The 72089-nt window shown below is 42.1% G+C and overlaps 1 protein-coding gene and 1 pseudogene across 1 annotated transcript; both read left to right on the top strand.

The window, feature by feature from the left end:
* The first annotated feature begins 16546 nt into the window (after positions 1-16546).
* On the top strand, positions 16547-34686 carry LOC118838925 (zinc finger protein 665-like). Its single transcript, XM_036746307.1, has 4 exons — positions 16547-16644; positions 22319-22388; positions 25308-25434; positions 30462-34686. The coding sequence occupies exons 2-4, from the start codon at positions 22356-22358 to the stop codon at positions 32711-32713; spliced, it is 2412 nt and encodes an 803-aa protein (XP_036602202.1). The 5' UTR covers positions 16547-16644; positions 22319-22355; the 3' UTR covers positions 32714-34686.
* Positions 34687-35577: 891 nt separating this feature from the next.
* On the top strand, positions 35578-38678 carry LOC118836166 (annotated as a pseudogene).
* Positions 38679-72089: the final 33411 nt, after the last annotated feature.

Below are 72089 nucleotides of genomic sequence, written 5' to 3'. Positions count from 1 at the left end.
AATTTTTTTTCTATCACCTAGCCTGTTGTTTCCTTCAACCAAACTTTCAGGTTTAACAGTTATGGTGCCGTGAACTGCAGATGGAAATTGTAAGAAATGGGAGGAGGAGTTTTGTTTCCACAGAACTAAAGGTGTGCTTCCCCGCCCTCCCCCACCCCAGCTTTAGCAGAGACCAGGCCTCAAGGTCGGTCAGGTGAGAGGTCAGAGGCTTGTAAGCATGTGCATGCTTTTTGAGAAGGCAGTCTGGGGAATTAGAGAGGCCAAACCCACTTGAACCTGTTCAAGCTTATCTAGGGTCTGGTCTTGGTTAAGAATCCAGGCCTACTGATTTGCATAATTTGCATATGTTAAAGAGGGAAAGTAGGGGAAGTAAAAGAATATAGTTTAATCCTAAACTAAGACAAGGAAAATCTAATTAACTTCACTTTTGCTTCTGTATCCTTATTATCCTATTTATATAAACTGTATAACCTAGGAAAACTATGTAAAAAACAAAGATTGTAAACTAACCATGACTCTAGCAGGAGTGGAGGGAATGGTTACCCCTGCTCCTGCAGCTGTATCAGTGTGAGTGTTCCTGTTAGCACTATACCTGCTCTCTCAAGGAGGGTAATAAAATGCCTTCTTCTGCCTACTCTGGTCTTGAGTTCTTTGGGTGAGAATGGGCAAATCACATGGATTTTCTTAAAGTCAAGTCAAGTGAAGGGAAGCAACAGGCAGCGGAAGCTCGCCGGACCTACTCCTGGATCTTGTCTTGGGGTGTCCTGTGATCCCCACAGATTAAGGGATGGCTACCACTTGGCCTTCCTCTGGGAGTCCTGTGGTCTGTGCAGCCTTCCCTAAGGATTATCATAGGTTTCTTCCTTAGTACTTTGGCCTTGCCTAGGAAGTGCAGTGATCCCTAAAACCACGTTTCTCACAGATATGATGGAATCTGGACAAAGAACTGTAATCCCTATCTCACCAACGCCATTCTTAGGTGCCTCAGGATTTATTTTTTTCCTGGAATTTTGGCTTTGACGAGGTGGGGGTAAGTTCTCCTTATTCCCAGCTTCCAAAGAGGACTCCCACAAATTTGGTTGAAGTCTGAAATTCCCTTTAAACTAGCTCTGGGGTCAGGGACCAATTTGCATTAAATCACTTTAGATTAATTCTGTTCGCTCTGTAGATTGACCTTTGAAAACCAGTTGGGAATGTTTTTCACCTTGGGCTTGCTGAGATAGCTGAGCGAGAACAAAAGGCAAAAGCCTTTTCCCTTAAGGCTCACAAAGCTGCTAATTCCTTCACCTTCACTCTCCCACTTTTCCAACAGCTCCAGTTCTAGCTGTTCCACTCTCTCCACCCTATTACCTGCTCTAATCTGGAGGGAGGTAACTTTGTTCTGCTACATTTGCCTTCTCTCTCTCCCTACTCCTCCCCTTTCCCCCTTCCCTTAAGGGCTCTGTTTTTTACTTCTGCCTATTCCTGCCTCCTGTTCCCTTAAAGGCTCTGATTTGGGGGAGGATAAAAGTACCTTGTCCTCACTCCTTGCCTTTCCCTTACCTGCCTAAGGAGGATAACTTTGTACCGCTGTGTATTGGCAACCAAAAATGGGCCCCTTAGCACTTAGTCAACAAGTGCCCTTGACTAGTTTGGCTTTTTCCCCTGAACTGAATGCTGTTTGTATGTTGGACTGGAGTAAGCTTGTCGGCCCCTTCACCTTGCTTCCCTTGCTTAAGCTGATGGAAAGAACCTGTGCTTTCCCGGTCAACCCCTTCACCTTGCTTAAGCAGATTGAAAGAACCTGTGCTTTCCCCGGCGTACCTTACACCCCCCCCCCCCCCCCCCCAGAAGCTGGATGGTTAAAAGCAGCTCCCGTTGGAGCCAGAGGCTGCTACAGCCACAGTCACAGCTACAGCTACAGCCACAGTCACAGCTACAGCTACAGCCACAGCCACAGCCACAGCCACAGCTGAAGCAGGAGCTGCCAGTAGCAGAGCTGACCTACGGGAGGAAGCTGAACAAAGACTTCAGGCCAGTGGGTAATCTTATTACCATAGAGGGGGAAGCATGATTTTGCTTTACACCATCATGCTTCTCTGTAGCCTCCTGGTTACTCTTTCAAGGCGTACTTATTGGGCCTGGAGGCTTTTGATCAATATATCAAAATGGGGTTGCTGGTTCATGGGTTGGTTACTGTGGAGCCTAAATATATGTTTTGACTCTTCTGCCTTCTACCTTGAGAGTTTCTTATATCCGGCGGTTCCGAACCTTTCAGACATGTTTATGATCCTCTTTGAGATTATAAACTCTGCCCTCCTAATACATTTGGCGATGAGGATGGGATCACTAGGTATAAGATCTCTATTTAGAAGCAGAACAATTCCAGAGGAAGAGATGAATATCCCAGGATGGGAGGATCCATTTTATTCCTCCCTAGCAAAAGAATTGGCTAAAAAAGCTGGACCCTGTGAAAACTGGGAACCAAGGCTATGGAGAGGAGATCCTAGGGATTTAGAAAAGTGTTTACAAGAAGTTGGGATTCAGTCAGGGGCATCACTATCTAGGCAAAGCTGGATAGTGTTATCAGCCTACCGGCTAGTATACGAAAGATTGAGATTAAGTGAAAGACATGGGGGCACTCCTACCCCACAGCAAGAAGGGGAATCTCAGATAGCAGGAGACCAAACTGACTCAAATGAGAACTTTTCTATTAATGTGGCTAAGAGCAACAGGAGACCAAAAAAGCCCAGAGTGCATTTCAACCCAGCCCAGAAAGAGCCTGACTGCCTGCTTCGTCCTAGCCATGGTGGCAGAGGAAGTGAGTGGGGGGAAAATGAGACAACATTAGGGGCTGAGGCACAAAACACTACTGGGGTTCAGGATGTCCCTCACACAGAGAATAGGAGATGGTTAAATGATCAGACAAGGGCTCGACCCATACAAAGGATGGGAAATCAACCCCGCAAAGGTTCAAGGGCCAGCTCAAACTGTAAAATTCTGGGGGATACAGTGGAATAGAGGACTGCGAGAAATTCTCCCACAAGCTCGACAAAAAATCCAGGATTTTCCCACCCCTACCAATAAGAAAGAGGCCCAAAAGTTCATAGGGCTATTTGGTTATTGGAGACACCACATCCCACATTTGGGACAGATTTTAAAACCCTTGTATAAAGTCACCAGAAAGAAATATGAATTTGACTGGGGACTTGAACAAAGTAGAGCTTTTGAGGAAGCAAAGGCTGCTATCCAATTAGCTCTAGACTTATGGCCTATGCAAAATGGGCCAGTGGAGTTACAAGTGACTGTACAAGATGACTATGCAAATTGGAGTCTGTGGCAAAAACAACAGAGCCGAAGTGTACCTTTAGGCTTTTGGTCAAGGAAACTGCCCTCATCTGGAGTGCAATATACACCTTTTGAGAAGCAGCTGTTAGCTGCTTATTGGGCTTTAGTAGAAACTGAGCAACTAACTCTGGGTCATGAAGTGGTATTAAGGCCTGGAATTCCAATTATGACTTGGGTAATGAGTACCCCAGCTTCTCACAGAATTGGACATGCACAAGAGGCAAGCATAATCAAATGGAAGTGGTATATTCAGAATAGGTCCAGAGCAGGCAAAAATGGAGTTTCTGCTCTACATGAATCTGTGGCGAACATTGATACTGAGAGCAACAGATGGTACCATCCTTAGTGAAATGGAATAATGGATATGACGGACTAAATGAAGAACAGAAGAAACATGCTTGGTTTACTGATGGGACAGCAAAATATTTAGGACAGAAGAGACATTGGAAAGCAGTAGCCTATAACCCCTGTACAAGGAGAACTCTGGAAAGTTCTGGGATAGGTGGAAGTAGCCAATATGCTGAACTGATGGCAGTGCATCAGGCCATCAGAGCAGAGAAAGGAGGACAGTGTCATATATTTACTGACTCGTGGACGGTAGCTAATGGATTAGCTACGTGGATGCCTATATGGAGGAATCAGAATTGGGAGATTCATGGCAAACAAGTTTGGGGTAAAGAGTTATGGGAAAATATATGGCACATGTCTTTGGTTACAGATCTGTCAGTTTTTCATGTTGATGCTCATGCAACCCTGACCACACCAGAACGTGAGTACAATGCACATGCGGATCGACTAGCAAAGATTGCTACTGAATGTATTGTCCCTACTCCGACTCCAACTGATGACCCAGCCTTAGCAAGATGGGTCCACCAGACTGCTGGCCATTTAGGGGTCCAGGCCACCCATCGATGGGCACAGGATCGAGGTATCAGTATTTCTCATGCGTTGTTAAAACAAATAACAGAGGAGTGTTGTATATGCCAATTAGAAAAAGAACGAACTCTTCCTAGGATAGTTACTGGAGAAATAGCAAGGGAAAAAGTTCCAGCCCAAATTTGGCAGATAGATTATATTGGCCCACTACCCCAGGATAAAGGATGTAAATATGTATGTACGTGTGTTGACACCTATTCAGGTGTACTAGTGGCTTGTCCTTATAAAGACGCAACTCAGAAAAACACCTGTAAAACTCTAGATATTGTAAGTTTATATTATGGAACCCCAATGCAGATTCAAAGTGACAATGGGTCACATTTCAAGGGCAAAGAAGTGAAAAGATATTGTGTGTTGAATAATATAGAATGGATATATCATATTCCATATTACCCACAAGCATCTGGGCTAATTGAAAGAATGAATGGATTGTTGAAAAAACAGCTGAGAAAATTAAGCTCTAATAATTCATATCGACATTGGAAGGATAATTTGTCTATTGCCTTATGTAATTTGAATAATAGGCCCTTAGGGGGGAGTACACCTCTAGCCAGAATGATGACCCCAAATCTGCAGATCAGAGAACAGCAAACATGTGAGATCCAAAACATTGAATTTTGGACTGTGAGGGAAGATGTCCCACTACCAAGTCCAGGAACACCTGGTTCAGCAGGATATGATTTACATTGTATAGAGAATTTTAGGTTGAATAGGAAAGAGATAAGAAAAACCCCTACTGGAGTATGTATGAGAATCCCCAAGAATCATTTTGGACGGATATTACCTAAACCAGGATTAGCGGCTCAAGGAATACATGTATTGGCTGGAGTGATAGATTCTAATTATCAAAAAGAAATTGTTGTGACACTCCAGAATATGGGTAAAAAACCTGTACAATTTTGTAGAAATGATAGGATGGTTCAAGTGATTATTATCCCCTGTGAAAAAATACCCTTTGTGAAAACTGACCCTCCTCCCAAAATAACTACTAGAGGGGCAAAAGGGTCTTGCTCCATTGATAGAATAAAGTCAGGAGCTAAGGTATGGGTAAAACGGAAGCCAGATGATATTCCAAAGGCTGCAGAAGTTATAGCCCATGGGAAGGACAACACTGTAACAGTTGTCTGTTCAGGGGAAAATAATTACCAAATCGTACCCCTGAACCATATATTTTACCGTGAATAGGTTATAATAATAGATTCACAGACTCCACAGGTATGGCTGATGCTGGTAAATGCCATAAGCCACTCAGAGGAAAGGTGACCTTGTGTGATTAACGGATGAAAACTTGTACATTTGGGGAAAGGCTGGGAGGACAATCCTAGTCTCTATCTAGGATGGGATCCTCTTAGTTTAATTTTCCCATTGTGTTTCCTTGTACATCTGGGGAAAGGCTGAGAGGACAATCTTAGTCTCTATCTAGGGTGGGATCCTCTTGGCTTCCTCATTATGTTCCTTTTGAAAAGAAACATTTCCCACCTGAGTTTGGCTCTGATGTTGGATCTTTGCATAACTGAAATCTCAACCAAACTTGAGATGATTTTATTTGAAGAATAATAGTCCATACTTGTCTACTCTTTTTGTCCTTTGTTTTGGCTAACGTTGTTGCTAGTTTTGTTTCCTTTAGGCTTAAGCACCCTGCACTTTCTGGTGACTGCCTAAGCACATAGCATTCTTGGAATTCCTGCCAGCTCGTTAAAGAACTGACCTCTGGAATGGGACTTTTTGGGGCAGGGCCATCTCTACATCCAATTTCAGCATGAAGAAGCTATGGAAAATGAGACCTTCACCCCTTACCCCAAGATTTTGAGCCCCAATCATTCAAGGGGGGTGGGAATGATGATAGTGTTCTATGTTTACTTATTTTGTGTTATCCTTGCTATGTTTTATTATTATGATATTATTGATCCTATGTAATGGATACAAGGATCTAGGGGTGGACATTTGAATTATTAATAATTATTTTGGGGATGATTGATTGAAGAGATTATCTTGCTGGGACCTAGGGGTGGATCACATTTGAATCGTAAACCAATATTTAGGAATGTCACCAAATGATATGTTTTGCTTTATAATGAATGATATGTTTTAGTTTCCTTTGTAATTGGATCACAATGTATGTTCTAGGATACATGGCTGATTAGATTATGTATCCTATAACAAGGGGTGGAGTGTATTGGCAACCAAAAATGGGCCCCTTAGCACTTAGTCAACAAGTGCCCTTGACTAGTTTGGCTTTTTCCCCTGAACTGAATGCTGTTTGTATGTTGGACTGGAGTAAGCTTGTCGGCCCCTTCACCTTGCTTCCCTTGCTTAAGCAGATTGAAAGAACCTGTGCTTTCCCCGGCGTACCTTACACCCCCCGCAGAAGCTGGATGGTTAAAAGCAGCTCCCATTGGAGCCAGAGGCTGCTACAGCCACAGCTACAGCCACAGCCACAGCCACAGCCGCAGCCACAGCCACAGCCGCAGCCACAGCCACAGCTGAAGCAGGAGCTGCCAGTAGCAGAGCTGACCTACGGGAGGAAGCTGAACAAAGACTTCAGGCCAGTGGGTAATCTTATTACCATAGAGGGGGAAGCATGATTTTGCTTTACACCATCATGCTTCTCTGTAGCCTCCTGGTTACTCTTTCAAGGCGTACTTATTGGGCCTGGAGGCTTTTGATCAATATATCAAAATGGGGTTGCTGGTTCATGGGTTGGTTACTGTGGAGCCTAAATATATGTTTTGACTCTTCTGCCTTCTACCTTGAGAGTTTCTTATATCCGGCGGTTCCGAACCTTTCAGACATGTTTATGATCCTCTTTGAGATTATAAACTCTGCCCTCCTAATACACGCTGCTGCTGCCATTGCCTCCTTTCTCTCCCCCCCTTCCCCCCCAACCCCCTTCCCAAGGGCTTTTGTTTTTGAGAAGGACAGCTACACTCTGGATGTAGATTATGGAGAGTCAGAAACATGAGGGATGCCAAGGCTTCCCCAAAGACCATAGGGGTGCTAATAGCCAATTCATGAAAGCTTGTAATGTAATACAAGGAAAATTAGGAACCCCTGAGTAACCCCTAGCTACTGACAAGCCCCCCCAGAAAGAATGGACTCAGATATCTTTGGCATTTAGCAAACCCCCTGGGACTCCTTGACTCCACCAAGGAATCTAAATAGATAGGACCATCCCACTGAGAGATAACTTGACAGATCCTTCCTGGGAGATATCCCTGGGACTCTGTGACTCCACCAAGGAATGTAAATGAGATTATCCCACTAGTATGATAACCTGACTGAATCTTTTGATTAGCCAGGACCTTTGTTCCTCTTCCCCCCCACTCTGTACCCCCATATCCTATATAAGCCAAGCCATCACCCCAACACATTTGCGATTGATTTGTGGTGCCGTACCCCAATGGCCGCCGGCTAATAAATTCTCCACTTCAAACTTATACTCTGTGGTGTGTCTCGTTCGCTTCTGGTACAACAGTAATTCCCTCTCTCTGTTGTTTAAACTCTGAGCTCAGTCTGTATTTGTTCTATAATTTGTCTGTTAGTATATGTGTGAGAGCATGTGCTGTGAAATGTCTATACTTTGTAAAATCTGAAACACAGGCAGCCAGAGATCTCTGAGGCTGCAAGTAGTTAAACAAAGACTCTTTTTTGTAATGTCTGGTCTGGCCAACCGGATGTACCAAAAAAAATAGAGCTGAAACATTTTAGCAGATTCTGGGAGTAATTTAAGTTTGGAAATTGATTAGTTGCATTTTTGAGAGAGAACTCCTAAGACCATAAAATCACTCCAGGAGCTCAGTCTTGCTGAAACACCTCCTCCCAATGCTGATCATTTATCATTCCCCACTTCCTGCCTGGAGTTGAGGGAATCTTTTCCCTTAGATTTGAGTGCAAAAAGGTTTTCAAGGAGTGAGCAAAAGGTGAAGTTTACTTGAGTTACAATCATTGAGGTCTTTCATCCTGTTCTGTCTCTGACCAAGCCAGGGCTGCAGTAAAAGTTAGAGCAGTTAAAATAAATTCCTCTCATCCCAGATCAGATTAGGAGAAGAGAATGCAGGAGAACTGTAGGGAAAACTTAAATCACCCTTCCCCACCTGGCAAAAGGAGAAGGGCAGAAATTCACAGACTGGCAGTAACCTGACAGTCCTGTGTCCCTGAGTACCTTTGTAGCCCATCTTTTTGGCAAAGTTTGGAAATGTCATCCAGGTCCTACACATTCTGCCCACTCTGTCCCCAGCAGCTGTGAAACTGCCCTAGGCTCAGTAACTTCTGCAGTTGTGGGGGAAGGGTGAGGTAGATGGATTTGGACTGTGGTTAGCATTCCCTAAACTCTCCCTCCCAGAATTGTCACTACTGGGATACCAGCTTCTGCTGTAGGTAACTTCATACTTCTCTGTTCCAATTGCAAAACTATTTTATGTCTGTTTGACCTGTTTCCTGATTTGTAAAGGGAAAAAAATAATGGTGGTTGTTATGGGATCAAAATGATAATGATTGTAAAATGCTTAACATAACGTCTGGTATATTTTAGACACAACATTATTATTATCTCTCTCTAATTTAGTGTAATTGTTAACTTTTGAAGCGGTTTTTGAATACTGAAAGTAATAACTTGAAAAATTTTCAATATGTGGTAATCTGGAAATGCAATTAATGTCATCTGAAATTTATTTTTCTGTATTTCTAAAATTGCACTGTATTTCTAAAATTCTCTTAGATTATGAAATTTGAGAAGACCATTGGCTGGTAAGAAATGATATTATAGCAATTTTAATCTGATTTTGATATATGTGAATTGGGTTTTTAAAGGGATGTGATAAAAATTGATGATTTGGAACTTATAACAAGTAAATAATTAATAATACTGATATTAACTGTGAGAACAGACTTTCCATGTTGTATGGGACAGAATTTTTAAATAATAGGAGAGACATCTTTAAGAGAAACAAAGTAAATTTATTCTATAAACCTTGCAAGATACGGGCACACCTCCATAATGGAGGAGGTGAGTTAAAAGGGGACCTGCCTTAATTTATAGTATTAATGAAAAAGATTCCCACCCACCTCTATCCCTTCTCACCATTGGCTGGGGGGTAGGCTTACAGTCTAGGCACGAAAACTACACAGAGGACCAAGATTGATCCGGTTCCTTCAGGTTTTTCCCTGTCAGAACTGAACTGCCAGGGTGGCGTCTGAAAGTCTAGGAGAAGAGATGGGGTGGGGGGAAGGAGAGACCCTTCCTGGAGCAGAGAACAAATAGCTCACAGGAAGTCCATTATCTTCTAACATCTGAGAGAGAGAGGGAAGGGCATGCCTTCCCAAAATTACAAGGCCAAATCCCAAAACCTCTCCAGTAGACACACCCAGTGAAGTCTTCACAATTATCCATCCCATACAGTCTCCCCTCTTCTTATACTAATCTGAAGACTTCACACATCATTGCTGATATAAGTTGCGTCCCCATTACCCTTTTCTAAGGTTTCCACTCCTCAAAATCTCCGATGCACTGACAAATCAAAGGGGGCAGTCCCCTTTGTAAATACAAATACAGAGACCCAAAGGAAAACAATGATGCAATTGTCCCTTTAAGTTTCAAAAAGTCTTTTCCTGTATAGCTGTCCAGCAGGGAGCATCAAGTCTTCTGGTCCTTGGCATTTGCTCTCAGCACAGCATCCCAGCACCTTCCTCTTGTCTCCTTATAGGAACCAGCTTTCTGTCCATTCTCCTACAAAAGTCACCTTAGCACAATTTTAAGTTACCATTTCTAATCCTTATAACCCTGATCATTTTACAAATTCAAAATTGGAACCTTGACCAATTGTTCTGTTTAAGAAATTCACATCAGAACCCAGTTTCTTACATTTTACATTCACTCATTATTAATTTCCTCGCCCGGAGGATGATATTTCACTTAAGGAATTAACAGACTCCAGCACATACATAAACACATTAAATAACCAATTTTTATCACAGTACATACAATATCATAAACTTTTGTCATGCCATGTTTCCTTGATGGCATTTACAGGATAGTACACAAGCCATTCTTCTTTTAACATTACTAATTGTAACAAAGCTTTAGACAAGCCTGATATTAACCAAATAGCAAAATAATATTCTCACAAGCCCTTGACCTAATAATTGTCTCCATACCATTACTGAGAGAAAATCTAACTCATATATGGACCTATGCAAAAATGCTACTCCCAGTCCTATAGTAATATAAGATGTTCCATAATCAATAAAATTTTTTTTTACTGTACTTACAAAACCTTCAGATTATAGAAATTTGCCACCAAGAGAGTAGGGACTCAGAGTAAGGGGACCATATTTTCCCCAGCTGCCTATCAACTCCAGGCAGAGGTTATGTAAAACTACAAGCTGCATTGAGCCAGGCCTAATCGGCCAGGCTTCAGTTAAGAGAATCAAGTCAAAAGGGTCCCACCTCAGCGCATGCTGAACAGTTGCCCTCTCAACTTTGCCAAGAAATCGTACCTGCAGCTCATGCCTGCCCTCCCACAGGGCTGCTGGCATCTTGGGTCAGCCTTCCTGGATATTCACAACTGGAGTTAGGCTCAGAAAAAACCGTCAGTTAACAGTCCCATTAAGTCTTTGAATGGCAAGATTGAATGAATATAATCTCACATTGCTTCAGGAACATCCTTAAAACTAGCTCTAAATAGCTTACATGCATTTACTTCCTTATTCATAAAGGCCTCCTATTAAGGTTATAAGTTATTGCTCTAACACATTTGCATCAGTTTCTCTTCTATTTTTCTATTCTTCTCTAATTATGCCTGATCTGAAAGAATTGAACCATATAACTTTATCTTCATGTTTTAGACAATGGAATGAATTCCAATCCACCTTTAACTTTGCCCATCAATACAGAAATATTCTACAACTTCTCTCCTAAAGATACTTACATTGAAATTCTTTTCCCTAAACTGAAGATGTCTCTAATTTAGTTCCAGTGATTAATTACACTATTTGTATTAATACCTAATTGCTTTTATATCACTTTAAAACATCTAAGAACTCTATCTCCCATAGATACAATATAACTTTAAAATCCCAGCCTTAGTCTATGGGATAATGATTCAACCTTTCATTTGTGAACAATATTATCTCATAAAACTTCTTTTCCCTTTTCCCCAAATTATTCCCATTAATACTTTAGAAACCATATTATCTTTCATTTGGCTATACAAGAGTACCAATATAACCAGTCATTTGATTGAAAACAACAAGATTTCACATATTTGCATTTATCCAATTTTCCATACTTCCCCATAAAACCAACTTCTTTCACAATGGTAACAGATTCTGGCAGATAACTTCCCTTTTGTCACTACCTACTTGTTTCTGATTAAAGAGATCTGCCACACCATCTCCCCCTGAGGGTGGGTTCTTTCCCATCAGATGGCAAGCTGCACTAATAGAAACTGTATCCTTAAGACCCACATCCTCCTCGAAACCCGATCTTATCCTAAAAACGCACCACTTTTGCTGACTTTAAAAAGCCAGGTTTTTTTAGGCTTCTGACCCCTACTGTTCTTTCTTTCAGTAAAAACTCAAATCCCAGTAATTGTTGCCCCTTCCCCTTACTTCCCTTCTGACAGGTGGGCAAAGGTAGAACTCTTTCTTCTTATTTAAACTAAGGGGGGGGGGATGAGTAAGGAATGCAGGCTGCCTCCTTACTCAAAAATGTAAAATAAGACATTGAATGGGCCTTTCTTGGGGTACATAAAACACATGCTTTAAACACCCTTCCCCAAGACTTCTACAGATAAGGTTCTCACCCAGAACTTGGAAAACTCACAGTAGTTTGAACTGCAACCAATTAGCTTACAGGTGGAAATTCAGCAGGCCTTCTGAAAATCATACAAAAAGATTTTACAGAGCATTTTTCAAAAGTATTTTCCTTTCTTTAAAACAGTTTAAAATTGATCCTGATATAAACAGGGACAAATTCCCAAAGTGCCATCACAAATTAGTCCATAAACCTCCAGATTAACATACATAAATACATCTTTAGATGATACAGGCTTGAAAATCATGCCCCTATATTTTTCAAAGTATTATAACAACTCGATTCTTTGTTATTACAGAATTAAAGAGCTTTGTGCATAGGAATCCCTCTACACTGAAAACTTTACACAAGATTGAATATCCAAACGTCCTTGATTCGCTTATCAATCTCAATTTCTTAATTAAGTACAATTCTTAATCTAACAACATCTAGATTATAAGAGCAATTATTTTAATCACTAGTGGTAACATTTTAATTTTTAAGGCCCAATACTCTTAGCATTGTAAAAGAAAAGATAACTGTTTATATCCTGAATTGACAGAGATTACAAGAGAACCCAAACAAGGCCTTTGTATAAATAGTTGACTTATAGCAAAAACAATTTCAATTGAACTTCCAGACAAAACTTGAAAGTTATAATTTCTTAGGTTACAGCAATAGTCCAACTTCTTAAACTAATACAACTCTAACAAAAATTATACTATAGAAATGTAATGCCCTAAACATTATTATGTATGTAAAATTTGAACTACTCATTTCAGTCTAGGTAAATACATTTCTAAACCAAATATGACAGTTTAAAATCATCAAATTTTCATCACATCCTTTAAAAGCACCCAATTCACATATATCAAACTCTGACTAAAATCACATAATGGTAAATACAGAAACAATAAATTTCAGATGACATCAATTGCAATTTTAGGTTATCACATATAGGAATTGTTGATCCTATTACTTCTGGTATTTCTATATTAATACATTAATATATATATATATATAAATACATGCATCACATATTAATACATTAATATCCCACTACCTCTGGCCCAAGTATCAGGAATATTTGCCTGGCCATGAATGAACTTAAAGAAGGAAAGAAAAACTTTATTTCATATCATTATCTGCTTTCATGGACCAGCCAGATTTGGATTTGGTACCCTGCTTTCTCCAAGCTTCATTTTATGCATACTGGCAATTAACAAAATGCCTAAAAGGATTTTGTGGTGGAAGGGGTGCAGGCGCTTCAAAAAAAAAAAACCTTTTGGACTCTTAACAAAGATAAGAGGGAGTGGTCCTTAAGAGCACATGGGTTTTGTGACTCCCCCACTCATTCTTTCTACCAAGCTAAAATATTTTCTGTTTCCCCTCTCTTTGTCTGCCTCAGATAACATAGAGGGGAAAAATCCCTTTTAAATGCTGTGGAGGATTGACAAAGGTGAGTTGAAGATCTCAGCCATAGGTAAATTACTTTGGGCCAGGCAGTCCCTTTGAGAACAAAGGAGCCAGCCTTTTAGACATGCTAATTTTCCTATTCCTAACCATTAGCATATGGCTTCAAATCATGATTTTATATAATCTCTGTGAAAACAAAATTCAGTGACACCTTACATGGGCAAAGCTTAATGATTATACAAATCAGAATCTTTCTTATAGTAAATACCCAGAGAGTCAATAAAACCTTTCATCACTCCCTATTTCCCAATCAAGTTACAAGTTTCTTTTAGCTTCAGCTCACCACAGTCTTTCAATGTGGAGGGTGGGGGAAGAGTGTGGCCAGGAGCACATGGCAGCTAAGAGCAACAACCCCCCCACCTAAATTCTTTAATACAAGTTTCTCTCTCTTTCCCAAATTTTACTTTAACTTTTTAGCCTCTGCATTCCACTTTCATTCTTTCCTAATCTTGACTCCAAACTACCTCAAACATTTCAAGTAAATAATAAATTACATATTCACCCATCTTTTCCTTTTCTGAGCTGATTTCTTTTCACCTTAAAACTTAAAGGTTAAAATGACCAACAGTTTTAATCACATCCTAAGCAGACCACTGAACCTCTAAAGTGGTCATCCAATTTTTCATACAGACCCCTTTACTTCTCCTCTACAGTTTAAACACTTGCCTGATGTTAGATAGGCTAACTCAATACAAAATACACAGATTTTTCCTTTAGAAAAGCCCTCCCGGCTGGCAGCTTCAGCTCTGATTCCTTAGCTAACAATTTTCATACCAAAGGAGCCCATTTCAGTCTCCTAGAGTTAAACATTTTACATGAACATAGAACAGAAAAACACAGACAAAACATTAGTCAGACAGACATTTCACATGAACAATTTTGAATTTGAATTCAGACCCACTTCCAACACGACCAGGGGAAACCCATTTTCCCCACTTGAGTTAAATTAAGAGCTCTTTCTATGGCCATTCCTTTCTACTTTGGTACAGCACATTAGGGCTGTCCAAGCGCTGAGATTTGCAACCAATTTACACGAGACAGGTCACCCTTGTCTCCGGGTTAGAAACCCCACAAATTCCAATCCCCTGGCACTGCAAGGCCAGGTGGCTTGGTTTTTCCTAAGACCTCTCCATCTTAGCTCAGTCCCCGAGTGTCTTCTCAGAGTCCTTAAATCTGTCAGTCGACACTCTTGGATCACAAAGACAGAGGACACTGAGGACCTACCCTCGGTCACATGGCATATGTCTGTTAGTGATTGAAAATTTCACGGCGGGCCGATTTCCACTCAGCTCATAGTGCACTCAAATTTCCCCCTTTTTACTTTGCTTCTCCGAGTTCCTCTCCTCCTGAGTTTGTGACTGTCCAGTGAGACCAGGCCTGCCCTCAGGCGCTCAGCTAGTCAGAGAAATCTCCAGCTCCCACGCTGGCTAAGCCCCGAGCCAGGTGCCTGCCCACATGGAGAGTGCAAATCTTGGTGGGACCTCCAAATGTGCACGGGACAGAATTTTTAAATAATAGGAGAGACATCTTTAAGAGAAACAAAGTAAATTTATTCTACAAACCTTGCAAGATTCAGGCACACCTCCATAATGGAGGAGGCGAGGTAAAAGGGAACCTGCCTTAATTTATAGTATTAATGAAAAAGATTCCCACTCACCTCTATCCCTTCTCACCATTGGCTGGGGGATGGGCTTACAGTCTAGGCATGAAAACTACACAGAGGACCAAGATTGATCCGGTTCCTTCAGGTTTTTCCCTGTCAGAACTGAACTGCCAGGGTGGCGTCTGAAAGTCTAGGAGAAGAGATGGGGTGGGGGGAAGGAGAGACCCTTCTTGGAGCAGAGAACAAATAGCTCACAGGAAGTTCGTTATCTTCTAACATCTGGGGGGGGGGAAGGGCATGCCTTCCAAAATTACAAGGCCAAATCCCAAAACCTCTCCAGTAGACACACCCTGTGAAGTCTTCACAATTACCCATCCCATGCAATGTGAAATCTTGTCTGTCATGAGAATATATGTGGTGGTTTAAAGTTATAGTTTCAAATGATGAGGTGAAAGATTCTCTGTGCATGGAGATTTAGCAATGTGTTCACCTAAATTGATAAATGGGTTGTTTCAAGTTTTAAAATGCATAATTATGTTTAGGGCGCTGTTACATTTCTAAATTGTGTAATTTGGCAAACAGATGTATCAGCAATATTGAAAGAAAAAATGTGATTTTATCGATATTAATCTTTTCTTTCACAGTGCTAAGAGTATTGGGCCTTAGAAATTAAAATGTTACTAGTAGTGATTATGAATTCAGATTTGATTTGCTCATCCAACTTAGTTATAGTCACCTGATTGTTAATTAGTAGGTTCTGTTTCAGGTTTTAAATACATGATAATTGCTTGTGGCGTAATATAATATTTCTAAATTTGTTATGTTATGCAACTTGGTTAACGTTGCATTACTATATTGATAGGGAGAAAAGAATTGCTCTTATAATCTAATGTTAGATTAGGAATTGTACTTAATTAAGACCTTGAGGTTGTTAACTGAAACGCAGACTTTTGGAACCATCTAGCCATGAACTCTTATCAGTCTTGTGTAAAGTTATCTGTGCAGAGGAATTCCTGTGAAGTAAGTTTTTTAAGGTCCTGGTAAACTTTGTTATTGTGATAAGGCTAATTTAACTGGGTGAGCAACATCTTTTTGACTAAGGAGCTGATTGGCGGAAACGGGCCAATCAGAAGCTTGGAGTGGAGGGAGATAGGAAGTTCCGCCCTTACTAAGGGAAGGACTAGGGCGTAGGGGATTCTGGGAAATCGAGTCCGGCTGCGGAGGTCCAGGAGACCAATTAGCAGGCGGATCAGGTTGGCTCGGGGCCTGCTGGGAAGTGGAGTCCGGGAGTACCGCTGAGGCAAACGTTCTGGAAGTGGAGGTCCAATGGACGGGAGGTGCGGGTGGGTAAGGGGGCGGGACATCCTGTAGAAGCCCGCTAACTTCCTGGTAAGGTCCCTGCCTCATCTTACAGAGAGAAAGGTCTGACGGAGGAGCGGGAGAGGCGGGGCACCGTGGGATCCTGCTCCAGGAGCCGAGCCTCGGGGGCCTGACAGAAGGCGATCGTCAGGTAAGACAGTTACGTCTTGCTCCCCTTTCTTGCAGTAAATTTAACTAGGGGCTCCCTACATTGTTCCCGCAGCTCTGGGTCCTGGGGGAGGGACGTAAAAGCGGGACGGAGGGAACTTGTGTCCCTCTCCCTTCCGGCGGCAAAGCCGATCGCGCAGTAAAAGGCCCCGGAATTCCGAGCTCCGCCGCAGGCCGTTTGTCCGGGTCTTCCGGAAGGTCCGGGCCGGGCAGTGTCGCCAGAGGACACGAGGCGCTTCTGTGGAAGGGCCGGAAGACCGAGGTTTTCCGGTTGTGGGTGAGACGTGGCGGGGGCTTTGCCGGGTGTGTCGGGAGCCCGGGCCGGCCTGTCGGCCTGTAAGCCCAGGGAGCTCCTGGAGGAGGCGGAGGGAGGGGCCGAGTGTCCCCAGACAAGGCTCCCCGTCAGGAAGGGGGATTACGCCCGAGCCTATGGCGGGCTCAGCCCAAGGTCCCTGCAGGCCTTGGGGGGGGGGGGGGGGGGAGGCTTCCCTTGTCTCCCAGTAGGCTGCAGACCTCTCGCTGTGTCCGTGTTGGTGCCAGAAATGTGGAGGGAGGTGCCGGGGATATGGGAACCCCGACATCAAGGTCCCAGGGCCGGGCCTGGGATGGATTCTTGGACCCGAGCAGGCTTTAAGTGAAGTTGGCAAAAGTTACACTTTTCAGCAGGCAAGAGTTCTTAAGGAACCTGCCCTTTAAGAGGGGATGATAAGGTTTGGGGTTGAGGGATGCCCGAGACCCCAAAATACCGACATGCTGGGTCCTGCCGAATGAGTTTGTTAGAAACATACTTACATTGTCTAGGAATAAACAAGACTCTTTGGGAAGCCAGGAACGTTTTAAATGTAATCCCCCCGAATAAATGGGTACATACCCTGAACAGAGTATAGGAGAAAATACAAAGGACTCAGATGGACGCCCACCCTTTTATAGATCCTCACCTTGAATCTGCCGCCAGCCTCTTCATTGTCCATATACAACCCCCTGAGTTGCCTCCGCCATGCCCTCCTCAAATGGCTCCTTTTAAGGATGGGTACAAGCCTCTGACTGAAACCCGACCAACCTGAGGCCTGGTTTCTGCCTCAGGGGTGGGGGAGTAGAGGGACACCTTGGACTGACTCTGTGGAAACAAAACCCCTCCCCCCATTTCTTACAAACTCGACTCAAGCCTTCTCAGCCAAGGGAAAAGACAAAGTTTATTAAGGATTTATGGTATTGGGTTGTCATTAGAAGTCTCACTGTGACTCTTGTTTTCACAAGCAGGCCAGATTCAATCTACTGACCACCTTCATAGAGGCAAGATGAGACTTAGATAGATACAGAAAGATTGTGGGAGGGAGTGAGAGTGGTCTTGAGTAGACTGGGGTGAGGTCAGACTCCAGGGTGGGAAATATCTATGCTACCTGGAGATGTCTGACAATAAGAGAGCTAAGGTATAGATATTTGGATCTGGATCAAGGGTGGGAAGCAGCCAGAGGGCAGTCCAGAGGTAACCAAACAATGGAAGGCTTGGCTAGGCTATTTGGGCATCAAAAGCTAGATCAAGTGGAAAGATTCAGGTTGGGCTTCAAGGGGGTTCCTACAGTCTAAACCTTGTCATTCCCCCCTCAAATGAATGGGACCCAAATTCTTGTGGGGTTCAAGGGGGTTCCCACAGACTAAACCTCATCAGGGACACAGGTATAGGTTATAGAAGAGATTCCTAGGTGAAACATTTGCCAAATATGCTAATGATGCATTTTGGGGTGGGGTTAGGGAGTGGTTAAGGAGTGGTCTGTTCTGAAAGGAACTTGTACATTTAGTATCTACTACACAGGCCTTTTACCCAGAGTTCACTGGGAAATAGCCCAAAGGTCAGACTGACCAGGAAATGCCAAGGCTGCCCCATCAGTGTCCAGTTAGAAAAGGTCAGCATAAGGGAGCATACATATGTCCAGGTCTAGGATACACATGATGGTCAGTGAGTGGTAAATACCGTTATGACCCAGGACACAGCCAGGTCAGCAGGTGCCCAGGATGTCCGAATAAATCCTCCAAGCTGCCGCCCTCAGGCTAGACCTGCTGGACACCTGGCTTCCAGGCCAGCGGCAGAGGTGGTTTTAGAGCCAGATGTGGGTTAGGGATTGGGGTCCAAGAACCGCATCACTATGATCAGCAACCCCAATGAGAAGTGTAAATTCACCCCTCCCTATGTCTCTGCTATCCTCGTGGTCCAGAACCAGAGTGAACCGACAAGAGTCTGGATCCCAGAAGCTTCTGTGTTAGTTATACTGGGTTTTGGAAGGGGGGGGCGGGGCATCTGAGGCCTAGACTTACTTTCTCTGGCCAAAGTCTCTGGCTCTTTTGATATCTTCTCCCTCTGGCTAGAGACTTAAATGAGGACAGGGACTGACTGCCCCCTGGAATCTGTCCTACAGCCTGCCATGATTTCCTTTATTTATATCTCCTCTCCCTCTGCCCCTTTTACTTCCCAGCCAGGCAAGGTTAAACTTGGCTCCTGCCTGCTCAGCCTCCTCCCACCCCAGGTGTGTGGGTCAGCTAGGGGGAGGGCCTAATGTCCAAAGCTGCCTTTACCCAGCCTGTGTTAGTTAGGTGGCCTGAGGTCAATACTGGCACCTCTACCCCAATAATATAGAGATGTCTCTAAGTAAAGATACCTCCTTCCTTTGAGCTAGGGAAGCTGATCCCAGATCTGCCCCTACCCCAGCCTTAATCAGATTTAGCACTTCCCAGAGATCTTAGTTGTTCTTCTCTTCCTGAAAGCAGAAAAAGACCATCAGCCTGCTAGCCTCCCCACTTACCCAGGCCCCCTTCTTCCCTACAAAATACTAATGAATTATAATCATTCTCATTTATACTCCACATTGAGGTTTCTCAATCACCTTTCAACAAAACGCCATCATCTCACAACCTCCACTCTCACAATAGCTGCTGAGGGAGGGGGTCTACCTGCCTCAAGTCTCTCCCCATTCCAGCCCAGCCCCAAAGTCATTTTCCTAAAGTGCGAGTCTAAACTTGTCACCCCTCTCTTCCACTCCATAAACTCCAGTGGCATAACTTAGCTGTCTCTTGCCTTTCCCGTTTTCCTTTGTGGCATTAAGAAATGTAGCAGACCAGAGAATGAAAGCAAACTTGCAAGGAAGCAAAGAACAGATGGACAGCTCTGAACACGATGCATAGGATTTATTACATAGGCTTTCTTGAAAAGGAGATTTATTGTTGTATATGTTGAATCTGAAGGGATGATGGGACCTGGCCCCCTAGCAGGAAAAGACTATGTCTCTGAAAGAACCCAGTGCCTGAAATTTCCCATACATCACTGGTGCCTCCTCCCAAGGCAACTGCCCAACTAGATCACCTCATTAGCCTACTTGATGCTGTTGACCTAAAGAGGCAAACAGACTAGGTGATATGTGTATGTGAGTGTGTGTGTGTCTGTGTATACGTGCATACATATATACATATATATATACACACACATATATATATACATTTATATTACTCTCTTAAAGCTAGCAGAATGCATACACCTGTGTTGCCAGATGAAATCTAACTGCCTGATAAAAGAATGAGAAGGCTTAGATACATTTTAGGACCATCCCAGTTCTGGGTGGCTGTGTCACTCAAATTTGTGATCTCCATGTATGTTTAAACATAGTGTGAGAAAGGAATTTTTTTTTTTGGAGGGGGGAAGGCAGGGCAATTGGGTTAAGCGACTTGCCTAGGGTCACACAGCTAGTAAGTGTGTTAAGTGTCTGAGACTGTATTTCAACACAGGTCCTCCTGACTCCAGGGCCAGTGTGCTACTCACTGTGCCACCTAGCTGCCCCAAGAAAGGAATTTTCTTAATTGAATAGGTGGTAAATGCAATGAGTTGACGAAGTTGACAAAGTGTCAATTGAAATTACCATCCAGGACATCTGTATTTTCCTTACTGTTAACATACCATAACATAGTATATGTCGATCAAATACTAAGATAAGCAAAGTCCCACCATAGGCGCCTGTCCTTGCTAGTCAGCAGGATCATTAAGGATTTTATGCTCCAGTATTGAGCTCTCCCCACACCCACAGCCTTTGGCCTCCTTTCTAATTTCCTGCCATCATTGTACCCCAGGACTAACATGTCCTGCTTCCTGTATCTCTCCCCTTTCCATTAGAACCTGGGTTTTGAGGTGTGAAAAGGGAAACAGTGGGACCTCAGGGGATGGATTTCATTTGCTAAAGCAGGTGACAGCCAAGCCCCTAGATGTACAGAGAGAGATATGCAGGTTTATATGAGTGGGTAGGGAGAGATTATAATGCAAGTTGTAACATATGCCCTGGAATGAGATGTCCTCTTATTCTGGCCTCACCTCCTCATTAGGATCTAGCTATTTTCCAGTGAGGGAACAAGGAAATAAAATCTACACAGAGGGAAAGCTCCCCCAGTGTAAGGATTGGCGTATGGAAGGTCAAGAATGGAGATGGGCCAAGGTGGAAAATGTCTTAAGTTTGGAGGAGAGTTCAGTGGGGGTGGTCAGGTTTGGGCCCAGGTTGCAGAGAAGAAAGGAGGGTTCTGAGGCGGGGAGGGAATCAGGGTAGGTGAATGGCTGGGAGAACCAGGAGGGAGGTAGCCTAGGCATATCCTTGTGAGGAAGAAGATGAGTATATGTGGGTGTGGGTGTGGGTGTGGCTGGGAGCTGGAAGACCAGGAGATTTGGTTGAGTGGAGTTGGAGTCTCCATGCAGGCTAAGGGAGAGAGGGGGTAGAGCAGTGGGGCAGGAGAGCTGGAAGAGGATCAGGCTGGTGGGGGGATGGCCCTGGTGGAATTTTCTTGCTGAGGGGATGTTTAGAAGCCTGGGAGGAGAGGGGGAAAGAGGACTCATTCCACCAGACTGAAGGGAGGGCAGGTTGGAACTCCTGGGATTAGGAGGACCCACCCAGAGCAGCCTTGAGGGAAGCAAAAGTCCTAGGATGTGAGATCTTTCTCTGCCTTATTCCCTTGGAGCTGAGATTTCTCTGCCTTCTGGGAGCCAGCTCTGCAGATGCAGGTGCCAGGTAGGTCTGAACAGGGGCCCCTCCCTGTACCCCACTTTTTCTGGCTTCCCTGTGGATTGGGCCTCATCTCCCTGCTCTGACCTCTTGGTGACTGTCCTCCAGGCTTGCCAAGAGCAGGCCACCCTCCAAGTCCTTTCTCTGGAGATTGCCCCTCCTACTTGTCCAGGCTGCCTCTTACATCCCAGTGGTCCTAGGGTGCCATCGCCAGTTTTACCATTGGGGCACAGTTGCCTGACCTACATTGCTCACCCATAGTATCAGGTGGAGGCAGAGCTCTGGGTCTGCAGTCATTGAGAGTCTTACTTGTCTCATGCCATCTGGGATCCCAAGCCCCTTCTGCCTTCTGGGTCTCTCCAGGAGGGTGGGGCAGGGGCATGAGGTCTAAGGGAAGGAGGAAGAGAGGGTGGCTAGTCCTCTTCCTGCTCAGACCAAGCTCACTTCCAAGCCTGAACCTCTCTGTTGCCCTCCTGCTGAGGTGGAGTCTCTACCCTGAGGGCAGAGCAGGGCCTTTGTAATCCTTCTGAGATCATTACCAGTGGTTCCCAGCAGGTCAGCATCCACCCTAGGAAGAGAAGGCAAAGACAATGTCTCTCCCATTCTGAGATTCTTCTCCCTCCCCAGGTCAGCTTGCAAAGCCCAAAGCCTAGAACCAGAGGGAATGGCCCCTGGCACCCAGAGATGCTCATCCCAGGTGAGTGCAGTCTTTCCACAGACCTGACCAGCATCAGCAAACCTGGAATCTTAAGAGAGCCAAGGAAGCTTTATCCTGTTAGATATAGGTTGTCCTCTGCAGTGCTGTCAGCAGAGCAGAAGTTGTCCTTCTGGTTTTGCTTATTTCCTCCTCCCTCAAGCCACACAAGCCTTCCCAGGTCTCTCTAAGTCCCTCCCATTTACCATTTCTTAGGTCAAGTCAATAAGCATGTAGAAAGTGGCTTCTCTGTGCCAAGCACTGTGCTAACTTACTGGGGATGCAAAGGAAGGTTGAAAAAACTATAACAACCCCTGCCCTCCATGAGCTTACACTCCAATGAGGAGAGACCATGTTAGCAGCTGTGTCTAAATAACCTCTATACAGTATGGATGGGAGGCACCCTGAGAGAGAAAGTGTTAGCAGTGTCAGGGGCCAGGAAAAGCTTGTTTTCAGAAGGTGGGATTTTACCTGAGATAAGAAGGAAGCTGGGAGGCACATAGATATTTCATTTAATCCCGTTGTAAGAATTATCAGGGTCAGCTAGGGATAGCCAGAATAAGGGAGTGCAGACATGATCCACTGGATTAGTCAGGTAGTTAACAGATATTTGCTAAGCCCTTTGTGCCTTCTAAGACAAAAGAACTGCACAGGAAGTAAGTCTATAAGTTTTCTCAAAGAGGTGGGGCAGATGAGAAATACTGAAGGAGACATTCAATGCATTGATAAAAGAACAGCCATTATAAGTTGTGAACTGATCCAGCCATTCTGGAGAGCAATTTGGAACTCTGCCCAAAGGGCTATAAAAATGTGCACACCCTTTGACCCAGCAATACCACTTCTAGGGCTGTATTCCAAGGAGATCACACAAGTGGGAAAGGAACCCATATGTACAAAAACATTTAAAGCAGATCTTTTTGTGGTGGCAAAGAATTGGATGTCAAGGGGATGCCCAACAATTGGGGAATGGCTAAACAAATTGTGGCATATGAAAGTAATGGAGTACTGTCGTCCTATAAGAAAGGAAGAGCAGACAGATTTCATTATAACCTGGAATGACCTATATGAGGGAGGGGAGCAGAACCAGATCATTATACATGATTATAGACACATGGTATCTGTAGGGACTAACTTTGATAGACTTGGCTCTTCTCATCAATGCAAGGTTCAAAGACAGCTCCAGAACACTCATGATGGAAAAAATTATGCACATCCAGAGAAAGAATTATGGAATCTGAATGCAGATGGAGGCAAACTCTTTGCTGTCTTTCTTTTTTCTCATGATTCATTCCATTGCTTATAATTCTTTATAACTGGACTATTATGTAAATAATTTCAATGTGAAGGTATATGCAGAACCTACACTGGATTACATGCTGTCTTGGGGGGGAAGGAGGAGGGGAGAGAAAATTTGGAACCCAGAAACTCATGGAACTGAGTGTTGCAAACCAAAAATAAAAAATAAATTTACTTAAAAAAAAGAATAAGTAGTACATTGAAATGTAATAATAATAATAATAGCCATTCATAATATAGCCATTATAACATCATTACGATAAATAAATTCAGTGCAGTGAAGGGTCATGACTCAGAACACCAAGTGAAAAGGAAAATTTTGTAAGTTCTTGGGAACCTAAAAAAGTCAGGAAAAGGCTAATAAATTGTTTATTTGCTCATAAGTTCAATAATAGAAATAAATTAAGCTAAAAGAAAAATATAGATTATAAATAGAAGATAAGATGTTTTAAGTAGAATCAAAATAATAAAAAAGTAAAAAGATTTTTACCTACATGAAAGAGAATTGCTCTAAAAATCAAAGAAAAATTGAAAAAGTGACTCATCCTTCTGCTAGAAATGGAAGAAAAGAGCATCGAATGCCATATGCATTGGCTGAACATGTGTTCTACATGTAGCAGGTTGGATAAACAGATCCCTCCTTGTATCAAAGGCTTTACAGATGTCCCCACTCTCTTGTATGATATCCATCAGTCTGCGTCTTCATTGCTGATCAACAATGGTCTTGAGTTCTAGCTGCATATTGAAATAATTTGTTGTTCATAAATAGTGTCAGTGTCTCTCATGCATCAGCTCAATCTGCAACCCCAGCTCATAAAACATTACATTTGTACTGAATCAAGGAACCCTCTTTTCCTCACATAGTTACATTCATTTCTCTATGATTAAATAATACAATGAATGACTATATTCCTTGAACAACTGCAAGCAATCATAAAGCAAGGGCCCCAGATGCTTTTTACCATGACACATCATAGCCAGTGTCATCTGAATCCCTCAGTATAAGAACAGAGAACTCTTCACTTGGCTGCAAAAAGACTCATTCCCCTCAGTTAAGGCCAGCTTCCGGGTAGTCTCTCTTTAGAATGCTTTTCATACTTTCATCTAATTAAGCCTTTATTTCCAACTCTAAGGAAATTTGCAAGATCATTCCTTTTTCTTTGTTCTTTCCTCAGTATCACTGTTAAATTCTCCCCTCCCCCTGCCCAAGAATACACAGTACTTATGAGCTTTTTACAATGTCTTCTTTAATATGTCACTGATGACTCTTCTGGTGGGGAGGAATTTCAGATGACCTTGGCTTTTTCTCCACAGATTCTCTGACCTCACTGACAGAACACATACATTCTCCCTAATTTTATTGGGAGAAACATTTAATAGGACATTTTTCCAGCTTTTATTACTTCAACATGATTCTCACTTCAAATCTAAAATGCTTTTCTCCATATTCCATTGGATTCTTAATGACTGGTTTCAAATGTTGGCTCTGACACTCATAAAGGTTATATGAGTTGTCAGCAAATTCCTGTTTGTTGCCTCAGTTTCCTCTTCTAAGTTGATGAGGGGTGGACTAGATGAATTCTGGAGTCTCTTTCAGCTCTAAATCATGTGATTTTGATGGTTTAGGAGTTGGTGACATTCAAGGATGTGGTTGTGGACTTCACTGAGGAGGAGTGGTGCCTCTTGGACCATTCTCAGAAAAAGCTGTGCATAGAGGTCATGCTGGAGAATATCCAGAACCTGCTGTCCCTGGGTAAGGACCATTTCCTCTCTTTTCTTAGTGTTAATTGTCAGGCCAACATTTGCAGAAGCAGCAGAGAATTGATTCATACTCTGTCCCATCTCAGCCTCAGCAGCTGACGTGACAGCACAGTCTTCTCTGTGCGCCAACTCTCCATCCACTTTGGTCTTGGCTTTCAGCATTTTCAAGTTAAATAACTTATATCATTTAGGTAGCTGCAGATAAAGATCTGGGGTCCTTTTCAGGGGAAAAAACTGGAGTTAAAAAATACACTCTTACTTCAAAGAGAAATTTCAAATGGACACAGGCCCAAAAAGTTCTTGGAAGAACTTAAAAAAGACTTCAAACATGAAATGAGGGACTGAGGAAAAATTAAAGGGAAAAAAAAACAAGAGCAGTCTAGAAATCAAAAAAATTATCAAAAGAAAGAAAACAGATCTAAAAATTTAAGAAAGAAAATAACTACTTAAAAACTAGAATTGGGCAAGAGAAAACTAATGACATTATAAAACACCCAGAAACACTAAAAACCAAAAGAATGAAAAAGAAGGGAATGTGAAACATTTCATTAGAAAAGCAAATGATATGGAGAATAGATTTGTTGGACTACCTAAAAGGTGTGATATATTACAAAGGTCTCGATACGATATTTCAAGGCATTATTAAGGAAAATCGCCCTGAAGGTCTAGAACAATTGGTAAAGTAGAAATAGAAAACAATTCACCATTCACCCCTTGAAAGTGATAATACAAGCCTTGTTTCAAGCTCCCAAGTTAACTAGGAAATAGTAGAAGCAACAAGAAAAACAGGATGTAAATACTGTGGAGCTAGAATCAGATAACACAAGACCTAGCAGCTTCTACGTTAAAAGACTAGGGCTTGGGACATTGTGTTTCGTATAACAAGGGAGCTGCGGTTGTGACCAAAAATAACTCACTCAGCAAAGCTGACTCTAATCCTGAATGGAAAAAAGGACAAGGGAAAGACATTCAGACATTTATGAGAAAAAGAGCAGAACGTGATGGCAACTTGGACATGGATGATCCAGGAGAAATATAAGGTAAACATTAAAGACCAGTTATACGGGGCTCAATGAGGTCAAACTGTTTACTTTTTATACGTGAAGATGTTATCAGTGCTCTTAAGAATGTTGTCATTACTTGGGTAGTTTGAAAGAAAAGCTTAAGCTGAGTTGAGTATGTTGGGTTGATTCTAAAAAATAAAAATGGGTCGGGAGAGGTAAAGTGGAGAAGTTAGTACACATTAACAAGTCCTGAAAGGAAGAAGTGAGACAGAGGAAGCAGATGGGAGTGGAGGACTGACAGTGCAGGAACCTTATTGTCATGGAAGTAACAGACCAAAAAAAAAACAATATCTAAATCATCTTGTTTTAGAAAACAAAATTGAACTGGCCACAAATGAGCTTCCTAAGAATAAAGCAGCAGGACCAGATGGATTTGCAAGGGAATTCTACCAAACATGTAAAGGTCAACTAATTCCAGTATTAAATAAATGATTTGAGAAAAAAAAGAGAAGGAAGGGGAACTACCCAATTCTTTCTATGAAACACATGATGCTGATATTCAAGTCAGGAAGAATATAAAAGAGAACCCTATATACCAATTCAATTAATTTCTATGGATGCCAAAATCCTAAATAAAATACTAACTAGGAGATTACAGCAATATATTGCCAAGATTCTACCTTGTGACCAACTGAGATTTATACCAGGATTGCAGGCATGGTTTAACCTAAGGAAAATTATACTCAAGATCTGTGATATAAATAACAGAAATCATATGAATATATCAATAGCTGAAGAATAAGCTTTTGATCAAATTGGATACTCATTTCTCTTAGGAATACTTGGAAGTATAGGCAAAATGGATTTTTCGTTAAATTGATAAAAGCACTTACCTAAAACTTTGAGTACTTGTAATGGGGAGAAGTTAGCAACCTTCCTAGGAAGAGCCAACTGTTAACAAAAATGGTCATTGTCACCAATATTATTCAATATTGTAGTGGAAATCCTAGAATAGCAATAAGAGAAGGAAAAGGAACAGAAGCAATCAGACTAGGGAATGAGGTAATAAAACGTCTCTTTTGGCTGATGATAGGAAGATACCCATGGAAAATCCCAAAGACTCAACTAAAAACTTGGTAGAAACAATTATTTTAGCCAAGTAGCAGGATATAATAAAACCTCACAGAAATCATCAGCATTCCTATACATCATTAAGAAAACCCTGCAAGAAGAGATAGTACTCTATTATTAAAAAATTCTAGACTAGGTGTGGGGAACCTATGGCCTTGAGGCCACATGCATTCCTAGATCTAGGTCCTCAAGGGTAGTCCTTTCACTGAATCCAAACTTCACAGAACAGATCCCCTTAATAAAAGGATTTGTACTGTAAAACTTGGACTATGTCAAAAGGTAGTGCTTAAGGACCTAGCAGCCCACTTGGGGCCCGGAGACCACAGGTTCTCCACCTATGCCCTAGACAGTATAAAATTCCATTAATGAAAAATAAAAGAGAAAATTTAAAAAAATAATAGGTTATTTTTAATTTTTAAAATGCTATTTGGCACTGGCTAAGAGATAGAAGGGCAGATGAATAGAACAGAGTAACTTTGTGTTTGAAAAAGGTTGACTGGTTTTTGTGATAAGAATTCCTGATTTGGTGAAAATTGTGGGGAATGCTAGAAAATAGTATATCAGAAATTGGACAGTGACTAATATGCTCCATAAACCAAAATAAGGTCCAAATGGACACGTGACCTAGATATAAGGGAGACATAGGAAATTAAAAGAACATGATGGAGCATATTACCAGTCAGACTTATGGAGAGGTGAACAATTCATGCATAAACAAGTGGTAGCACAGTGAAGTGCAAAATGAATGATTTTCAATTACATTAAATTACAAAAGTTTTGGACAAATAAAAGCAGTGTAACCAAGATCAGAAGGAAAGCAGAAAATTGGGGGAAAAATTCTAGACAGTTTTTCAGATAAAGGTCTTATATCTCATATTTAAAGAATTTGGTCAAATCTAAAAGAATATGAGTCATTCCCCAGCCCTAAATTTAGGTCAAAGGCTCACAATCAGTTTCTGATGAAAAAATCAAAACTATATACAGTCATATGAGAAAACTGCTTAAAATCATTTTTTTTATTCCAGAAATACTAATTAAAACAACTTTGAAATATCATCTTGTCAGGCTACAGTGATAGAAGGGGAAAGGGGCAGATGTTGGAGAGGATATGGAAAATCTAGGACACTAATTCACTGTTGCCAGATCTGTAAACTGATCTGTTTTCCAGAGCAACCTGTAATTATGCCCAAAGAATTAAACGTTGTCTACCACTTAATGGTGTTCTTAGGTCTGTGTTGCAAGATAATTAAGGAAAACAGAGAAAATGTTTTAAAATACTTATAGTAGATCACTTTTTGGTAGCAAGGATTATAAATAGTGGAGATGCCCACTAATTGATGAATGGCTTGAGAGGGACTGACTGAGTACAACCTGAGGTAAATGGACGTTAGCTTCAGCAGGGGTTGAGAATGGCTCCTGAGAATACTATGGAAGTGTTCAGCCCAGCTCTCCAGGATCATGTTCTTACCTCTAATCAATGTGACTAAATTAGCACTGAGATGCACCATAGGCAGATAGGTCTTTGGCCCATACATAGCCTTTAGAGACTGGGCCATCTCCAGTTGTTCAGATCTCTATCTGGCCACTGGACCTTGATGGCTGGCTCTGGAGGAGAAAAGCTCGTGGTTTGGCATAGGCTTCTCTCACTTATGTCCAGTTCAGTGGTAAGTCATGGCATCATCTCCCTGATGTCATGGTTTTCCAGAGCAAAGGACAAACCACAACTATACAACCTCAAACCCAATGTGGGGTGAAGTTCTGCTGGCTCAGAGTGAATGTAAATAATAATTGTTTTTCCTTAGGCCAGTGACTCTGAGGGTCTTCTCATCAAAGTTTAATTTTTTTTTAATTAAAGAATCCATTCCTTGACTCACTTCTTAAAAAGGCCTAATCACTGAATAGGCATTGCCTCAGTCAAAGTGAGAAGTTGGAAAGACCTTAGCTTTAAAAGGCCAAGGTGTCCCACTGTACCCTGGGCCATCTCCATTTTCCTGATCTATTTCTTACCACTAAATACAGAGAGCTCTGGAGGAAAAAGTGAGGTTGGTGACTTTGCACTCCTCTCTTTCACTTAAATCCAATTTCAGTGCAAGTCATGGCATCATCTTCCTCATGTCCTGGTCCTCTTTGACAATGAAGGACAAACCAAAACCACACAGCCTTCAGGGCATCATAAAATGCTTTGGATTGTTACTATCAGCACAAAACTGAATTTCATCTGTCTTTTTACTGAGCCGAGAATACTGAATCTCTTAAGTTTTGCTTGCATTTAAATTTTGGTGGACTTAAACAGGGCTTTCTTCGAGATGGATGAATTAACCTACTGGTAGGTAAGTCTGTTGAGTTCTCATTTTTTATTTAGTAGCTTCTGAATGTCCCCATGATTTTTATTAAAACCTGTTTAGATTTTTACTACTGTCCTGGCATGATGAGTTAATGTGTACAATAAATCTCTGAAAGCTGGCCACTCCTTTCCTGCTGGAATGTTGAAAATGCTGTTTTGGCTCAGCCTTCTCTCCAAGTTAGCAATAAATTGTTCTTCCATGGAGAGTCACTCTTAGCTGTTGACATTAATTCTTCTGGTCACTTGACTTGGGGCTGCTGCTTTTGTTGAATATGAATGTTTAGTCTCTGATGGGTCCAGCACTCTTTGGCCCACATCTCCTTTGTCACTCTCACATCCAGTCTGTCTCTTCTCCTTACAGTGACACAGTCTGTTTAATGCCAGTGTTTGCTCCAAGAGTACATCCATGAAGTTTTATTGCCTTTAGGGTGGTGATGAGAAGGTCATGAGTTGCATAAATCTTCAGTAACCATTGCTATTATATTATTTATGTTTGCAAATCATTTTTTGTATATATGTGTGATTGATTGTTTTCCTCAGATGTAGAGACCAAGTTTGAAGCAAATGAAATAACTAGAAAGCTGGGAATTTTTGTGGAAGGATGTGACCTGCAAAGATTCATGAGTGATGCCCCCTGTGACTTCCATTTGAGAGAAATCCATGACTTTATTATCAAGGAAGATGAAAACCCAAAGAGTGACTGTGAATTTGATGAAATTGGAACAAGATTCAGACTGTCTTCAATCCTACATCACTGTAAGAAAATTAGCTCAGGCAGTGACTGTCCTCCAGATATTGAATATAGGAAATGCTTTACTGAAGAGGTAAAGTTTTTTCAGTCCCTGGAGAAGGCTCCCAGAATGCAAATGTATCCTGGTAATCAGTGGGAGATGGCTGTGAACTGGAGTTCAGACATCAATAAACAGAAAAGTGATACTGGAGAAATGCTTTCTGTAAGTAATAAAGGTGGGAAGGCCTTGATTCAGAGCTCTAAGCTCATCACTCATCAGCAATTTCCCACTAGAAAAGAGTCTGAGGAATATGAGTGGGAAACAACTTCATCCTACCAATCATCTATTCCTTGCCAGCCTAGATTTCAAGGAGAAATGAAAAGATATGCATCTGTTCAGTGTGGGAAGACCTTTGGTTGTAACTCAGATCTTGATAGACCTCAGAAGATTCATACTGGGGAGAAGTTCTATGAACACAATGAATGTGGGAAGGCTATCTGCTTATCTCTCCTTATTGGCCTTCAGGGAATCCATACTGGAGAGAAACTTATTGAATGTAATCAGTGTGGAAAAATTTTAAGAAATAAATACACTCTTGCTTTACATCAGAGAATACACACTGGAAAGAGAAGTTTTGAATGCAATCAGTGTGGAAAGGTTTTCCCACAAAGAGGCCATCTTGCTGCACATCAGAGAATCCACACTGGAGAGAAGCCTTATGGATGTAATCAGTGTGGAAAGGCTTTCAGCGTGAGCTCCAGTCTTATTTCACATCAGAGAATTCACACTGGAGAGAAGCCTTATGGATGTAATCAATGTGGAAAGGCTTTCAGAATGAGCTCCAGTCTAACTGCACATCAGAGAGTTCACACTGGAGAGAAACCTTTTGCATGTAATCAGTGTGGAAAGGCTTTCAAACAGAGGGGCCATCTTTTTACACATCAGAAAATCCACACTGGAGAGAAACCTTTTGAATGTAATCAGTGCGGAAAGGCTTTCATACATAAGAGCAGTCTTATTACACATCAGAAATTCCACACTGGAAATAAGCCTTTTGAATGTAATCAGTGTGGAAAAGCTTTCACAGAGAACAGCGCTCTTACTAAACATCAGAGAATCCACACTCGAGAGAAATTTTTTGAATGTAATCAGTGTGGAAAAACTTTAAGAAATAAATACACTCTTTCTTTACATCAGAGAATGCACACTGGAAAGAGATGTTTTGAATGCAATCAGTGTGGAAAAGCTTTCAAAGAGAACTCTACTCTTGCTAAGCATCAGAGAATCCATACTAGAGAGAAACTTGAATGTAATCAGTGTGGAAAAATTTTAAGAAATAAATACATTCTTGCTGCACATCAGAGAATACACACTGGAATGAGACCTTTTGAATGCAATCAGTGTGGAAAGGTTTTCACACAAAGGAGCCATCTTGCTGCACATCACAGGATACACAGTGGAGAAAAGCCTTATGGATGTAATCAATGTGGAAAGGCTTTCACACAGAGCTCCAATCTTGCTGCACATCAGAGAATACACAGTGGAAAGAGACCTTTTGAATGCAATCAGTGTGGAAAGGTTTTCACACAAAGGGGCCGTCTTGTTGCACATCAGAGAATCCACACAGGAGAGAAGCCTTATGCATGTAATCAATGTGGAAAGGCTTTCACCGAAAGCTCCCATCTTGCTGCACATCAGAGAATCCACACTGGAGAGAAACCTTATGTATGTAATCAGTGTGGAAAGGCTTTCATAGAGAGGGGCTATCTTACTAGACATCAGAAAATCCACTATGGAGAAAAGCCTTATGGATGTAATCAATGTGGAAAGGCTTTCACACAGAACTCCAGTCTTGCTAAACATCAGAGAATCCACAGTGGAGAGAAACCATATGAATGCAATGAATGTGGAAGGGCTTTTACACAGAAGGCCTATCTCACTTCACATAGGAGAATCCACACTGGAGAAAAACCTTATATATGTAATCAGTGTGGAAGGGCTTTCAGACAGAGCTCCATTCTTGCTACTCATCAAAAAGTCCATGGTCGAGGGAAGCCTTAGGGATATAATCAATGTGGAAAGGCTTTCAGATTCCCCTCCATCCTTACTTTACATAAGAGAATTCACACTGGAGAGAAACCCTAGGAACTTCATTCTTCATATGAGGGCATGATATAGTTATTGTGTTCATGTGTCAATAATCCTTAGCAGTGTTGGTTCAAATTCATGCAGTATTCATTAACTTCCTTACATTCAATATTCAATAACTGTTGGTGGGAAAATTCACCATATGCACATATGTTCTCAATTATATCCAAATAAGTTTTTGATAGGTTTTAAAATTCCAGACTTGGTCTGCTCTGTAGGTAGGCTAGAGGAAGGGGGAGTACATTTGGTGGACTTGAAAGGATAACTTGCCAATGGGAATTTAAAACCTTCAATTCACTGAATAAGAACGGAGCAACTGCGAGAAATGATGGAGAGGAAAGCTGATGGAATGTTAGATAAGGAGGACAATCAGCACAAATAGTACATTGTGGAGTCTTACGTCAATACAGTGAGGACTAGTTTACACCTAGTGAATAAAGAGTTCGTTCAAAGATATAACTTTATGGGGCAGCTAGGTGGCACAGTGAGTAGTACACATGGCCTGTAGTTGGGAGGACCTGAGTTCAAATGTGGGCTCAGACACTTGACACACTTCTTGCTGTGTGACCTTGGGCAAGTCACTTAACCACAATTACACTGCCTTCCCCTGTCCAAAAACATGTAACTTTACTATATGCTAATTATTAAAATATGTAGTTTGATTATTTTCTATATTATGGCAGATTATTATTGTTATTATCACTTAAAGTTTAACCCATAAGTTACCTTACTTTGGCTAGGGGAGGTCCTAGTACCTTAAATTGCAGCCTTATAGAGACTTTGAACACTGTCAACAGGGCTGGGGAGATCTGTTCACAGGTTAAGTCAGAAATCCAAAGGAGCCTCACAGACAGATTTCTTCAGGGGATTTTGCTATGCTTTTCTCCCAACAGTTAGTCACTTATCATTAGTTTCTTCATTTAAACAAAATGTACTTCATTATTTTTCAAATATTTTGTTGCATCCTGTAAGAGACACATGTAAGCTCTAATAGTATCCATGTTAAAGGTAACCTGCTGTAACAACTTTTTTCTTAAGTTACAAGACAAGAGAAAAACAGTTCAATACAATGCATTTTGAAAAGATGATACAGGGAAAATCAGTCATCCTGTCTCCATTGACATTTTAGTAATTGTATATAATGGCATCAAAAACCTAGTATTTAGTGTGGAGGAAGTAAAGTCAGTGAAAGAAATAGCAATAGTTCATTTCTATAGGATTTACCACAGGCCTGGCTTTTCTCCTAAAGAATTTCAGAGACCTGTGAGGTCTCCCACCCACCTTGCACTTGCCTCCCCCTGCTTCTAGATGATGGACTACCTGTCTCCTTCAAGGGTTTAAACTTGCCTCTTTCTGTGGTTTGTCCTTCCTTCTAGAAGAGGTCCATGATGTCAGGGAGGCAATGCCATGACATGCGAGTCTGTTGGATTTAAGTGAGGCAGAGCTGTGCCAAGTCACCAGCCTCACTTTCTCCTCCTGGGCCATCTGGGTCCAGTGGGAAGATGTAGATCAGGACAACTGAAGATGGCCCAGGATGCATTGGGGATTTTGGCCATTTCAAGCTTAGGTCTTTTGCAAGTCTGTTTGACTGAGGCAAGGCACATTCCGGGATTCAAGGCTCAATGAGAATTGAGGTAGAGAATGGCCTCTTTACCTAGTTAAAATTAAAATAAAACAAACAGTTTTGTGAATGGGGGAGACCCTCGGGATTTCTGGCCAAGACAAACAATTGCTATTTATATTTTTTTAAAAATGGGTATTAACATGATAGAAGAAAACTTCAACCCAGAAGGGGATTGAAGACTTGGGAGACTGCTGGGTATGCTTTAAATGCCAGAAACCTTTTAAGTTTGTTCTTGCTTCTAACAATAAATTATTGTATTGTACTTCGGATCCATTTTATCAGGATCATAATGAAAACCCTACATACAGTATTTTAGCCTATATAACTACTGTTACATTTATTTTCTTGAGTATTACTATTTCCACTTTATAGCTGAGGAAGTAGTTCTCCATACTTCAAACTAGTTTAAGTTGCAAATCTAGTCACCCTGGAGGATGATATTGCTTCCTTCGTTATTGACAAATGCTCCAGAGTGTGCAAAGCTAACTTCACAATAGACAGTGCCCTTCAGATTGTCTTCCCTTTGGGCACCCCAGACATCAGGGTATGATGGTGGGTATGGGCAAGAAAGAGAGCTCTGTGAGGGATGAGCTCTAGAACAAGAGTGATAGTCTGACCCTGCCGTTCTCCATTGAATATGGAATTTTTAATCCATACTTCTTTCTCTGGAAATGGATAGCATTTTCCAACATGAGTCTTTTTGAATTGTCTTGGATCATTGCATTGCTGAGAACAGCTAACTCTAACTAAGCAGGTTATTGGGCGATGTTGCATTACTGTGTACAGTATTCTGGGTCAGCCCACTTCATTCACCTTCCAGGTTTCTCTGAAATCTGATTGCTCATCATTTCTTATGGAAGAGTAATATTCCACTACAGTCATATGCCACAACTTACTCAGCCATGAGCATCTCCTCAAAATTCAAGGCAGTCCTCCCATTCCTGGGCCTTATCTTGCAGTGGGGAGTGGTGGGCAGGGAGGGGCTCAAGGGAGCCTTGGGTACTGCAGAAAGGGTGAGTTTTGATCTTGCTTCCTTAGGTGAATTGGAGGAGAGGGCAAGTTTGGGGATGAAAATGAAGCTAAACGAAGGCATACACGTGTATATACACACACATATGTATGATGTGGTTTAAGGTTGCTGGGAATCCCAACGATGCAGTTTGGGGTTGGTGGGAACCCTGAAAGTCAGTGTACAGGGCAAGTCCCCCTGGAAAGAATGCAAGCACTTCTTTCAGTCCAAGTGGCAGGTTTATTGTAATGCCAAAAGAGGAGGTCTGGATTCCCAGTGAATCTGCACCTAAATGGGGATTAAAGATTGATACTTGGACAAAAAACAAACCATGAAAAAATTTGGATGAGATTAAAAGAGTGGTGAATAGCCTGGGGTGGCCCAGGTGCAACTGCTCTGTGGTGGGACAGAGCCACAGATACTACTGAGTATCTAGCTAGGCTGCGCTGGGCCACATGCCTGGGGCAAGATATCAGGGACTTGGTTGAGTGGGAAAATTCTGGGTCTAGGTCCCATCACCTGTTCATTCCCCCCTTGGACAAATGGGACCCAAAACCTTTTGGCTTAAGCGTCTTAGCTTCTGAAACTGCTTCCTAGTGCCAACGGCCATAGAGCTGTCACGGCTTCAAAGGGGTCCCAGGGAGGAGATTGATTGGGACCAAGCAGAGGCTGCATCTAGGGGAAGATTTGAGGGGGTGAGGGGTTGGGACATGGGCCGGTCCCCACTGTTTGCTACCAGCTGTAGGTGAATGGCCTGTGGTCTGGAAGACATCAATCTGAGAAGAAATTCTGACAAGCTAGTTCAATAAGTAGGGGCCAGATACAGGGAGAAGTAAAAGTGATGTCAGAATGAGGGAAAACAAAGAAAGCAAGAGCCCATTGAAATCATTCCCATTTGATAGACAGGATTATCTGATCTTGTTACTTCGCCAAACTTCCACTCTGCTTCCATTTCCTTTAGGAGGATCAAATGTTATTAGGACGTAACAACCATTTTGCAGGTAGAGGTTTTCCACCCTTGGCCAGAGGCTGACTCCAATTCTAACAAAAGACTTGGGAGGATACTTAGAAGTCAAATATCCTTTTTCTATAGGTTATCTCCCTCTAACCAAATTGATTGCACTGAAATTCTCTTTCCCAGACCAAACTGAAGATGCTTCTGATTTAATTTCTGTAATTAATAGCAATACCCAGTTACTAAGTTGTTTAGGTTATAGAACGGAATATAATTTTAGGCTGAATATCTCAGATCTCAAACAAATTTTGTTATCCTTAGGCTGTGGGATAATTATTCACAGGACTATGCCCACAGGCAGATGAGTACCCCAAGTATTAATTTAGCCAGCTGATTGCAATTTGGAATATCTACATATTCAAGTCAAAACAGCAGGATCTCACATACTGCCTTTGTGCTCACATCTTTTACTGACCATTTGCTCTGATTACAGAAATTTGCCATAAAGAGATAAAGCAGGGACAATACTGCCAAGTATGCCAACGGTGCCATATATTGTTCCCACCTCATAAGAAGACTCAGGAATAGGCAGTTGGGTAGCATTCCTTTTCAAAAGAACACGATGGGGAAACTATCCCGTGCTAGACTGAGGCTAAAATTGTCCTCTCAGCGTCTCTAGACCTGCACGTCCACCTGTATGCCATTCTCTGAGATTATTGATTGTGGATGGATTATGAAGACAAAATCAGTCATGGTCCCATGAACTTTTACTTCAAACAGCACAGATTGGGGAAAGTTTGCCAGGACTCATCTCAAGTGTAAACTGTGCTTGTGTAAAAGCTAGTCATTGGAGATCATTTCTATGTCCTTGCAAATTCTGAGCAAGCCCAGTTCATTATTTAGGAGATTTACAACATAAAGGGGATTGACCAGGACCCCAGAGATGGGGCTTCCCATCCACCCCACCTCCCCTTAGAATTGCTGCGGGTCTTGCCTTTTCACTAGCCCTGAGGACTGCTCTGAATGGGCACAGCGAGTCTGGATAAGGCTTTCACCATCCCCTGCTTTCCACACACACGGTACTCCATTACCAGTTTTAGGTTTCACCTCTTAGTTAACAATCTAACAATTTTCATAAGTTAGAAGAAAATTTTTCCATTTAAACCTTAAACAGGATTCGCAGGGAAACCATTTTCCCACTGTCTTTAGTTTCTCTCATTTCATACTCTTAATAACATCCAGGTTATGAAAGGTCACTTGACATAACTGATACAGAAATTTACCCAGCTTGAGACTTGTAACAAACCAACCAGGCAACTTCAATTTTGTTGAATGCATTTCCATATTACTTTACACAGAGAATTGACATCTCATCATTAACATGTTAAAACTAAAACTTTGAAAGAGTGGGTTTACCATCAGTAGCTGCTAAAGGTCCCAAGGTCATGAGACCATGGGTGTCTGTAACCAGGAAGGAGGAGCAGTGCCTTGGGGAAGGTACTGTGCCTGAGGAAAGATGCCTTTGCAAAACAGACCCATTCACTGGTAAGGTTCGTATGAGGAGAGAAGCCCAGCTGTTTTATAGGAAGCATTTTACTGAGCATCAGCCAGCCCTACAAGTCCAAGCCCACCCATGGCATTGGCAGGTACATCCATCTGCTCATTCCAGCTGTGCCCAAGCAGAAAATAGGGGAGAGTGAGATGAAGCTGAGTTCCCATGGGACAAATTACACTTCAGGAGCATTAAATGTTTACCTGTCAGCTTATGACGTGACCCTGCTGGAGAACTATGCCAAGTATGTTCACTAGCTTTGCACCAACTATTCCATTAAAGTGGAGGAAAGCTATGCTCTGCTCACCCAGACCGTGGAAATACTGCAGATACGGGAGCAAAGCAACAAGATGCTCCTGGATTCAGGCCTTACCAGCCATGAATGAGTGGTCCAGGTGAGCAATTTGAGTTCCATGTGTGCAACAATTTTCTTGAAAATTCTTCAAAGCAATCTGCCAGGAGTCAACCTGTGTAAGGGAGCACACTGAGGAGGCTTACAGAGGAAGGTTCAAAGCTTGCCCAGAACTGTAAGAATTATTGGCCAGAATGAACTAAGAGATGGTGGACATGTTTGAAGAACCTGCTGAGTAAATGGATCTCTGCTGAGTTACAAGATTGAAATAGTAGTTGTGGCCTCTTAGAGACTTCAGCTTCTGTTCCCTTAGCCACAGAGCCACGAGTTTCCCTCACGGACTGTGTATATTGTTTGTAAACCAAACTTCTTACTTTGGGACAGTGGGAAAAAAAAGAAAAGAGTAGGGTTACCAAGTACAGAGGCTGCTTGGCTTCTTACCTTGTGCTGCCTTGGCCTATCTCCCTTTCTTCTCCCCCCACTGCTGCTGGGGGTGGTGGTGGTCAGCAGGATATGATGAATTTGGTTGATATTTTCAGGCTTTCTGGGTGGGCTACTGGATGCCCAGGGGTCAGGGACTTTGCCAGTGGGGTCCCCAATGTAGCTGCCACCCTTCCCCCTCCTTCCTTTCCCCAGGTGGGGGAGGGTGAATTTGAAGGCAACCTAAATTCTCTACTATTCTCCAATACTCTGTTCTCTTAGTCTGATCTGAGATGGGAGAGGTTAACAGGAAACCAGGGAGCTGTTTGCAATCCCTGCACCAAAATAACTTCTTAACTCTAGAAAAGGGAATGGGGGAAGGGAGTGACTGGGATTGTAAGAAGGTGTCTCAAAACTCCTTAATGATCAATCTCAACCTCCAGAATTTGCTAAGATGTTTTTAGTTGTTCTAAATTTTCACTGTACTCTTAGGCTGGTCAGAGGTGGGACTACAGGAAGACCTCAAACTAAGCCCCTTTCAGATTTGAAATATACAGGCATTTCTGTGATCTGGAAATCAGCTTAGAAAAAGAAAAAAACTTCAGGGACTTTTAAGAGTTGAAAGGATGTCAGAAAAGGATCTTGGAATTCCCTACTGGTTGTACTTCTATGACCCAGGCTAGAACCCTGGCTGCAACTTCATGCTCCTGTGACCCTGGGCCAGTAATTGACTACTCTGAGTCTTGTTCCTCCAGGCAAAATGAGGGCCTGGAGCTTTTAGGCACCTTCTGGCTCTAGCCCAGGGTTCTTTGGCAGCTGGCCACTTGAAAAGTGGACTTCAGCCTGTGAAACCATCTCTGTCCCTCACTTCCCTGGTTCTCTGATGCTCTCCTACCATGGACAGCACCCCAGCCCATGTTGGGGCCCAGGCTCAAGTAGGAGAATGCTTCAGACACATTTTGGGGACTTGAATGAATCATAATCTAACCACTGACTTTCTCCCCTCCTCCAGTTTTCCCAGGCTAACTAGATCCCTGTGGGGTGTTTTTATTCTCCACTCCTCTGTGGTCTGCACTTCTGTCAGGAACTCTCGCTGGCCTCCTAGTCATTCTCTCATCTCATCTTTAAGTGAACAAACATAAAATACCCTCCTCCCAGCACTGGCCTATGTTTGAAAATTGCTTCAAGAAGCTTTGTTGGTCTTAACACCATGCCTGGCACTTTGTAGAAGCTCTTTTAGTTGCAGTTTTAGAGATTTTCAGTCATATCTGACTTGTTGGGACTCCTTTTGGGGTCTTCTTGGAAAAAATACTGAAGTGGTTTGCCATCTCCTCCACCTCATTTTACAGATAAGGAAAGTGAGGCAAATAGGGTTAAGTGACTCACTCAGGGTCACACAGCTACATCCAGAGGTTGGGTTTGAATTTGGGTCTTCCTGACTCCAGGTCAGGTACTCTTGTCCACTGTACCACCTAGTAGGTGCTTAATTAATATTTATTATTCTATTTGCTGATGGGGGCATAGAAGAGAATGATCTCTGAGGAGGTTCCTTCTTAATCTAAGAATCTAGGCGATGTGTCCCCTTTCTGCCCCAGCTCAGCTTTACTTCCAGGTGCCCAGTAAGAAGGAAGTGGGTTCCACAGAGCCAGGAAATCTATGCCTACCTCCTCAATGACTGGAGACCTGGAATTTGATTCTCAATTCCTCTTACCTCTCCCAGTATTACTAGGTGCCAGGATTTGCAGTAAGTGCTATGGACTCTAGGACCAGAACCCAGATCTGCCCCCATTAGCCCACCAAATTACAGGTGCTGGCCTTTGGAAACCCTTTCCTGAAATTCAAGGCTTTTTGATTGCTGAGCCCCAGACTTGAGATGGAATGGGAGTGTGGGGGTTGGGTTATCACCCTTTCTTGCATGTCTGACCTTTCCTCCATTCATTTAGATTAGCATTTGCTACTCCCTTACCCCTACCTGCCAGCTCCTGGATTCTGGAATTCCATTTTCCCCTCCCCTTTTCAGGGCCTTCCTGCACCCTCTCACCACCTCCCTTTCTCTCCCACCTTCCCCCCACTTCTGTTATTGGTGGTTGGGCCTAGAGGGGCTGGAGACTAAGGCAGGCCCTTGTAAACGCTTTCTCAGGTATTCCTTTGGCTCCCCCCAGCACTCATCCAAGTTCTCCCCAGTCCGGGAGGCCCAAATCCTTTCAGGTCTCTTAGTTTTCTTCAGTAAAATACGAAGGAGCCCCTCCTTTCTACCTTGTGGTCTTCCTTGGAGGATCTGAAGGGATAATGATGTTCAAATACTTTAAGAAAGGCCAGTCGTTCTCCCCAGGGCTTGTCCTGCCCAAGTACACCATTAACACCCCCCCCCCCCACCCCCATGCTGCCCATTCCTTTACCACGGCCAGCTCTTAAGTTTTTCCTTTTGCTGCTGGTTAATGCCCTACTGATCTGTTCCTCCATCTACATAGCTTGCAAAGTTCCAGTCACAGGAAATTGCTGGAGACAAAAACAGAAACGCTCCTCAACTTCCGGGAGTTTACACTCTAGTAGACTGATGTGGAGGTCATCAGATAATGTATAATATTTGTGTGAGAAATAATCGTCTTACTGAGAATTCCACCTGGGTATGAGTGAATTTAGAAGAAAAAAAAAAGGATTTTTTATTTCACTTCAGTGGGTGACCTGGCCTTTAACCTCTTGTGAAGAAGGGTCCACTCCCAAACCAAATGACCGACCCAAAGGCAGACCCTCAAGACAGACTAAGCGCGTTTTTTTTCCTTGTAGGTATTTTTTATTAAATGACGGTACATAATTTTTAATACATCATTTAAAGTTTGTGTTATGCCTTTTTTAAAAAAAAAGCATTTTAGTTTTTCCAATTTCTAGCAATTTGGGGGCTCATTCAGCATTTCTAGCATTGGAAGAAGGAAAACTCACTGTAGAGAAAGGGAGGCACCCCCCACTGATTTCCAGTGGCCCCGAATATCCACAGGTTGAAATTTCCCTTCTTCAGACTGCTAACTTCCTGGGACTACTTTTTTTTTGGGGGGGGAGGAATGCTTGGGATCCCAGGAATGTAATTAAAGAGATGGAATGAGAGAGTGAAACTGATGGGCCAGAGATAGTACAAGTCAGGTTCTTGAGAACAGCAAGAAAATTCAGGATCTAAGTACTGCTTTTCCGTGTCTCAGATTCTAGGTTGATAAGTCAGATTTGTCTGGAATTGGAGAAGAGCTCTTAGATGTAAAAGGTTCTGAGGAGTAGAATGGAATTTCTCTGAGCATTTTATCCAAAAAAAAAAAAAACATTAGCATAATTTGCTGGCTAACCTGGAAAACAATGGGTTAAAGTTCAGAGATTTTCAGGTTGTAAAAATGCACTCTCTCCATTCTACCTCTGAAAAGTTTCAAATGTGGAGAGAGATGAGAAAGAAAGCAGGAAAGCAGATTGATTTGCATTTAAACCATTTCTTGCCTCACATAAAGGAGGTTTGTGTGGGAGGATACAGCTGAGAGGTGATTTGGAGATGTGAAGCATGAAGTGTTATTCTTAATTTAATGCTTGGGATAGGTCTGAATTCAAATTCTAAATTGTTCATGTACAATATTTTGTCTAAAGTCTTGTCTATTTGTTTGATAGATGTTTTGCTTTATAATGGGGAAGTCTGAAATGCAGTGAGTGAAAGCTTTGAGAAGCTTTTGAGGCTCAGAGTGGTGTATTAGCATAACAAAAGATCTCAGGCAAGCTGCCAGAGAAAGAAAGCAGAGGTTGGGGAAAAAGAAATTTGGCTCCTTTTAGTACATAAATTTTTGGCAATTTAACTCCCATCTAGTTTCTTTAATGTTCAGAATAGACAGAATAGGGATAAGTGAAAAATCTTTTTTAAAAATTTAGTTGAAATGTCTGTGGTAGTTTGAGTCAAGATTAGGAAAGAAAGGTTGAAGCAGGAGCGAGAATATGGAGGGTAAAATAGAAAGATGAATGGTTTGAATGGGGGTTGTGGAGCAGTGAACACATACTCTCAGTGCTCCCTTTTCAACCTTGTTTTGATGACTTAGGGACTTTAAGGAGTACAAGGAATTTAAGTGAGGGTGAAAATTTGTAGCCTGATTTATTAAACCACAGAAAAAGTTATGAGAAGTTAGAAGGAATTATGTCTATCCACATTTCAGGATGAATGGATCTGGGATTTTTTTTATTAAAAACTGGTAATTAAAAAATAGGTATTGACTATGGTAAAGATATTGATTACTGTGATTTGCAATTATTTAATTAATTATAAAGCTCCAGAGGTGGCCTAGCACATTTTAAGCTAACATAATTTCAAACTTTTAAACTTTTCTCAGAAGAGTTATTCAGTGCTGGGAATATACAACTAAATAAAATATATTTAAGGGAATATATAAATACCAAGATGTAATTAAAATATTTACATATTGTTATTTGGCAATGACTGAGATAATAAGAGGTACTCTATTTAAAATAAGTCTAGATGAGGTATGTGGAATCTGTGGCCTTGAGGCCACATGTGGCCCTAGATCTAGGTCCTCAAGTGTGGCCCTTTCACTGAATCCAAACATCACAGAACAAATACCCTTAATAAAATGATTTGTAATGTAAAACTTGGACTCTGTCAAAAGGCAGGACCCAAGGACCTAGAAGGCCACAGGTTCCCCACCCATACTTTAGACAGAATAAATTTCTGGGGTTAAACCAGCCAGAACAAGCCCAACAACTACATGAATGGAAATAAAAAATTTTAAAAAGTATACAAATCAAAGGAGACTTGAATAATCGAAGAGATATCAGTTGTGGATGGAGAGGCAGGGTCAATACAATAACAGTGACGATATTACCTAAACTTATTTATACCTTCAATGCCATCCCAATGAAATTACCAAAACCTTACTTTACCAAGTTAGAAAAAGTAACAAGATTCATTTGGAAGAACAAAAGGTGAAGAATATGAAAGGAACTGAGGAAAAATAATGTAAAGGAAAGAGGTTTTGCAAAACCTGATATTAAACTGTAGTGTAAGGCAGTAATTAACAAAATTGTTTGGTACTGGCTAAGAAATAGAAAAGTACATCAGTGGAACAGGGTGGACATACAATTTACAGCAGTAAATAGGGTAACCATCTATTTGAGAAGTGTAAAGGCTTTAGATTTTGGGAAAAGAATTCATTATTTGAGGAAAATTGTTGGGACAACTGGGAAGATGTGTGGCAGAAATTTGGCATATTTTAACATTTTACAGTTTATAAAAATAAAGTCAAAATGGATACATGACCTAGATTTATAGAGAGATAGTTATTACAAGAAAATTTGAAGATCATAGAACATGGTACTTAATAGACTTATGGACAAGTGAGCAATTTATGAATAAACAAGAGACATGGAAGAAAATGAGGTGTGACATGGATAATTTTGATTAAATTAATATTTTTTTTTACAAATAAAAGCAACGTACATAAGATAAGAAGGGAAATAGAAAATTGAGGGGAAGGGGTGATTTTCTTTGTAATATTTCACATAAAGTTCTCAGGTCTCAAATATATAAAGATCTTTGTAAAATCTATGAGAATTTCAGTCATTCTCCAATTGAGAAATGGACAGGCAGTTTTCCAGTGGAGAAATCCAAACTATTCATAGTCGTATAAAAAAAAACAATCTAAAGCTTTACTGAGCAGAGAAAAGCAAATTAAAACAATCTTGAGATATCATTTTACGCATATCAGATTGGTTAAAATGATTGAAAGGGAATGAGACAAAAGTTGGAGGGGATGTGGAAAAATTGAGATACTAATTCATTGTTGATGGAATTGTGAACTAATCCACCCATTTTGGAGAGCAATCTGGAATTATGCCCAAAGATTTATTAAACTGCGAATGCACCTTAACTCAGCAATACCACCAGTAGGTGCATATCCAAGGATGATTAGGGAAAAAGGCAAAAAACCTATATATTCTAAAATATTTATAGCAGCTCTTTTTATGGTGGCAAGGAACTGGATACCCTTCAATTAAGAAATGACTAGGGGGTAAGCCACTTAACTCTAATTAGCCTGCCTTCCCCCCTCCAAAAAAAAAAAACCTAAAGAAATGACTGAACAAGTTGGGATCCATGATTATGATGAAGTATTGCTGAGAATGATGGGATTGATGCTTTTTGTAAAAAACATGCATAAACTTGCACAAAATAATGAAGAGGGAAAGGAGCAGCACCAAAAGAATGATATATACAGCAACAGTAAAATATATTTATTTATTTTTAATTTTTATGTATTTATTTTTGGAGGGGTGAAGGCAGGGCAGTTGGGGTTGTGACTTGCCCAAGGTCACACAGCTAGTAAGTGTGTCAAGTGTCTGAGGCCAGATCTGAACTCAGGTCCTCCTGACTCCAGGGATGATGCTCTCTATTCGCTGCTCCACTTAGCTGCCCCAGCAAAATATTTTTAACAACAAAGTTGAGTTGAATAAACCACTTTGACTCTTATAAACACTCCACAATAGAAAGGATATATGAGGGAAGATGCTTTCAGGCTCTAGAGAAACAATGGATAAATAGAAATATATTTGGAATGATTTTATGCACGCACACACGCGCACGTACACACACACACACACATTTGTTTCTCTTGGTAGACATCTATGGCAAAGAGAGGAGAGAAGAGAAAAAAACAAATTTACATGATAACTTTATTACCTACTTAAAATGAATAGGAAATTGTTGAGTTGTAATTGATTTGGTACTTCATGTGCAATCATCTTTTTTTATTATACCATGTTATGGAAATGCTTATTTTATTCCATTAATTAAAAATAAAATAGAGAAAATAAAAAGAAAACTAATGATAATACTAAAAAAGCTATCTGAAGAGAGCTAAGAGATAGAAAGGTAGATGAGTAGAACAGAATAACTTTGTATTTGGAAAATGCTGACAAGTTTTTGTGATAAGAATTCTTGATTTGGTGAAAATTGTGAGGAAAGCTGGGAAGTAGTCTATCAGAAATTGGACAGAGACTAATATACTCCATTTACCAAAATAATGTCCAAATGGATACATGACCTAGATATAAAGGAGACATCATAGGAAATTAAAAGAATGTGATGGAACATATTAGCAGTCAGACTTATGGAGAGGTGAACAATTTATTTATAAACGAGACAGCATGGTGAGGTGCAAAGTGAATGATTTTCAATTACATTAAATTACAAAGCTTTTGGACAAAAAAAAAAAAAAAACTGTAGCCAAGATCAGAAGGAAAGCAGAAAATTGGGGGAAAAATTCTAGACAGTTTCTCAGATAAAGGTCTTACATCTGAAACATTTAAAGAACTTGGTCAATTGTGATAGAATATAAGTCATTCCCCAACCCTAAATGGTCAAAAGCTAGGAACAGGCAGTTTCTGATGAATAAATCAAAATCATACAAGAAAATTCTTAAAATCATTACTTATTACAGAAATGCTAATTAAAACTACCTTGAGATATCATCTTATACCTGTCAGGCTACAGTGATAGAAGGGAAAGGGACAAATGTTGGAAGGGATATGGAAAATCTGGGACACTCATTCACTGTTGGTGGAACTGTGACCTGATCCATCAGTTTTGCAGAACAACTTGTATTATGCCCAAAGAATTAAAAAGTATCTGCCCCTTGATCCTGTCATACTATTCTTAGGCCTGCTTTGCAAGATGATTAAGGAAAACAGAAAAGAAAAATGTTTTAAAACACTTATAGTGGATGTCTTTTTGGTAGCAGGGATTGTAACTGGTGGGGATGCCCATGAATTGGTGAATGGCTTGAGAGGGTTTGAGTACAACCTGAGGTAAATGTGGCTCTATTAGTACTGAGGTGCACCCCCTCAAAATTCAAGGCAGTCCCCACCCTCCTGGGCCTTATCTTGCAATGGGCTATGGTGGACAAGGAGAGTCTCAGTGGTTGAAACAAGAAAGAATTCAAGTACTTGTTTCAATCCAAGTGGCAATGTTTATTGTAATGCCAATAGAAGAGAGCTGGATTCCCAGTGAATCTGCCCCTAAATGGGAATTAAAGATTGGTACTTATAGACAAAAAAGATAGTGAAAAAATTTGGATGGGATTAAGAGTGGTAAATAGCCTGGGATAGCCCAGGTTTAACAGGGGTTTGGGGTGCGTAAGAGAGCCACAGTGAAAGGCCTACTGAGTATCCAGGTGGGTTGGGCTGGGCCACATGCCTGGGGCAAGATATCAGGGACTCGATTGAGAGGGAAAATTCAGGGTCTGGGTCTCATCACCCCATCATTCCCCCCTCAGTCAAATGGGACCCAAAACCTTTTGGCTTAAGTGTCTTGGCTTCTGAAACTGCTTCCTAGTGGCAAGAGCCATAGAGTTGTCACTGGTTTGAGACAGTCCCAGGGAGGAGGTTCACTGCAACCAAGCACAGGCTGCATCCAGGGGAAGATGGAGAGGGGGGATACATGGGCTGGTCCCCATTCTTTCCTACCAACTGTAGGTGAATGGCCTGTGGTCTGGAAGACATGAATTTTAGAATCTAGTCTGATGTGCAAATTCTCAGCAAGCCAAGTTCATTGTTTAGGAACTCCATAACCCAAATTTTAGAAATGCACTCACTTGACACTGAAGTGTAGGTATCAAAGAAAATTTATTTAAGAAAGAGACCAGAGGATGCAAACCTGCATTCTGGCCAGAAGCTGACTTAACTCTTTATTGGAAGAGGAAGCAATGAACCTAAAGGGAACAGCAGTTTTATAGAGTTAACCTAACACAGACTGATGCCCCATCAATTATCAGTGCCTCCCCTCAGAGAGCAGATTGGTCCACTCTTTTCCAGGTGACAGTCTTCCCTATGCACCCCTAACATGAAACTCCTTGGTATGTTCCCCCCTCCCCAACATATGTCCCATGTTCAAAAAGGGCAGAAAACTCCTCCCTGGGGGTATGTGCGGTAATATTCAATTAGCCAACTTAGCATGCCTAGTAGCCTTGTGACCCAGCTTTCTCTTCGTCCCTGACAGTTATCTGGCCAGTTTAGACCAGTTTTCCTAAAATCCTAGTTCTGTGGTTTCTGCAAAACCACAAACTCTATTCCCATTGGCTGGGGACCCTCATCCTGGTTAATTTTTACTCCTTTGTTCAAACTGACAATTAGCTGTTCTTCATAACTCAATTGCTTATTCTGTAGAACTTAATTAACTCTTCTGTGGAAACTTAACTTTCCCTAACTTTTGCCTATCTCTCACACAAACAAGCCCTTTTGAAGTTTGTAAAATAAGGAGGATTGACAGGAACCCCAGAGACTGGGCTTCCTATCCACCCCATCTATCCTTAGAACTCCTGTGGGCTGTGCATTTTCACTAGCCTTGAGGACTGCTCTGAATGGGCAGAATCAGTCTGAATAAGGCTTTCACCTTCCCCTCCTTTCCACATACATAGTAATCCATTACTAGTTTTATGTTTCAGGACTTAGATAACAGTGTGGATTTTCTTATGTGCAGCAAGATTGGAACTCTGGGTGAAAGTCTTTCCACCTTGACTACATGCAAAAGGTTTCTCTCCAGTGTGAATTCTCTGATGTTTAGCAAGACTGGAGCTGAATCTAGTCCAACTAGAGCCAGTCCGACACAGGTTGTGCCAGTACAGTCCTGGCCCCAGCAAAGCAGAGGCAGGACTTGAGAATGTCTGAATTGACTGTGGCAGTGGCAACAGTATCAGCAGTAGCTACTCCTGGAGTTATCAGCCCACATTTGGAATATTTGAGTCACCTTTTTCAACTTCTGGTAGCCAAAATGGTGGAGTAGGCAGAAAGTTGCTTTCATCCTCTCTTATTGACCTTGAAAATCCCAGAAAATGTTGCCCCAGGAATAATTCTGGGATAGTGGAGCCAGCAGAAAGGTGAGGTGCAGCAGTCTTTTACCTCAGGAGACTAGAGGGATTTATGGGAAATGTCCCTCTTACTGTGGCTGAAGGGAATGAGAACAGGATGGGAGGTGTCCCAGCAAGCCAGTGGCAAGCCCCATTTCAGCAAACCAGTGGGAGATCCTGTGCCCCAGGGTTGGTGGAACAGGCAAGCACAAACAGCAGGCATGCCACCAGCAACAGCTCAAGCTCAGCACCAGATAAACTCATAACACTATAGCCTCCAGCTGCCAGCACCTGAGGCCCCAGCACACAAAGCCTGGGACAGTACCCCCTGTGCCCCAAAAGCAGAGATCAGTTTTAAAAGCCAGAAAAAGAGAAACAACATGAGCAAAAAGGAACAAAGACAAACAATGACCATAGAGAAGTATCTTGGTGACAGAGAAGATAACACAAATTTAGGATAGGACAACACTGACAATATACCCACACCTGAAACCTCAAAAGGGAGTAGGAACTCATCTGAAGCCCAAAAAGTGTTCAAGAAGGATTTCAAAAGTCAAGACAGGTAGAAAAAAAATTGGCCAGTTACTTTTAAAATACAGTTGACAAAAAAGGAAAAAAAAATACACTGAAGAAAACAACTTCTTAAAAATGAGAATTGGCCAAATGGAAGAGGAGGTACATAAAAGCTAATTGGAGAAAAAAATTCATTAAATATTAGAATTGGGTAAGTGGAAGCTAATACACTAATAACTAATAACTCTATGAGACATCAAGAATCAGTTAAACAAAACCAAAAGACTGAAAAAAATAGAAGAAAATATAAAATATCTTATTGGAAAAACAACTGATCTGGGAAACAGATGCAGGACAGATAATGTAAGAATTAGTCTACCTAAAAGTAATGATCAAAAAACAGGCTGGACAGCATCTTTCAAGAAGTCACAAGGAAAACTGCCCTGAGATCCTAGAACCGCAGGGTAAAATAGTTCTTCAAAGAATCCATCAATCATGTCTGGAAAGAGATCAAAGAGATCCCAAATTGAAAACCCCAAAGAATATTGTAGCCAAATCCCCAGAATTAACAGGTCAAGGAGGAAGTACTGTAAGAAGCCAGAAAGAAACAATTCAAATATTGTGAAACCAGAGTCAGGATTACACAGGAACTTGCAGCTTCTGCATTAAAAGATCTGAGGTCTTGGAATTTGATACTCCATAAGGAAAAGGAGCTTGGATTACAGCTGAGGATCAACAAAACAACAAAACTGAGCATAATGTTTCAGGGGAGGAGATAGTCAAGGAAGTAGAGGACTTTCATACTTTCCTGATGAAAAGATCAGAGCTCAAAGGAAAATATGATATTCAAATAGAAGACTGAAGAGAGGCATAAAAAGGTAAACAAGAAAGGAAAAAGAAATACATGTTATTCAATAAGGGCAAACTGTTTACATCCCTAAATGGGAAAATCATACTTATAACTCTGGAGAACCATGTCTATATTAAGATATTAGAAGGGATATACATAGATAGAAGAGGTGGGTTTAAGTTGACTTTGATGTGATAAAAAGCCTACATAAGTGGTGAAAAGTTATTGTAATTGGAGAAGGAGGAGGTAGAAAAGGGTAAGTTACATCAGAGGAAGAAGCAGGAATATCTATTACCATAGAGGGGGAAGAGGGAGGGAGATGAGCATTGTTTGAACCCTACTCTCATGATTTGGCCTAAGGAAGGAATAACACACTCAGGTATAGAAATCTAACTTGCCCTATAGGCAGTAAGAGGGGAAAGGGCAAAGAAAAGGGAGGGAGTGGTTAGAAGGGAGGAAAGAAATGGGAAGGGGCTGATAGAAAGGAGGGCAGATTGAGGGAGGTCTTGGTCAAAAGCAAAACTCTAGTGACTTGGGAAAGGGAGAAAGGAGAAAGACAAGAATGGGGAGAGGCGGGGATAGGATAGAGAGAAAGATGGAAATAGTAATCATAAAAGTGAATGTGGATAGGATGAGCTCTCCCATAAAATGGAAGGGGATAGCAGAATAGATTAAAAACCATAATCCTACAATGCGTTGTTGAGAAGAAACACATTTGAAACAGAGCGATACACACAGGGTAAAGGTAAAAGGCTGCAGGAGAATATATTATGCTTCAGCTGAAGTTCAAAAAAAAAAAGGGGGTAGCAATCCTAATCTCAAACAAAGCAAAAGCAAGAATAGATGTAATTAAAAGAGATAAGGAAGGAAACTATCCTGTTATAAGGTACCATAGACAATGAAGGAATATCATTACTAAACATATATGGACCAAGTGGTATATCATCCAGATTCTTAGAGAAGTTAAAAGGATTTACAGGAGGAAATGAAGACCAAAACTATACTAGTGGGGCACCTCAACATCCTCCTCTCAAAAGTATCTAACCATAAAATAAGCAAGAAAGATGTTAAGGAGGTGAATACAATTTTAGAAAAGTTAAATATGGTAGACCTCTGGAGAAAATTGAATGGGGATGCAAAGGAATATGCTTTTTCTCAGTAGTACATGACACCTACACAAAAATTGACCATACTAGGGCATTAAAAACCTCACAGTCCGATGCAGAAAGGAAGAAATATGAAATGCATCCTTCTCAGGTCATGATGGAATAAAGATTATATGTAATAAAGGGCCTTGGAAGAGATTAAAAATTAATTGGAAACAAAACATAGAAATAATAACTTCATACAAGAGAAAGACAATAATGAGACAACATATCAAAACTTAAGGGATACAGTGAAAGCAGTTCTTAGGAGAACTTTTATGTTTCTCAATGCTTACATGAATGAAACAGAGAAAGAGAAAGTCAGTGAATTGGACATGCAACTAAAAAAAGCTAGAGAAAACACATTAAAAATCTCCAATTAAATGCCAAAATAGATATAATGAAAACTATAGGAAAGATTAATAAAACTAAAGTTAAGAAAACTATTGAACTAGCAAATAAAAGAGCTGATTTTATAAAAAATAATAAAATAGATGAATCTTTCATTATTCTGATTGAAAAAAAGAAAACCAAATAACCAGTATCAAAACTGAAAAGAGTGAATGCATTTATCACCAATGAAGAGGAAATTAAAACAATAATTAGGAACTATTTTGTACAACTGTATGACAGCACTAGAAACGTTAGCTTTAGAAATAAAAGAAGAAGAAATTGAAGGAATTAGAACAGGCAAAGAAGAAATAAAGCTACCACTCTTTGTAGATGATATGAAGGTATACTTAGAGAATCCTAGAGAATCAAGTAAAAAAAAAACTAGTTGAAATAATAAATAACTTTAGCAAAGTTGCAAGATATAAATTAACCCACTATGCCCAAAGGACTATACAAATGTGCATACCCTTTGACACAGGATTACCACTTCTAGGACTGTATCCCAAAGATATAAGCTAAATGGGAAAAGGACCCACATGTACAAAAACATTTATAGCATTTCTTTTTATGGTGACCAAGAACTGAAAATTGAGGAGATGCCCATCAATTGGAGAATGGCTGAACAAGTTGTGGTACATGAATGTAATAGAATACTGTTGTGCTATAAGAAATGGTGAGCAGGCAGACTTCAGAAAAACCTGGAAAGACTTATATGAACTGATGCTGAGTGAAGTGAGCAGAACCAGGAAAACATTGGACACAGTAACAGACACATTGTGCAGTGACTGATTTTGATAGACTTAGGTCTTCTTAGCAATCCAAGATCTTGAAACAACTCAGAAAGGCTTGTGATGGGAAATGCCATCCACATCCAGACAAAGAAATATGGATTCTGAATGCAGATAGAAGCATTTCCTGTCTTTTTTGGTTTTGTTTTATCTTTCTCATGGTTTCTACCATTCATTCTACATCTTCTATACAACATGACTAATGTGAAAACTAGTGTGAAAAAAATATGAATATATATAGAGAGAGAGAGCCTGTATCAGAGGTGGTAAGTAGGGAGAGAAAATTTAAAACTTATGGAAGTGAATGTGAAAAATTTAAAATAAATAAATTTTTTAAAAAGTCAAAATGGGTACACAGTTTAGATATAAAGGCTGATACTATAAGGAAACTGGGAGAGCAAGGAATAGTGTATCTGCGAGATGTATGGAGAATGGAAGAATTTCTGGCCAAACAAGAGATAGAGAACATTACGAAATGCAAAATGGATAATTTTTACTACATTAAATTGAAAAGTTTTTGCACAAACAGAGCCAATGCAACCAAGATTAGGAGGGAAACAGAAAATTGGGAAAGAAATTTAATAACCAGTGTCTGTGATCAAGGTCTCATTTCTCAAACACATAGAGATTCAAGTCAAATTTATAAGAATACAAGTCATTCCCCAATTTGACAAATGGTCAAAGAATATGAACAGGCAGTTTTCAGAGGAAGAAACGAAAGTTATCTATAATCATATGAAAAGATATTCTAAATCACTATTGATTAGAGAAATGCAAATCCAAACAACAGCTAGGTACCATATCAAACCTATCAAATTGGCTAACATGGCAGAACAGGAAAATTATAAAGTTAAAATTATAATTATAAAATTATAAAGTACTGTGTATTCATATGGGGGGGCAAGTAAATGAATAGTCATTACTGAGGAAAGAACAAAGAAAAAGAAATCATCTAGTAAATTTCCTAGAAGTCTGAAATAAATTCCTTACTAGATAAAAGTATAAAAAGGATTTTAAAGAGAGATTACTTACAAGCTGACCCACAACTGAGTGGTATGAAACTGTTCCCAGCCAAGAGAAGAGTTCTCTAGTCTTATACTGAGGGGTTCAGATGACACTGGCTATGATGTGTGATGCTCAAAAGCATCTGCAGCCATTGCTTTATGATTAATTGCAATTGTTCAAGGGATACATTCATTCATTGCATTATTTAATTATAGAAACAAAAGTAACTATGAGGGGAAGGAGGGTTCCTTCATTCAGTAAAGTGTAATATTTTATGAGCTGTGGTTGGAGATTTAGCTAATGCCTAAGAGAGACACTGACACTATTAGTGAAAAATGAATTATTTCAACATGACAATAGAACTCAAGAGCATTGGCACTTGGGATTCAAGATCAGATTGATAGATATTATACAGGAGAGTGGGAACATCTGTAAAGCCTTTGCTACTTGGGAGAGCTCATCTATTTATGAACCTGCTACATGTAGACCACATGTTCAGCCAATGCACTTGGCATTCGTTGCTCTTACATTTCCAGCAGAAGGATGAATCACTCTTCCAGTTTTTCTATTATTTTAGAGCAATTCTCTTTCAGGTGAGTAAAGATCTCTTTTCACTTTTGTCATTTTGATTTTATTGAAAACATCTTATTTATCTTCTCTTTACAATATGTATTTTCCTTTTAGCTTCCTTTATGTCTAATGTTGAACTTTTGAGTAATTCAAGAATTTACTAGACTTTTCCTGATTTTTTAGATTCCCAAGAATTTACAAATTTTCCTTTTCACTTGGTGTTCTGAGTCACGATTCTACACTGGATTATATTTATTAATAGTATAAACAACCACTTTAGGAAGGCAAAGCTTTTTTTTAAACTGATAATGCATCTACTGAATCCCTTACTTGTTCTTAACAGAAGCACTCTCATTGTCTCTTTCCTTCCTCATCTTCCCACATTCTCTCTTCCCCTTGAAAGTATAAACGCTATGGGGACAGGACGGTATTTCTTCTTTTCTGTTTTAATCCCCAGACTTAACATGGTTCATGGAATATAGGAGGTCCTTAACAAATGTTTATTGACTGCTGACTATCCGAACAATATAATCTGCGCATCTTTTTTTTTTTTTTTTTGCTTTAAAAGCTCATGACCACTGCTTACTTCTGCCATCTTCTTCCATCTCATTTCCTGCTACCTTCTCTGATCCAAAGACACTGTTCTCCTTTATATGCCAGGAAGAAGACACTCTTTCTCTGGGCTCTGGACATTTTCTCTGGCTCTCCAGAGGCTGGAATTCTCTTCCTCTTCATTTAGGCCTCCTGGGGTCCTTCAAGTCTCAACCAAGCTGCCACCTTCTATTTTTCCCAGCTCCCCTTCTTTCTACTGCCTTTATTTTATTAACTGTATCCAACTGATTTGTCTATACTTTGGGGTACCTCTCTGTGTGGTTGTTGTCTCCCCCTTAGGCTGTGAGCTCCTTGAGGACAGACGCTGCTGTTAGCCTTTTTACATGGTGCCTACTAAGCACAGTGCCTGGCACATTAGAGGCACTCAATAAGTGTAGAATGAATAACTTTGCACTCTCTCCTCAGAACCTCATGATATGATCTTACAGTGCATTCTTTCTGCAAAGGCCAACCATTTAATCCTTACACACAACCTGTCCCCTCCACCAGTTAGCACAATCGTTCCCCACACCCAGTTCCCTCAAATTTTTAACCTTTCTCTATCAACTGGTCCCTTTCCTAGTGACTTCAAACATACCCGTCTCCCCCATCTTTACTCCCTAAATGCTCACCACCCTATGAGCAGTCATTCTATCTCATCTCCTTTTCTCAGCCAAACTCCTTGAAACATCTGGCTGAACTTTCTCCCTTTCTCTCTCACTCCTTAGTTGTTATTCAGTTGTTTCACTTGTGTCTGGCTCTTCTAGATGCCATCTGAGGTTTTCTGAGCAAAGATACAGGAGTGGTTTCCCATTTCTTGCTTATGCTCATTTTAAAGATGATGGACTGAGGCAAATAGAGCTGAGTGACTTAAGTGACTCAGGATCCCACAGCTATTAAGTGTCTGAGGCCAGATTTGGACTCATGAAGATGAGTCTTCCTTATTCCAAGCCTAGTGTTCTATCCACTGGGTAACCTTGCTGTTACTCCCAGACTCCTTAACCCTTTATAACTTGGCTTTCATTTTTCTTTTCCTGAAAGTGCTCCCTCCCCAGAGAGAATTGATGCTTTAATTGCCAAATCTGATGGTTTTTTCTCAGTCCCTTTTCTAACTGACCTGTGCTTCATTCAATATTCTTGACTACACGTCTTCTATAAAAAGCCCATCTTGGTCCACTTTCTCTCTTTGATTTCCTGAAATTTACCTTATACAATGTTCCTTCTATGTGCCAGGCAGAAGCACTTTACAAACCTTATCTCATCTGATCCTCAAACTAACTCTGTTATGTAGGTCCTACTGCCACCATTTTACAGTAGAGAAAATGAGATCGGGTCTCACAGCTAGTAAGTATGTGAGGCCAGATATGAACACATGAAGATGAGTCTTCCCAATTGCACGCCTAGTGTTCTAATCACTGGGCCACCTTGCTGTCAGCCCCTCACTCCTTAACCCTTCACAACTTGGCTTCCATTTTTCCTTTCCTAAAAGTACTTTCTTCCCAGTTAGAATTGATGCTTTAATTGCAAATCTGATGGTCTTTTCTCAGTCCCCTTCCTAACTGACCTGTGCTTCATTCAATATTCTTGACTACCCATCATCTATAAGAAGCCCTTCTTGGTCCACTTTCTTTGATTTCCTGAAATTTACCTTGCACAATGTGCCTACTATGTGCCAGGCAGAAGCACTTTACAAACCTTATCTCATTTGATCCTCACACCACTCTGTTATGTAGGTCCTACTGCCACCATTATACAGGAGAGAAAACTGAGACCAGCTCTCCAGGAAGTGTCTAAGGTCAGATGTGAACTCAGTTTTCCTGAATCCAGGCCCAGAACTCTATCCACTGTACTTCCTAACTTCTGATCATGGGAGTACATATGTATGTCTATATGTACGTATGTAGGCAAGTTAATAGTTATTTACAAATTGTCCCCTGCTTTCCTTTCCATTCTTGGAACCCCAAGAGCCTATGAGTTGCTTGGATCACACCAGGTGTTTAATAAAAGCCCAGTGACTTGATGACTTGACTAAAGCCATTGGAAAGTGAGCTCCTCGAGGGGAAAGGCTGCTCACCTTGCTTTGTACCCCCAGCACCTAGCAGAGTGGCTGGCACACAATCAATGCTTGTTGACTTACCATGAGTGAGTCCCCCAAACCATGGGGCCTGGAGCCATTCTCTTATTTTCTGCATTTCAACATCTGACAATATCAGCTGTATTCAAGGAAGGGGTCCCATTCTGAATCAAGGTGGGGGTCTGTTGAGACTGATTGTCTCAAGCATGGAAACACCATGTGATATTCCAAGTGAAATTTTGTAATTTTCCTAATCCACTTCAGTACTTTTTTAGGTGACTTCTTTCCAAGGCTGGGAAGATTTGATGACCTTGCTCAAATGAAAGTCCCAAGGTATCTCTACCTGCTGAGTCCCCAAAGATCTGCTCAGATACAGAGAATTTACAGGCTCCTTTGTCCATTGGGAATTACTTTTTCAAATTAACAAAAATCACAACAAAACAAAATTAGATTCATAATAATATAAACTTATTGTGGAGCAAAGAAAATCCACACAGTTGAAAGTATTTCTTAATTTTCTTACCTAGAAAATCATATTATCCATTTACCAATTTGACATTCTAGAGCGATCGCATTCAGATGACAGGACAGAGTCATTCTGATCCAATGATGCTCTTGATTCCTAAATGACCTGCCTTAATTTTAAGAGTATTTTTCATTAAGGTATGATCCCCCTATAAAGGGTCAAACATCACAAGCAGGCTAAGAGGAGAACATTAAATGAGACCACATTATAATCTACTTTAGGACAAAAGCAGTTCCATGTGCAACCAAAATGTCAAAATATAGGGCCCACTCCCTTGAGTTGGTCTACCACCAACCTGTTATTGTGGCATTCTTTCTACTCAGAAGCAGAAGGGTCTGAGTCCCAAAATTGAAAGGAGAGAGAATGAGAGTTGATGGATAGATGCGGGATGAGGGGCTCTCAAGGAGAATCAATCTTTTGCACTTTGGCTCAGGTAGAATTTGAGCCTTGGGTGGAAGTTGGTGGACTAGGAGAAGGTCATGGCAGAAGAAAGTTCATTCCCATGGCCATAATATTACATCTGATGGAGATCAGGAATAGCAGCAGAAAGGAAGGCAGAGTTCCTGGCCCTGCGTGTTGAAGGGAGGAAGAGGATAATCCTGGGGCCTCAGGACCCTCAGAGAGGGCCTCTTGCACCCTCCCAGAAAGAGCTTGGCCATTTGAGACCCACGGGGCCTCTTCTGTTTTGCACATGGCCTGCCTTTCTAGGCAAGCTCTGCCTTGAACTCCTCCTCCTGCTAGTCCCCCTGGTTAGAGGAACCAACCCTTTGAGTTGAGGTAACTTGTCTCCTAGAAATCCAGTGCTAGGCTTGCAGGTACCAGTTAGGTCTGATTCAGGAGGTCACAAAGGTCAGATGGCCTCCCTGTACTCTTAAGTGACTAGCCTTCAAAGAACGGAAGTGGTCTTTGATAGCACCTTCATGCTATGATTCCTGCTTCATTCAGCCCTCTCTGGTGTTCATCCAGAGGCCCTGCTCCCTGACTGGGGAGGCCTCTCAACCAGCCCAACCCTTACCCCCTGACTGCTGCTCTCTGGCCATCTTGATGCCACCCCTTCCCCATTTCTTTCTTCCTCTAACTCTAGGAAGCACTCACACCTCTGGCACTTACATCCAGCTCTTATCACTGAGTCTTTGATATAGCAAGTGGATAATGGTTTTACAACATGAATTTTTGAGAAAACAAGACCAAATCCATTGGATGCTTTACTGGCTCTTCTTATATTGATGTACTCAATGTCCCCTTCAGTACCTGTCTTCCCCCAATCTCTCAGAGAAAACTCATAGGACTGACTTACTCTGCTGATTTTCTGTCTAAGGCATGAAGGGCTTAGCAAATGTTGATTAACTAGCTGCCTAATCAAGCAGATAGAGTTTTCTTTGGACTGGTGTAAGTAGCTATGCTAAAGACCTTTGTACCAGACCTTTCTACCTCTACCTCTAAATGCACATTTTTCCTCTCTTTCTCCCCGGACTTAAACTTACTCAAGCCTGGGAGTTGAGATAACTTTGTAAGCCTGCCTACAAGACCTCACCGATCTGACCCAAAGGATGGGTCTTATAGCTCAGGAAGAGAGTGTCTCTGTGTCCTCTGTGAAACCGTGAGACACGCATGTCCATCACCCACTCCTGAAGTGTGTCACACTCTTCGGTGGACAAATGAAGCACAATTGACTGTCTATCTGTAACCTGGACTTCCTTATTCTAGCTGTTCTTGCTGTCCCTAGCTGACCCTGACAATTCTTTTAAGAAGATTTAATGAAATAATATTAATGTGGCTCCTGGCACATAGCAGACTCCATATGACTGGACTCCACATCTTTTCCAGTCTTCTTACACCTTGGTCCTCTTCTTCTCTCTGACCCAGGGACACTGCCCGCCTGGCAGATCCTTGACCAAGACCATCCATCCCCTGACCCTGTGCCTTCCCAATGGCTCTCTCATGTTTGGAATGTACCACCCCCCCTCACCTGAGGATTCCTTCATATCTCAATTAACATCTCACCTGAAAACAAGCTTTTCCTAGCCCTTGAGACTGCTAGAACCTTCCTTCTTAGGGTGTCTCCCATCCATACTGTAGAGAGCTTGTTTTGAGACAACTCATGACATACTGTCTCACCACTGGTTGGTAAACTCCTCGAAGGCAGGGACTGTTATTTTGTTAGTCTTCCTTTGCATACCCAGTAGGTTAGCACAGTGCTTGGCACAGAGAAGCCACTTTCTAAATGTCTATTGTCTTGACCTAAGGAATGGCAAATGGGAGGGACTCAGAGTGACCTTGGAAGGTTTGTGTGACCTGAGGCAGGAGGAAATGAGCAGAACGAGGAGGACAATTTCTGCTGGGCTGACAGCATTGTCAAGGACAGCCTACATCCAACAGGATAAAGCTTCCTTGGCTCTCTTAGATTCCAGGTTTGCTGATGTTTGTAATTTGTGTTTGCTTTGAAGTTCCGGGTGCTGGCTTTTTCCCCTGAACTAAGGGAATGATATCTGTATGTACAATTAAATTGAGATCAAAAGTACCTGTGTTGGCAGCTTTCTTTGTGCTGGTTGTCAGTGGGTCTTACACTCCTTCAGCAGCTGCTAGCAGATTGTTGCAACAACAGATATCCTCATGAGCAGATTGGCTTGGTTTCAGGTCATGGCCAAAGGCTCAGGGTCCTCAAGCCTGTGCTTCAGTGACGGAGAAACTCCTTCTGTCTTTTGAGGTCCATAGTGGAGTGCTGACCCAGACTTCACCTAGGTTTGGGCTCCTGTACTTTCTCAATCACTGGCCACTATTCATACACTGCAGGTGATTAAATGTTCTTGCTGTTCTTCAGTTGTTTTAGTCATGTCAGACTCTTCATTCATAACCCCATTTAGGGTTTTCCTGGCAGAGATAGTTGAGGGTTTTGCCCTTTCCCTCTCCAGCTCCTTCTCCAGCTGAGGAAACTATACCTAAATAGGGTGAAGTGACTTGCCCAGGGTCACACAGCTAGTAGGCGTCTGAGGCCAGATTTGAATTCAGGAAGATGAGTTTTCCTGACTTCAGGCTGGGTGCTCTATCCACTGTACCACCGAATTGCCCACTATTTATTAGTGAATAAATGCCTGTGTCTGTGTGTGTGTGCCCATTTCTGGGGGGGGGGGAGGGGCAGTGAGGAGAGGTGGGGTTTTCTGTCTCTCCGAGGATTGTTATCTCATTTTCTGGCTGGACACTTTCAGTTGGTCAGCAGTGCCATGTAGTAAGGACTGGTCCAGCACACTGACATGGCATCCTTACCCACAGCCAGTGTTGCCTCTACTTGCTGGGGGCTTTTTGGTGAGGCTGGGACAACACATTCTTCTTTGACCTTTCCCATAAGCTCTACTGTAGGTCTCCTTCAGGGATGGGTGGGCCAAAAGCTTATTAGATTGTAACTCTGGTGGCAATGTGGGCAGGCCTCCCTGACAATGATGACAGTCAAATGGTCAACCCTAGTACCATGTGTCTTCCCTCAAAGGGCACCATGGACCTCAGACCTAGCACCTGGGCCACAACATCCACAGTGCCCCTTGGTAGGTCATCCTCCCTCAGACCAAGTGGTCTCTACTAAATTAAAGCTTTCCTACAAGGAAAGGAGGATGTCTCCACCTTCCAGAACCCTGCCTGTGACCCACTTGTCTTTTGTTTATCATCCACCTTCAGCAGGTGGCCCTTATCTGCCAACAGATGAAGCCAATGCCTGCAGTTCTGGGGAACCTATACCACCTCTCTCTCTGCGTCCCCAATGCTGTTTACTCCTAACTTCAACCAGCCACTGTTATGGCCCCTAGGCTTAACCTTGCTCCTGCTTCTCTTCCCATCAGAATCCTCTTCATGAACTGTGTTGCTACTGAGTATGAGCCTCATCTAGATCCCAACAGGAGAAGACTTCCCTACCACCTGGCACAGTAGGCCAGAAGCCCCAGCCTGGCCCTGGTCTGTGGCTCATGAGTCTAAGGGGCAGAATAGAGAGAGGGCTCCCTGTGTCTGAGGCCTGTGGTTCAGGCCCTGGCCCCTGTTCTCTTCAGTCACTGCAGGGAGCCCTGCCCATTAAGGTATGGCTTCCAGAAGACCTAGTCACAGCTCCTGTTAGTACTCATGGATCTAAAAGGAGTTCCCTACCTCTGAGGCACGGCCTGAGACCCTCCACCCCTGAGTTCAAGTCTTGACTCAGTGCCAAGCTTGTGAGGATGATCAGGGCAGCTGCTTGGTTTTGGCAACAGGCATCTAAGAGGGGGATGAGTAAGGGTTCCCTCTCACTGAAACAGTGACCCAGCCCTCCTGGCAGCACCCCCAAGGCTCAGCTTTGGTTGTTGGGTCAGGAACTAAAGGAAGGTACCTGGGGTCTACCTTGGCTTGTTACTGATCCTGCTGGTTCAGTCAGATTCTGCCAGGAAGGGACAGTTCCAGGAGTCATTACAGGGACCTTGATTAGTGCATGGCACAGCACTGCCACCTGGTGGGTAGGCTGCTCTGATCTGCAGGCAGGTGGGGCACAGCAGCAGCAAAACCTAAATGGGGACAAGAAAAAGGAAGGGATGGGTTGGGGCAGAGCCCAGGTGCATCGCATATGGGGGTTAGATGAGCCCTGCAGGACAAAGGAGAGGCCCTCTGGGCATCAGATGAGAGGGGTAGACGGTCCAAAACGCCAGAACTATTGGTGAATGGTACAGCCACTAGGGATTTGAGGGGGTGTTTATAGTTTCTCTAGGGTGACAACTTCATGATGTGGACACATAAGGCATAGGGTGATGCCCTCATGATGTAGACAGAGAAGTCATTCTTCCTCAGCCCTGAAGGGAAAATGGGGGGTTCCCTCCTGTCTCCAAAGGGGGCGGGGCGTTCCCTCTGAGCTGAGCTAGGTCATTGTGACATCCTCATGCCCAGGATAAAGCACGATATTTTATCCAAATGCACTATCAGGGGAGGCCAAGACATGGAAGACTGCAGCAAGTCAGCTGGCAAAATGCTACAATGAATTCAAACTGTCACATGTGAGTTTGGCCCCAAAGTGCCAAGTTGGAGAAACAAAGGTCCACATGACAAAGTGTTTCTACTACATGGACTCAAACCAGTTTCAGTCTTTCCCACTATTTGGAAAACAGGAAGGTCATGTACCTTTAATTCAAGCAAGCAAACAACAAGGATGTAGCAAATGCTTCTTGATTTCTTGACCCAACTGTATACAAGGTACTAAGCTAGGACCTGGTGGAGCAGTGTTGTGAACCTGGTTGATGAGAAGGCTGGTGCTACCCTTGAAGGCCACCAGGTGGCACAGTGGACACAGTGATGGCCCTGGAGTCAGGAAGACTCAAGTTCCTGAGTTCAAACCTAACCCCAGACATTCAGCTGTGTGACCCTGGCCAAGTCACTTCACCCTGTTTGCCTCAGTTCCTCATCTTTGAAGTGAGCTAGAGAAGGAAATGGCAAACCCACTTCAGTATCCGTACCAAGAAAGCCCCAAATGAGGTCATGAAGAGTCAACTGAACAACAACAAACCCTGATAAAAGTGGGAAGGTTTAAAAGAGGAGTCATTCAAATGGTGGAGGGGAAGTGAGAAAAATGAGACATTAATGTACTGTTGTGAATTGATTAAACCTTTCTATAGAGCAACTGGGAATTATGCATGCCAATGGACTATAAAAGCAAGCGTGCCATTTGACCTAGCCAAACCACTCCTACATCTGTATCCCAAAAGAGATAGAAAACAAAAAGAAAAGGACGTGTGTGTACAAAAATATTTATAGCAGCTCTTTTCTGGGGGTAAAAAATTAGAAATTGAGGAGATGCCCATCAATTAGGGAATGGCTGAATAAACTACAGTATGTAATTATGATGGAATACCATTTCACTATAAGAGGTGATGAGCAGGATGCTCTCAGAAAACCCTGGAAAGACTAGCATGGGCTGAGGCAAAGTGAAATGACCTGGGTACAAAGCAACAGCAACACTGTGAGATGATCAGCTGTGGATGATGTGGCTATTCTCAGCAATGTAGTGATCCCTGCCAACTCTGAAGGTCTTAGGATGAAAACTGCCATCCATCCCCAGAGAAAGAACTGCTGGTGTTTGAATAGAGACTGAAGCAATTTGGCCTTTTTTCACTTTTTTTTCTTGAATTTTTTTGTCTCTGTTTTCTTTCACCACATGACAATTATGGATACATTTTGATGACTACACCTATATAACCTATATGGAATTGCTTGCCTTCTCAATGGGGAGGGGGGGGTTGGGGAGGAAGGAAGGGATTAATTTGGAACTCAGAGTTTTAAAAATAAATGTAAAAAAATTGTTTTTAGGTGTAACTGGGGAAAAATTAAATACTAAATAAATAAAAAGAGAGGAGTCATTTAGGGAAGAAGGATGATATTTCTTCCTTTACAGATGTTGAATTCAAGATAGCAGCAGAATTGCCTGGCCTCTGAGGTCCTCTCCAGCTCCTATAATTCTGATTCTATGGCAGTAATAACTCATGTTGTGGTTGGGCGTTCAGTAGTGTCTGACTCTTCATGACCCCATAGACACAGTTCATGGAATTTTCTCAGCAAAGATACTGGAGTGGTTTGCCATTTCCTTTCGAAGTGTGGTCCCATTTTACAGATGAGGAACTGAGGCAAACTGGGTGAAGTGACTTGTCCAGGGTCACAGAGCTAGGTAGTGTCTGTGGCTGGATTTGTACTCAGCTCTTCCTGACTCCAGGGCCAGTACTCTCTCCACTGCACCCCCTAGCTGCCCCTGGCAGCGAAGCATTGCAAGGGTAATTGGAGAGAAGAGAAAAGCTACCCCAGATGACAATCCTTAGAACTTTTGGAGTATTTCTCAGGTAATTCAGACTAGACCACAACTGCCCTCCATGTTTTGTGGTGGGAGTTTCTCAAACTCATATGTCTAGTGGGAAGACCTTATCTCTATCAACAGAGAGTGCCCCCAATTAGGCCAAGCCAGGTGAAGTTCTGTCCCCCACAACCTATAGACCATGACTCTATTTACATCTGGCTTCGGGGCTGAAGGTGAGGTGGCTTGTCTTCTCTGGAGATAAAACTTCCTTGTCCAGCCTCTTCCCCGACTCCCCAGGAACTAAAACAAGGCATGGGACAGCAATGAGGCCTTGAAGACAGAAGGATGTCTTTCTTGGACCATCCTGGAAATGGGAAAATGGGCACTGATTCATCAGAACACATTGCTTCAGACTCCTCCAACCTCATTTAAACCAGGCACCCTATTGCACAGAATTCCCAGGAACATTTGCCTGGTGGGAATCAGGGAGGGGGAAGGAGAAAAGCTCCCAATGACAACCAATATAAGGGACTAAAAAGTCCTCTCCATGTTGGCCATTAAAGCTTCGCAAACGGGCCCCATCCCACCTTCCCAGTCGGCTTCATATTTCCCCCAAGACCCTCTGCCATCCATCCAGTAAGAGCAGCTTACTTCTGCTGCTCACACACTGCCCTCCTCTCCCTGTTCTGGGGAAAACAGAAGCTTTTTGAGGGCAGGGATGTGGGGGCTTTTTGTACACAGGGGTGTATCTCTATGTGTGTGTGTGTGACAGATTGAGAGAGAGAGAGAGAGAGAGTCTCTGCCTGGACCCCTGTGGCAGTCTGAGAAAGACTGTAAAGCAAGTACTTATAAATCCTAGCTGTGTGACCCTGGACAAGTCACTAGACCTGTTTGTCTCACTTTCTTCAATTATAAATTGGGCAGAATAATGGCATCTCCCCCAAGGCTGCTCTGAGGATTCCATTGGCTGAGTCCTTGGCAATGCCAGGCACATGGCATGATATAAATGCCAGGTTTTATTGTTTTTATTTCTCTCCATGAGGTTCTTAGGACCTCTGGGCTGAGGAATTCCCCAACACTAGACACTGCGTCTCCTTTTCACCCCACTGCAGGGTCTGGAACATACAGAGGAGGAAACTGAGGCTAAGACATCAAGTGACCTGACACAGCTGATGAGTGTCTGAGGCAGGGTTTGAACTCAGGTTTAGCTGACTGAGGGCAGCACTACCTGATGCACCACCCAGCTACTTCCCTTTATGGAGGCGACTGAGAGTTGGCTACAAAAAAGCAGGCCCATGACTGAGGGAGAGTTACCCCCATGGGAAAGGAGGTGGGCAGGGAGAAAAGGAGGCCAGGTCAGATCAGAGGAAGGACTTGCTAAGGACTTATTGATCCCCTGGTTATCAGTCCAACAGGCAGGAGGAGAACTAGGACAGGAGAAAATCAAATTTAAATGGCCTTGAGGTGGAGTTCAGGCCTCATTAGACATCAGAAAAGTAATAGTAGAGAAATACTTTTTTGGCAGTAATAAAGGTGCAAAGGTCCTGAGTCAGAACTCTTAAGCTCATTACACATCAGCAAATTCCCTTTATAAAGGAGCATGAAGAATATAATGAATGTGAGACAACTTTATGCATCACCCTTCACTTCCTTACCAACCTATATCTCACACTGGAATGAAAAGCTATGCATGTGCTCACTGTGGGAAGGCCTTCGTTGCAACTAAGATCTTGATAGACCTCAGAAGATTCATACTGGGGAGAAGTTTTACATATGTAAGGAATGAGGGAAGGTTTTCTACTATAGATCACTTCTTATTGGCCACCAGAAATTTCACAGTAGAGAGAAACCTTTTGAATATAATCGATGTGGAAAGGCTTTCACAACTTGGAAGGATCTTGCTGCACATTAGAAAATCCATACTGGAGAGAAGACTTTTAGATGTAATCAATGTGGAAAGGCTTTCACACAGAACTCCAGTCTTACTGCACACCATAGAAGCCACACTGAAGAGAAACCTTATATATGTAATCAATGTGGAAAAACTTTCAAATACAGCTCCGGTCTTGCTAAATATCAGGGAATCCACACTGAAGACAAACCTCATAAGTACGTTGAATGGGGCAGAGCCTTTAGTTACCATTCTTGAGAGAAACTTTTTTTTTTTAAATATAATCAAGGTGCTGATGCCTGAAGGCAGCAATCATCTCCTATTTCCCATTTCAGAATTCATATGCAATAGAAATCTGATCATTGTCATGAAGAAGGAAAGGCATTCAAATGGAGGTCAGAGCTTCTTCAGGATTAAAGAAACCATTCTGAAGAGCATATCTCTATGGGCTCAGTGTGGGAAGGCTTTCAGCTAGAGATCCTCTCTTACATTCTATCAGAGGCTTCAGTGTGGAGGGAAGTCTCACAAATGGGCTCATGGGGGCTGTGCTTTTCTCTGGAGGAGGGTGATCAGCTGAGGACCTTATTCCTACTGGAATGAAGGTGGACAAAGTCAATGGTTGTAGGAAGGGCTTCCTCTAGAGCTTATACTTGACTTCAGAGAAATCATGCTAGAGATAAAAGTTCAGGCATCTCATTACGAAGGAAAGGCCTCCTGCTGCAGCACAAGCTTCATTAGACCTCCCAACAAAAGAGACCTCATTAAACTTTTCCAAATTCCATCCTCTGCATAAAACCCTATATGTGCAAAGATTTTTCTCTGAAATCCTAATGTTTGTCATTCCTCCCCTACATTTCATGGTATTTGTAGACTATCATTTCTTTAGACATTCCCCAATTAATTGGTACTCAGTGTGTTTCCTGTTGCTTGTTGGTACTGGAATACATGGAAAATTAGGAACCCCTGAGAAACCCCTAGCTACTGACAAGCACCCCCAGAAAGAATGGACTCAGATATCTTTGGCATTTAGCAAACCCCCTGGGACTCCATGACTCCACCAAGGAATCTCAATAGATAGGACCATCCCACTGAAGGATAACCTGGCAGACCCTTTCTAGCAGATATCCCTGGGGCTCCGTGACTCCACCAAGGAATGTAAATGAGATTATCCCACTAGTACGATAACCTGACTGAATCTTTGATCAGCCAGGACCTTTGTTCCTGTACCCCCAGACCACCCTGTGACTTGGCATGTAAATTCTCTATATAAACTACCCTTTCACTTCAACACATTGCCATTGATTTGTGGTGCCGTACCCCAGTGGCCTCCGGCTAATAAATTCTCCACTTAAAACTTATACTCTGTGGTGTGTCTCGCTCGCTTCTGGTACAACAGTACAAAATGTCCTTCTTTAAATGTTTTGTTAAATGTTGTACATTAATTTCTCTAATGCTTCCTTTAAGCTTCTAGGTGGCCCAGTGGGTGAAGTGCTGGGCTTTAAACCAGGAGGCCGGAATTCCAATTCATTCACTGGCACTTTCTAGCTGTATTTCTTTGGGCAAGTCATGTGGCCTAATCATGCCTCAGTTTCCCCATATGTAGAAGGGGATAATAAGGGCACCTACCTCCCAGAGTTGAAGTGAGGATTAAATTGAACAAAATTTGTGAAATGCTTTGCAAACATTAAATGACTACAGGAATATCAACGTTTTTTGTTCAAGATTAGCATTGCCTGGATCATTAGTCTCATAGCAAATTCAGTTGGCTAAAACTATGGATAGATTAACAGAGAAATAGGGAAAGAGAAAAAGTGAGACAGTAAGAGACTGAGAGAGACTAAGAGTCCCAGATCTTCCTCAAGGGGAAAGTTGCTTACATTTCTTTTTTTATTTTCTTTTTTTAATAATTAAGTACACAATAAAAAAAAAACAAGCAAAATATAAACTTAAACATTGAAACTTAAAATTGAACTAAGAACAGAAAAAAAATTGTGTGCACAGCAGAATATAAGAGGATTTGATGTGGTTTGGGGGGGAGGCTGGGAACCTCAATATATCAGGGTACTGGAAATGAATTCATGCATTTAAACCATTTTCCAGGCAAAGTGGCAAGGTTTATCATAACACCAATAGATGTGGAATGAACCTGCAATTTGATAAGGTTGGTGCGTGTCCAGAAAGGACAGTGAAATCTAGATGGGACTAAGAAGTGCTAAGTGGTCTGGGTGGGCCAAGCAGGACAGTGAGAAGAGTATTGATAGTCATTTAATATCAATTTAATAATAACCTCAATGAGGGTTGGAGCCTGAACTAATAAACCAGAAGTGTTCCCTGAGTAAGCTCAGAGCTTCTTGTGTCAACAAGGTTGGAAGGAGCTGACCGGAGCTTTCTTCTGTTGACCGCTACCAAGGACAGGCGCCTATACTGGGACTTTGCTTATCTTAATATCTTATGGACATATACTATGTTATGGGATGTTAACGGTAAGGAAAATACAGATGTCCTGGATGGTAATTTCAATTGACACTTTGTCAACCCTCTTACCTTACCGCATTTACCACCTATTCAATTAAGAAATTCCTTTCTTGGGGCAGCTAGGTGGTGCAGTGAATAGCACACTGGCCCTGGAGTCAGGAGGACCTGAGCTGAAATACAGTCTCAGACACTTACACACTTACTCTCTGTGTGACCCTGGGCAAGTCACTTAACCCCAATTGCCCTGCTTTCCCCCCTCCAAAAAAAAAATTCCTTTCTCATACTATGATTAAACATACATGGAGATCACAAATCTGAGTGACACAGCCACCCTGAATTGGGGTGGTTCTAAAATGAATCTAAGCCTTCTCATTCTTTTATCAGGCAGTCAGATTTCATCTGGCAACACAGGTGTATGCATTCTGCTAGCTTTAAGAGAATAATATAAATGTACATATATGTGTGTGTGTCTATAGGAGGTCCCACCCCCCCTTACCCACCGGCACCGCCCGTCCATTGGTCCCCTAAACCTCCACTTCCAGGACGTTTGCCCCAGCGGCACTTCCGGACTCCATTTCCCAGCAGCCCTTGAGCCTAACGGACCCGCCTGCTCATTGGCCTCCTAGACCTGACAGTCGTACTCGGTTTCCCAGAATCCCTCGCTCCCTAGTCCTTCCGTTACTAGGGGCGGAACTTCCTAGCTCCCTCCATCCCAAGCTCCTGATTGGCCCGTTCCCTCCAAACCACTCCCTTTACGGGAAGTAGTAGATTCCAGGGGAGGAACATCCGGGTGCAGCTTGCTTTTTTCAATCACTGATCTCCGCCACTTTAAGGGAAAGTCTCGGCAGATTGTCTGAAAACATTACTGACTTTGTCGAGAGTTTCAGATCGATCCAGCCTGATTTGTCGCGGGAGACACGGACAGCCGGATCACTCAGGAGCAGAGGAGGATCTGGGATGGAGCCCCGTGGTCTGGGGAGATCTGGCCGGTCCCTGGCCGCCAGGAGCTGTCGCTGTCCCGATGGCGGATCCTAGCCCGAAAGATCAAAGGAACGCCGACGGAAAGGGATCCTGTGCTGTTCTGCCTCGTAGAGGGGATAAAAATGGGATTTAAAACGGCTGTGAATCATGATCGGCTCCGGGAAATTCCCGGGGGCTGAGGAGGGCACGACCCTTCTGGCTGGTTATTGGAGCTTGGAGGGTCTTCGCTCACCCGGACCCCATCCCCCCAGGGAGCGGCCATCCTTGGCAGGCGTGTTATCAGTCAGTCCCCCCGGGCATTGGGCGGAAGCTCAGGACTTTGGCCTCGTACCCCGAACGCCTCAGACCCAACTATCGGAGGCACCTTTGGAGGCTTTAATACCGGAGACCGGACTGTGGCGGAGGAAGATGACCAGAGGGCTGGGGCTAGAGACGGAGACCAGGCCTGGCCGCTGCCATGGCCAGGGACTCAGCGGTGCTCCTGGCACCTCATGTGACGGGGTCGCCTGCTCCAGGTGCCAGGAGAGGGGCCATTGGTCCTGGCAGTGCCCTCTAGGACTTCTCCTGGGAGAAGCCTCCAGACTGGGCCCAACTTGCAAACTTGATGGTCATTGGAGGGCGGATGACCCCCAAGGTGGATCCAGCAGCCTCCTCCTCTCGTCCTGTCCTCCAGTCCTCTGGAGTAGCCTGGCCCAGGGCTTGGCTTGGCTCCCACTTTCTCCCTGTAATTGGCCGAACCCTGGGGGGCAGTTGCCAGGGCGGCTAAGCCTATCAATCTGCTAACCAACACCCCTTGGCACCTACTCTGTGATACAGCACCATTCTGGCCCCACCCCTATTGCTAGCCACTGGGTGATGGGCATTGAAGGAAAGGCAAGGAATTGTGGTGAGATATATCCCTTGCCCTGCCAATTTGGGGATCTGTTATTTAACCACTGCTTCCTTATCATCTCCTCCTGCCCTGCCCCTCTATTGGGAAGGGATTTGATGGTAAAATTGGGGAGCCCATCCTCCTCAGTCAAGCCTAGTCTCTCCCTTTTAACCTGCTCACCAGACCGTCCCATATTTCCTCTGAAGTAGGGGAGAGGGTTGACCTTATTTTTTGGGACCAGAGAATTCCTGGGCACACTACTCATGCCTCGCCCCACCCTTGTCCACTTAAGGGACTCTACTGTATACCGTCACCAGTGCCAATACCCAATCAAACCTGATGCTTGGAAGGGATTGAAGCCTCTGACTGAAAAATTGCTAAAGCATGAGCTTCTTGTTTCTTGCAAATCCCATTGTAATACCCATATTCTTCCTGTGAGAAAGCTAAGGCTTTTACAACTCTGAAATCTAAACTGACATCCTCCCCAGCACTAGCTTTGCCTAAATTAGATAATAAGCCTTTTACTTTGTATATTGACGAGAGGAGTGATCACTGTCAGTCCTGGGAGTTTTAACTCAGTCCCTAGGACCTAACCCTAGACCAGTTGCTTATCTTCCTAAGCAACTTGGTCCTGTGGCTGCCTGATGGCCCTTGATAATCATTTAATGTCAATTTAGTAACTTCAACAAGGGCCAGAGCCTGAACTAATAATCAACCAGAAGAAGAGCCTGGACCCAAGCCTCTTTGTTCTCTGAGTAAACTGGAACAATATCTCTTCTTATGTCAACAAACCCAGATAAGGTTGACTTAAGAGCATTCTTTCCTGTCTATGGCCATTAACAATGAGACCTTTAACCCAAGACACTAACTTGAATAATGTGACTTTTTCTTTTATGGTCATATAGTAAGTTAGGGCATGTGTAGTAGTAATTAAGGTGGGACTTTTTGCTCATCTCTTAAGTGCCTTTAATTATTCTGGCCTTTGTCTGAATGGGGTAGATAAAATGGGATCTTTTTGTCTTGGAGTGTTTCTCAGCTCTAAGACATCAGGGCAGAACTTTTTGTTGTCTTCTTTGGAATGCTGAGGTAATTAGGTACCTTTGATGAGTCCTGTCTTTCAAATGTAATGGCCAGCAAAATGGGATTTTTCACTGTTCTTTGTTTAAGTCCTTCTCAGCACTGAGGTAATCAAATGCCTCAGGGCCCTTAGACAGGTATATAAGATTGAAGGTGGGCATTTGATTTTGAGGGCACGCTCATGGAAGAAGTGTTGAGACTGGGCAAGCTGCAAACTGCTCCCCAGCTTTGCAACCCAGGTGTTGGCTCTTCTCCGGTAACTGCATATTGTGATTTGAATCAGACAAGGTCTGTCTGTTGATGTTTGTAATTTTTGTTTGTATTTGCCTTGAAGTTCAAGGGGCTGATCTTTTCCCCCTGAACCGTTAATGATATTTGCATGTTTGATTAAACTGAGATTGTTAACTCCTTAAAGTTACTTTCCTTAGTAAAGCAGATCAAAGAACATAAGTGTTGGCAGCTTTCTGTGTGCTGGTTGTTGGTCGGTCTTATACCCCTATAGCAGCTGCTAGCAGATTGTTGCTACAGCATGTTAATGGTAAATTAAACACAGAAATGCTGGCTTGTAGTTTTGATTGATCCTTATCAACTCTCTTATCTTATTTACAACCCATTCAATTTAGAAAAATCCTTGTATCATGGTTAAACATAAATGGAGATCATAAATTTGAGTAACACAGACATGCTGAGTTGCAGCTGTTCTAAGAATGTATTGAAACCTTCTCATTCTTCTGTTCAGGCAGTCAGATTTTGTCTGGCTCCATACATGTATGTATGCTACTAGCTTTAAGGGAATAAACAATACGAAATTACATATCACCTAGCTTGTTTGCCTCCTTTAACCAAACTTTCAGGTTGACAGTTATGATGCTGTAGATTGGGGACAGAAATGATGGAATGGCAGAACAGAATCCCAGCCTCACCAGCACTAGACTCAGGAGTCTCAGGATTCATTTTTTCCTACAGTCTTA

Source organism: Trichosurus vulpecula, chromosome 2 (genome assembly GCF_011100635.1).
Source record: "Trichosurus vulpecula isolate mTriVul1 chromosome 2, mTriVul1.pri, whole genome shotgun sequence".
NCBI classification, from domain to species: domain Eukaryota; kingdom Metazoa; phylum Chordata; class Mammalia; order Diprotodontia; family Phalangeridae; genus Trichosurus; species Trichosurus vulpecula.
The sequence above is the reverse complement of the archived record's forward strand: the minus strand, read 5'-3'. Positions and strand labels throughout refer to the sequence as shown.

Bases quoted from the DNA above. Each gene is read 5' to 3' on its own strand.
- LOC118838925 (XM_036746307.1), top strand. From the start codon at position 22,356: ATGGCCCCTGGCACCCAGAGATGCTCATCCCAG. The intron at 22,389-25,307 runs GTGAGTGCAGTC...TTGATGGTTTAG, and splicing joins CCCAGAGATGCTCATCCCAG to GAGTTGGTGACATTCAAGGA. The intron at 25,435-30,461 runs GTAAGGACCATT...TGTTTTCCTCAG, and splicing joins CCAGAACCTGCTGTCCCTGG to ATGTAGAGACCAAGTTTGAA.